The 71,743-nt window shown below is 38.2% G+C and overlaps 6 protein-coding genes and 1 long non-coding RNA gene across 7 annotated transcripts in view; 3 read left to right on the top strand and 4 right to left on the bottom strand.

Annotated features, from left to right (window-relative positions):
* The window catches only part of LOC113073584 (leukotriene B4 receptor 1-like), a 1,843-nt gene extending 1,092 nt beyond the window's left edge, over positions 1–751 (top strand). The window contains exon 3 of the mRNA XM_026246399.1: positions 1–751. This exon is cut by the window's left edge and continues 409 nt beyond it. The gene's annotated coding sequence lies outside the window, so the exon portion shown is untranslated.
* A 13,818-nt stretch (positions 752–14,569) lies between these two features.
* On the top strand, positions 14,570–23,084 carry LOC113073590 (leukotriene B4 receptor 1-like). The gene is made up of 4 exons (XM_026246403.1): positions 14,570–14,690; positions 16,639–17,189; positions 21,414–21,687; positions 22,314–23,084. Exons 2-4 carry the CDS (start codon positions 16,672–16,674, stop codon positions 22,683–22,685), a joined length of 1,164 nt encoding a protein of 387 aa, XP_026102188.1. The 5' UTR covers positions 14,570–14,690; positions 16,639–16,671; the 3' UTR covers positions 22,686–23,084.
* Positions 23,085–23,629: 545 nt separating this feature from the next.
* LOC113073587 (macrophage mannose receptor 1-like) lies at positions 23,630–27,731 on the bottom strand. Its single transcript, XM_026246402.1, has 6 exons — positions 27,366–27,731; positions 27,220–27,258; positions 26,782–27,129; positions 25,471–25,515; positions 24,483–24,830; positions 23,630–24,320 (listed from the first exon to the last, which is right to left on the bottom strand). The coding sequence occupies exons 2-6, from the start codon at positions 27,254–27,256 to the stop codon at positions 23,959–23,961; spliced, it is 1,140 nt and encodes a 379-aa protein (XP_026102187.1). The 5' UTR covers positions 27,257–27,258; positions 27,366–27,731; the 3' UTR covers positions 23,630–23,958.
* A 9,936-nt stretch (positions 27,732–37,667) lies between these two features.
* On the bottom strand, positions 37,668–38,864 carry LOC113073585 (lectin-like). The gene is made up of 2 exons (XM_026246400.1): positions 38,541–38,864; positions 37,668–38,160 (listed from the first exon to the last, which is right to left on the bottom strand). Exons 1-2 carry the CDS (start codon positions 38,862–38,864, stop codon positions 37,945–37,947), a joined length of 540 nt encoding a protein of 179 aa, XP_026102185.1. The 3' UTR covers positions 37,668–37,944.
* Positions 38,865–39,222: 358 nt separating this feature from the next.
* On the bottom strand, positions 39,223–39,679 carry LOC113073591 (uncharacterized). Its single transcript, XR_003280508.1, has 3 exons — positions 39,609–39,679; positions 39,393–39,431; positions 39,223–39,303 (listed from the first exon to the last, which is right to left on the bottom strand). It is a non-coding gene; the product is annotated as an uncharacterized LOC113073591 (long non-coding RNA).
* An 11,216-nt stretch (positions 39,680–50,895) lies between these two features.
* Positions 50,896–56,206, bottom strand: LOC113073586 (macrophage mannose receptor 1-like). Its single transcript, XM_026246401.1, has 5 exons — positions 56,149–56,206; positions 55,945–55,983; positions 55,501–55,854; positions 52,197–52,559; positions 50,896–52,033 (listed from the first exon to the last, which is right to left on the bottom strand). The coding sequence occupies exons 2-5, from the start codon at positions 55,979–55,981 to the stop codon at positions 51,672–51,674; spliced, it is 1,116 nt and encodes a 371-aa protein (XP_026102186.1). The 5' UTR covers positions 55,982–55,983; positions 56,149–56,206; the 3' UTR covers positions 50,896–51,671.
* Positions 56,207–67,734: 11,528 nt separating this feature from the next.
* The window catches only part of LOC113073583 (macrophage mannose receptor 1-like), a 4,067-nt gene continuing 58 nt past the window's right edge, over positions 67,735–71,743 (top strand). Inside the window, exons 1-5 of the mRNA XM_026246398.1 lie at positions 67,735–67,765; positions 67,931–67,969; positions 68,060–68,413; positions 70,217–70,579; positions 70,741–71,743. The exon at positions 70,741–71,743 is cut by the window's right edge and continues 58 nt beyond it. Coding sequence (XP_026102183.1) covers positions 67,933–67,969; positions 68,060–68,413; positions 70,217–70,579; positions 70,741–71,102 — 1,116 coding nt within the window. The 5' untranslated portion in view covers positions 67,735–67,765; positions 67,931–67,932 and the 3' untranslated portion in view covers positions 71,103–71,743. The remainder of the gene's footprint in view (positions 67,766–67,930; positions 67,970–68,059; positions 68,414–70,216; positions 70,580–70,740) is intronic.

Genomic DNA, 71,743 nt, shown 5'->3' with positions numbered 1-71,743 from the left:
ACAGATGGAGGTTATTCCAAGTTTGTATTATAAAATAAAGACTGTGTACCAACCCTCCCCAAAAAAGAAAAAAAAAAAAAAAGAAAGAGGAGACCAATGCCTAAGCCAAACCATCACCAGACTGAGGACTGAGATAATCTATGTTTTTAACTTCGACTGAAGGGCTAAACAAGGAGCAGGTTCTAACTGTTAAAAACATGACAGCTGTATCCAGTGCTTTACAATAACCATTTCATGTCATTGTCCAGCAGGTGTAATCACGCAACTAAGACAGGTGATCCATTCTGGCCTGCGTTTCCAAAAAGCATCGTTAGCCTGAGTTGATGGTAGAACCATTGTGACAGGGTTCTCCTCTGAACACATGGCAGGCTTTTTTTTTTTTTGTGTGTGTTTGCCATGCACTCCTCTTGTCCTGCCTCCTTGTTTCCCATTACCACACCCCCTTGTTTAGTGCTTGAGTCCTCTTTTTTTTTGTCTTTGAGTGTTGTCACCAGTGGCCCGTTTCAGAAAAGAGGTTAAGTGAAAACTCTGAGTATGTTAACCCTGAAATGAGAGAAACACTAGTTTCCTGTTTAGGAATGGGAGGTTTGTCGAACCTGAGAATGCAGGGTAAGTCAAGCCCATTTCTGAAAGAGAGGTAACTTATACTCAGAGTCAGTTACCGTAGTAACTTACTACTATGAACCTAACCTGGTCAGGAGAAGGTTTCTTTTCGGTAACCCAGAGTTTCTTTCCGGTCTCGTCCACCTTTTTTAAAGCACAAGCAATGTTTAAATACTTCATTCATTCATGCACGCTGCAAGAAAGCTTTTTTTACTAAGTATTTTTTTATTGCAAGATAAATACTAAGCGAGCTATTGATGACTTTCACCTTGATATTTTATATAACCGACTGAGGCCAGCCTAACGGACAGCGACACTGAACCGAGCTCTCTTCTGCAAATTTCTCCTCAAAGTCCCTCCTGCACCCGAACGAAACAAAATACAAATCGCAAGTTTGAAACAAACAACAAGATGTGAAAGAGCCCCGATTCAGTACTCGCGGTGTTCTGCTGTTCAGGCTCACGCAGAGAAAGCCGTCTCGAGACGCCTAAAAACAAGCGTTTTCAAGTGTTTTGGATCAAAACACTTGAACATCGAATTTGCTTATTTTTGCTCTAGTGCCGACAAATACATACGAAATATGTCAAAATGTCCACCTTGGAAATTATGCTTGAAAAAACAGTCAGTTTATTTCTTAAGTGAAAGTAAACAGTTGAGGAAAAAAAATGGGATGTATATTATATTGGATGTGTTCATCATCTCTTAAAGGAACCGCGCCTAATTTAGTTACTGGCTGCTGTAATGTTAATCCAAGAAAATGAAAGAAAATCAATCACTGCTCTTGACTACTTTGTAGTTTTAACAGTCAAACCAAAAATTATTCAGGCACCAGATATATTTTTGATATATATAGCAAAACTGTAATAATGTGGGAAATGTTGAAGGTGTCTGAATAAATGTAGGTTTCATTGTATATTTCATTTTTACATTGAAGACTATCCAGTGCTTTTTTACATTAATTATTTAGTTTCTGTACCTTGACACTTACAAACTTGAAAAAACCTTAAACATTGTGTAAATAGCACAAATAAATAAAAATAAACGAACATACAAATTAAACAATTTCAAAACAGGGCCCGTTGGTACAACCTTCACCGGGTCCCCGCTTGTGCAATGTGGAATTAGTTTACAGCTTTTTCAAGCAGTTTGTGATGCATTTTGGAAACAGGAGATGTACATTTCTAATGCACAATCTAGCTTGATAAACCCTTTCTCAACCCCTTCGGCAGAATTCGAATGAGCCATTTAAATCTAGATTAATCTAGATTAATTTTCAAGATCACAGTGAGATTAATCTAGATTTTAAAAATTAATCTATGCCCACGTCTAATATATATATTATATATATATATATTATATATATATATATATATATATATATATATATATATATATATATATATATATTAAATCAATATAATTTCGAATATAGAAAATCCATAAGATATTTCGTCTTGTTTCCTAGTGGTATCTATATTATGTGCATTTTACTTAAGTACAATTATTTGCCAGTGTGGTAATACAAATAATCTTCATGCAAATGGAAAACAAGTTTATTCTGAGTATATATTACTTAGTACAAATCTACTCTAGCTATTTTAATTACACCAGGTTAATTACGAAGTGTGTGAATAACAGCTTTAATGGTGTAGCCAGTAATGTGTTGGGTGCGGAGAACTAGATTGCAATGAGATTAATGGGCTTCGAGTCTGGCTTTTGCAAAAAAATAAACTAAAAAAAAACTAAAAGTGGAAGTAAAGTGCTTAAAGAGTGTTTAGTAAGTATAAACGTATTTATAATTGTAATAAATATAATAATTTACAATCTGTAATTATTGGATCCTGTTAATGTATAACAATACTGAGGTGCAAATGTATCTGCCAGTATAAAGGATAACTAGCATCTAATTACTATTTACACTTGGCCTGTTTCAAAGAACTGCTACATTTTCATGGAAAATAGATTCATGATTTTCACTAAGTGTTAATAGGATCTATCGCTAAAAAAGTAGGCTACAGTATATTAAATCCACTTAGTGTTAATAGACAACTTGTATTTTGTATGAAGTATGCAGATGTCTTTTGGTGGGAGCCATGGTGAATCGTAATATCAGCGCTCCATTGATCATGGCTTTTCATAGTCATTGTGCATGTGCTAAACTCAGAGTCAACCTACTCTGAATTAACTGAACTTACACAATTCAGCTGTTCTGAACCCGAAGACTCAAGAGTTCCAATCTCAGAGTTAGTCAACTCAGAGTTCAAGTTTTAACTCTGAGTTTATTGAACCTCCTTACTGGAACGGGCCTGAGATCCCAAGTTTATATTGTGCTCTCTTTCCCTCCTGTGTTGTCAATTTGTCTGTACTGTGCTGTTCTCGCAATAGTCTGTAGTGTATTGTTAAGCTGGTTTATTCACTTTTTTTTTCTGTATATCTTTGGCCTAGTTTAATATTCTTAGTGTTTTCTGCTTTACTGAAATTCAGTACTGAAATATAAGGGAACTCAATGTCCAGTTACTGTTTTCTTTCAAAATAAAATTTCCATGACTTTTGATTAATGTTTGATGATTTTTTAATTTTTTTTTATGATTTTACAGATTGCACTCAAATGAATACTTTACAACTGCCTTGTTAAAAAAAAAAAAAAAAAAAAAAAAAATGTATCCTGACATTACATTCCCTGATGGCTCATATTTTCAATGATCCTGGATTACAGTAAAACAGAGTGGGTTTAATTGAGACTATGTTGTCATGTCATCAGTGAGGTAAATAAGGTTTGTGTGTTTAATTATATAACTAAAAGAGTAATTTCCATTTCTTTCTGTTTTTTATGTGTAGGCTTACTACATGATCAGTCATATTAAATGCGATTATTTTAACCGTTTTATGTCTGCATGTGTGTTTGTATTCTGGGATAGAAAGACAAGAACTTCACTTATGGTGTGTAAATATGTGCAATGTGGTATGTATTCATCTGTTAATCGACTGCTCCAGTGGATGGAGTTACATGAATAACAGCTTGTATAATGGATTATTTAGAAAAAGGTTTAAGATCTTTTAATGTTAAGCATCAAAGCATTACCTGCAACAGAATCAAAACAATGCATAGTTTGTGTAATATGTTCAATCATATACGCGGTTTTGCCTGATTGATTACAGTCAGACAGCAGACATGTGCTAACCCTGGCTAAAAACTGGGTTTACTCTTTGATGTGTTTAGCTTTATGTTTCATTTGTGAGACTTTACTGTTTTGCTTGATTAGTAGCCAACTTAGTTATCATTGGTGACTAGTACTGCAGTTTGTTTACACCAATGCTTGAAATAAACCTCTACAAATGTATATGTGGGCCTAATAAAATGTATGTAAGCAAGTCTGCTGTGAGTATCCAGTGTTTTTTCGTATTATACTGGATATCATGTAGAATTATAATTAAAGTCACACAAGTAAATATGCATTAAATGTGCAAATGTGTTCTCTATTATTATTATTATTAATGTTTTTTTTTTTTTTTTAAACATCAACATCTTTCTACATTAATCTGTTTGGGAATCATCTCAACATGCTAATAGATTATTAGAGATTAGAGGTATAAGTGCACCCAAGAATGACAGATCTGTCAGTTTTTACTCACCCCGTAGGTTAAAAATCACTCACCCATTTCTCAAAGAATCGTCTACAGATGAATTTTTCATACTACCTTGACACAACATGAGAGGGAGTGAATGGACCTACAAAAGCACAAATACAAAAGTCAAATACGGAACAAAAAACAGAGCGTTGTGTAACAGTTTTAGGGAAGGTGAGAAATAACTAATACTGTTTATAAATATTATAAGCATACATTGTGTCTGTTGAAAAGCGACCTACTTTCATGTCATATATTTAAGAATGGTGTGTGAAAGCCTCCAAAATGTCATGATCCACAGTGTTGTGTTAATCATGTTTAACATTTGAAAATCTTGTTTTTCATATTTTACAACTATAGATATTGTACAATGAAACCATTTCTGATATTCAACATTGTTGTACAGGGATTCTCAAACATTTTTTGTCAGCCAAAACTATGTTCTCCTGAGATTTATATCTTCTGAGATTAATACAAATTAGTATTTGAGTAATTTAAGAAATCACTTTCATGTTCACCGTTCTCTGATGTCGGTTAAATGGACACTTGAAATTTTTATTTTCAGTGAAATCGATTTAATCTATTTTTGTTCATATTTTTTTATATATTGTATTTTGAGAGAATGGCATGATACTTTTTAATATTTATGCAATAATTATGATACATTTTTTTAATATGTTAATACTTTTTTTTTACTACTTTTTCAATTATGCCAGTATTTTATGTTTAAATAGAGACGATGCCTTTAAAATAAATTTTTGAAGGCAGATTAGTTCCATCTGGTGGGAGTAAAAATAATAATAATAATAATAAAAAAAATCTGCAGTTCATTGTTTTAGCCACTAGATTCCTAAAGAGCTCTATATAGAAGACTTATACATTCTCTAGTTTTTATTTTTGTTTTTATTTTATTAGTTAGTAAATACGTATAAATGAGTACATTCTAACTACATTACCTATTTGTTAACATTAATATCTGAAACATAAAAAAAAGTTAAACATAAATTACCACAAAATATTAGGTACATATTAATTGCAAATTACGCATGCTTCAATGTCAGAATCCAGGCGGGAATCACGGAATTCAAATTCAACGTCTTCCAGTAGGACCGAGAAGAGTTGAGGTGCAGGTAAGTTTTTTTGTTGTGTATCATGAAATAATTCTTATGTAAATGTTAACTTATTTAATGTTAAGACTTACTAAAAGACATGCAATCTGCTCGCTTCTGTTATCTTGTCGACCACAGCCAAGCTGACAGGTTCGAATTTGAGGTTGTCAATTTTTTGATATATATGTTAGTAATTACAGGGTCCTATACTGGCACCTGCCAATGCGACTAAAAATCGACATTGATAATTAAAAATATTAGCTGCAATCAGTGTTATGTACATGGCTGAAATTAGTGAACAGTTTAGCATTGTGACTGTGTGATTGAGGCCTCGTCCACACCTAATTTACCATCTAACACTCTTAATCTCTAACTAGCTAGTGTAGGCATAATGATATTGGAATATAGCAAGACTCCAAAGGTAGATTAAGCTAAAGTAAAGTTATTTTTAAACAGAAGACAAAAACTAAGTAAAATATTATAATATAGTATGATGTCAAGGCTATTTACTGATGTTTAAATGAACATCCCTAAAACAAAAAGATACCCTTCTTAATGAACTAGTCAGCCAGGCCCCCTCCCACCCCAGGGTCAATTCACCCCCCTCCACCCCCGAAATGTGAAATGAGCCATAAAAAAAAAAAAATACACTCTGTGCTTTTAATATATTAAAACTGTTCAGTTTTCAATCGCTCTATTCAATTTATTTTAAGACTTCAGACATTTAAATAGACATTCCAATTAAGCACCAGCAAAAAAAGAATTGGTAACACTTTCTATGAAGCCCATATTTAGAATACATTTTTAAAAGAGTATTCTAAAGACATTTTAATGAATGCATAATGTATTTACTTAAAGCGTTAATGACCACTTATTATAAGTAACAATAATAATAATAATAATAATAATAATAATAATAACTAGAATTAAAAGTTAGTGAACTAACTTTGATGTTGGCTTGGCCATCTTGGCCATGGAGCAAAAGAGCCAAAGTACTTGTGTGCCCAACATTGAGTTGCCCCGCTGCAAAATTAATACAAATAATAATGCCATAAAAAAATACACCTGCAACAGTCTTTTTCCATGCTCCCTTGCTGTTTTCTTTTTTTAATAAAAAGCCTGGGCTATGATAACAGCTATGACAGGGTTGTCTAGCTGGATGTGAAATAAGTCATGCCTATTTTTCTCGTGTATGTATTTCACAGTCCTGCCACCGTCACGTTGTGGGCAACGACACACAAGATAACTGAAACAATGCATTTTAAATCAAGGAGATCATAAGGGGTCCAAGCACAATGGTTTGTATAGATGCTGCAGTTACACACTGTTTAAAATTGTTTAATTTGTACTGTATGTTCATTCTATTTATTTATTTGTGCTATTTACATAATGTTTAAATTTTTTTAAGTTTGTTTATGTTAATTTAAAATAGCACTGCATAGTCTTCACTGTAAGATAAAATACACAATCAAACCAAAATGTATTCAGACACCTTCAACATTTCTCACATAATCACAGTTTATTTGCTGTAGTTTAGAAACTGGTAATAATATATGACAATAACTCAGAACAAATTCATATTGATAATTTCGGATAACTTTGATAAAAAGATATGTAATGGAATCAACCAAAACTTCAGACAGCTGTCAGTATGACAATATTTACACAACTATCAATACTTTGTTGAACAGTTACCAAGCAAGAAATGCTTAATTTGGTTCAGTCTGTGGTGTGAAAAGGTTGCATTAACAATTAAAGAAAGAAACACTTAAGCAAAACATGGGCAGGTCCTTAATTATTATTTTTTTAATCAATTTCACTGGTAGCCTACAGTATTAAGAATTTGTGGGTATAATATTTCACAGATCACTATTTTGCCATACTCACTTACATAAATGAACTAGTGGCCTGCACCCACTAGTAAAACAATTCTATCTGATTTTTGGATTGACTTTGGATAAATTCTTGTACTACAAGGTAAATCAGTCAAGAGCAGTGAGTGATTTACTTTCATTTTCATACATTAAAGACTCTGACAGCAGAGCTAGTAAATTAGGCGCGGTCCCTTTAAGAGACAAACGCATCCATTATGATGATACACATCCGATTTTTTTTTTGCAACTCTTTACTTTCACTTAAGACATAACCACATACTTATTCGAACACACTTTCCAACACGGGTATTTCGACATATTTTGTATGTATTTGTTGTCGGTACAAAAGCAAGAAGACTTTGAGACGCGTCTCTGCTTGCCCTGAACAACACCGCGCTGCTGAATTGAGCTCTTTCGCTTTTCGCTCTTTTTTCTGTTTATTTAAACTGCGATTTGAATTTGTTCGTTCAGGTCCAGGAGGAAGTGAACGTCCTGAACGAGAGCTCGGTTCAGTGTTGACGCGCGGCTCTCTCTCGTGCACACGCGCCATCAGCTGCTCAGTTAAGTTTCCCGCAGCGCGGGGCTGAAGCGCGAGTTTACTGTGACGTTCAGCATGATGATTCAGTTAGAAACCAGCTAAGACCAGCGTGACAGTGGCCAAAACTACTTTAAAACCATTTAATATATTATTCAAATTGTTTTGTGCCGTTTCGCTGCAGTGTTTTAATGTGAAAGGCTGTAAATGTGTACTTCAAGTGTTCAGAGGAATACGTCGCGAGCTCGCTGTGATGTTCAGCCTGATGATTCAGTTAGAAACCAGCTAAGACCAGCGTGACAGTGGCCAAAACTACTTTAAAACCATTTAATATATTATTCTAATTGTTTTGTGCCGTTTCGCTGCAGTGTTTTAATGTGAAAGGCTGTAAATTCTCTGTGGACTTCAAGTGTTCAGAGAAATACATTGCCAGCTCGCGAGCAGTTGGCTGCCGCGAATATATCATGTTATTACTTTAAACAGTTCAGAAACATCTCAATTTAGCTCTTGGTGTGTTCTAACGTGTGGATTGCGTGCAATAGCGTTTTTAAAATGTCTTAAATAGGAATGAATTCGCTTGTTGTCGGCTCCGTGTAGACAGCCTGAGCTGAGCAGCAGTGATTCTTCTCTCGTCTGACTGCTCCCCTTCCCTAAATGTCATTGCAACTGTAGGGGCGCAATTTTTCTCAGACAATGTAAGTCTATGGGTAATGAATTTTGACATTTAAAAATTAATAAAAAAAAAACTTTAAGTCTGATCAGTCTGAAAAGATATAGCACACACCACCGCTCTATCCCGCAGGTGTCTGCCGAGTTTGGGGCTTGTGGCTTTAAAGCCCTAGGAGGAGTAGCGTTCAGAATTTCTGTCAGAAAAATAATAATAAGAAAAAGAAGAAGAAGAAGTTTAAATAGCATAACAGTATGTTGGCTTGTTGCCAGGTCCTTAATTATTATTTTTTTAATCAATTTCACTGGTAGCCTACAGTATTAAGAATTTGTGGGTATAATATTTCACAGATCACTATTTTGCCATACTCACTTACATAAATGAACTAGTGGCCTGCACCCACTAGTAAAACAATTCTATCTGATTTTTGGATTGACTTTGGATAAATTCTTGTACTACAAGGTAAATCAGTCAAGAGCAGTGAGTGATTTACTTTCATTTTCATACATTAAAGACTCTGACAGCAGAGCTAGTAAATTAGGCGCGGTCCCTTTAAGAGACAAACGCATCCATTATGATGATACACATCCGATTTTTTTTTTGCAACTCTTTACTTTCACTTAAGACATAACCACATACTTATTCGAACACACTTTCCAACACGGGTATTTCGACATATTTTGTATGTATTTGTTGTCGGTACAAAAGCAAGAAGACTTTGAGACGCGTCTCTGCTTGCCCTGAACAACACCGCGCTGCTGAATTGAGCTCTTTCGCTTTTCGCTCTTTTTTCTGTTTATTTAAACTGCGATTTGAATTTGTTCGTTCAGGTCCAGGAGGAAGTGAACGTCCTGAACGAGAGCTCGGTTCAGTGTTGACGCGCGGCTCTCTCTCGTGCACACGCGCCATCAGCTGCTCAGTTAAGTTTCCCGCAGCGCGGGGCTGAAGCGCGAGTTTACTGTGACGTTCCGCCTGATGATTCAGTTAGAAACCAGCTAAGACCAGCGTGACAGTGGCCAAAACTACTTTAAAACCATTTAATATATTATTCAAATTGTTTTGTGCCGTTTCGCTGCAGTGTTTTAATGTGAAAGGCTGTAAATGTGTACTTCAAGTGTTCAGAGGAATACGTCGCGAGCTCGCTGTGATGTTCAGCCTGATGATTCAGTTAGAAACCAGCTAAGACCAGCGTGACAGTGGCCAAAACTACTTTAAAACCATTTAATATATTATTCTAATTGTTTTGTGCCGTTTCGCTGCAGTGTTTTAATGTGAAAGGCTGTAAATTCTCTGTGGACTTCAAGTGTTCAGAGAAATACATTGCCAGCTCGCGAGCAGTTGGCTGCCGCGAATATATCATGTTATTACTTTAAACAGTTCAGAAACATCTCAATTTAGCTCTTGGTGTGTTCTAACGTGTGGATTGCGTGCAATAGCGTTTTTAAAATGTCTTAAATAGGAATGAATTCGCTTGTTGTCGGCTCCGTGTAGACAGCCTGAGCTGAGCAGCAGTGATTCTTCTCTCGTCTGACTGCTCCCCTTCCCTAAATGTCATTGCAACTGTAGGGGCGCAATTTTTCTCAGACAATGTAAGTCTATGGGTAATGAATTTTGACATTTAAAAATTAATAAAAAAAAAACTTTAAGTCTGATCAGTCTGAAAAGATATAGCACACACCACCGCTCTATCCCGCAGGTGTCTGCCGAGTTTGGGGCTTGTGGCTTTAAAGCCCTAGGAGGAGTAGCGTTCAGAATTTCTGTCAGAAAAATAATAATAAGAAAAAGAAGAAGAAGAAGTTTAAATAGCATAACAGTATGTTGGCTTGTTGCCAAGCCAACATAATAATAATAATATATTTTTTCCTTAAATGCCATAAGTCAGATATCAGATCCGATGAATGTGTAATATAACATTTGCTTTGAGCTATTTGTATTGTAATATCAGTTTGATTATTTTGATGGTAGCCTTTAGACAGCTGTTGATAAGTAACTCTGAAACTACACATCAACTAGCGGTCATTAGTAGTAGTTCTGCTAAATATATGTTAACACTTTATTTTGATGATTAACGAAAAGGTAAACTGACATAAGTGTCTTTGCAAGTGCGTCAACATTCTCCCAACCTCTTATCTTAACGTAAACCTTCTAATACTCAAATAAGTTGACACTTAGTTGCAAAGTTGCATTTAGTCAATAGACCAAGGGGACCAATTAAAATGCAATCTAACATTAACAGTGCTTTTTTTACAGTTTAAATGATTAATTAGCACACATCAAAAATTATATTTTATTAATATTTTATTTTATATGTTGGCCCCGTGGGCCCTAAGTACTTAGTTCGCTTATGCCTTTGGTTGGCTCTGATGGCAACCCATTGAACCGCTTTGTGGGAAAGTTGTGAAATTTGGCACACTGATAGAGGACAGTATTAACATTAACCACAGTTGGAGTCTCTGACTCAAACTCTCAAGTGTCAACACTTGTCCAAAATTTCATCAATGTTTATATGTCCAATATTTCATCAATTTTATATGTCCAAAATTTCATCAATGTTTGTATGTCCAAAATTTAATCAATGTTAATAACTTTTGAATCATAAGGCACAGAAGGAAAATCCTTGGCTCTGACTTTTTCAAACTCGTCCTAGACGGTTTGTCTGATTCTAAACAAAATTGGCTCAGGTCATCTTCAGACCATGCTGGCAAAAATCAAGTTGATTTGTCAAACTATTCTCAAATAATGTGTGAATGAATTTAATGCAAATCACTTCAAATTGATCTGAGGCTGTATCTCCGCAACAGTTTGGCATATTGAGACTAAACTTAATGTGTGTTATAACAACCATGACCTGATACTACCTGCAGTGTTTCAGCATTGTGCCAACTAGATGTTAGGAGATATAAAAAATTTATATTTTTACATAAAATTGTTGAATGGTTTGGCCAAAAACCACAAAACTGGTCTCTTAAGATTAGGTGAACCATGTGGAGTCGAGTAACACCCAATTTTCCCATGTTAAACATTTTTTGGTTTGGTCATTTAGAATTTAGTCATAAAATTATATAATTTATGAACCCACTGATGTATCATTACAAATCTTGGTATGCTGGTTCAGGTTTGTTCAACTGTGGTTGGAGTTGAAATCTGCAGGACAGTAGCTCTCCAGGAGCAGGGTTGGAGACCGCTGTGTTAGAGGGTTTCTCTGTTTGTCACTGGGAGTTAATGATGTGCATCTGTGCGTGAGAGTGCAGGATATTGTTATATCATATGCCTTTTAAACTGTATATTGACAATGGCTATAGACTATACACCATAAGTAGCATTAGCAGTGAATACGGATTAGCTCTTCATCATGGGACCTGTTAGTGGATGGGACATATTAAGCAGCAAGTGAACATTTTTGTCCTCAGAGTTGATGTGTTAGAAGCAGGAACAATGGGCAAGTGTAAGGATTTGATTGAGTTTGACAAGTGCCATATGGTGATGGATAGACGACTGGGTCAGAGAATCTGCGAAACGGCAGCTTTTGCGGCGTGTTCCTGGTCTGCAGTGCTCAGTATCTATCAAAAGTGGTTCAAGTAACGAACAGTGGTGAACCGGCGACAAGGCTTACTAATACACATGGGGAGCAAAGGCTGGCCTGTGTGGACTGATCCAACAGACGAGCTACCATAGCTGAAATTGCTCAAGAAGTTAATGCTGGTTCTGATGCAAAGGTGTCAGGATAAACAGTGTATCACCATTTGTTTCATATGGGACTGAGCCACAGACCTGTCAGGGTGCCCATGCTGAGCCATGTCCACCATCGAAAGGACAACCAGGGGGCATGAGAGCATCAAAACTGGACCATGGCACAATCGAAGAAGGTGGCTTGGTCTGATGAATCACGTTTTCTTTTACGTCACATGGATGGCCAGGTGTAAGTGTATCACTATTGCACTCCAACACTTGGCCTCAAAAATCTCCGCATCTCAATCCGTTCGAGCACCAGTGGGATGTTGGGGATGTTTTGGCAGCAAAAGGGGGACCAACACAATATTGGGAAGATGGTCATAATGTTAAGCCTGATCAATGTAAATTTTGATACCGTTCATCTTCGGAAAACAGTTTAAGATATTTTAGATTTAGTTTAAGAGCTCTCTGTCCCTCCATTGAAAGTATGTGTACGGTATACTGTCCATGTCCAGAAAGGTAAGAAAAAACATAATCATAGTAGTCAAATGTGAACGAATCATTCGATTGAACCGGTTCTTCTTAGTGAACTAATTTAACCAGTTCAACAAATCAAACTGAATCGCTTGAAACAGTTCGCGTCTCCAATGAGCATTAATCCACAAATGACTTAAGCTGTTAACTTTTTTAATGTGGCTGAAACTCCCTCGGAGTTAAAACAAACCAATATCCCGGAGTAATTCATTCACTCAAACAGTACACTGACTGAACTGCTGTGAAGAGAGAACTGAAGATGAACACCGAGCCGAGCCAGATAATGAACAATAGACTGACTCGTTCACGAGTCAAGAACCGGTTGCATCGGTTTTTGGATCACCAGTATACTGAGCCTAGAACCGTTTCTGTCAGACGCGTCCGGTTTGAGAACCGAGGAGCTGGTGATACTGCGCATGTGTGATTCAGCATGAAGCAGACCGACACACAAAGCGTCTGAACTGAACTGATTCTTTTGGTGATTGATTCTGAACTGATTCTGTGCTAATGTTATGTGCGCGGGTGAACCGAAGGCTTGAATCAAGGGCAATCATCGCAAATGACGTCATTACGCCGAGCGCAAAAGAACATGTGAACCGTTTTCTTCAACCAGTTTATTGAATCGAACTGTCCGAAAGAACTGGTTCGCGGAAAAGAACCGAACTTCCCATCACTACTGCAGTGACTTACATCAGCAGCGTCACTGCGGAGTCATGAACGTGGATTGACAACAGACACGGAAGAGAAGACAATGCTGAATATAGTTGTAGTTTTTGTTATTTTTGGACCAAAATGTGTTTTCAATGGTGTTTTCAACAAATTCTAACTGACCCTCTGATGTCACATGGACTACTTTGATGATGTTTTTCTTACCTTTCTGGACATGGACAGTATACCGTACACACAGCTTCAATGGAGGGACTGAGAGCACTCAGAATAAATCTAAAATATCTTAAACTGTTTTCCTAAGATGAACTGAGGTCTCACGGGGTCACGAGTCATTAATGTCATAATTTTCATTTTTGGATGAACTAACCCTTTAACCCTGTCAACTGTCACCAATCTCAAATACCTTCTAGATGAATTGTATTTGTTTACTGTTACCTGCAACCCAGCCACTTTGGATTTTAACAGGAATATGATTGTGTAAAAAAAAAAAAATAATAATAATAATTATATTTGTATTGACAAACCTTGTGTGGTTGGGTGTTTCCTTGGCTATCGATTTCCATATTATTCTTTTGTACAGCAAAACCATGTGGCTTCCTTCCCTGTTTCTTGGGGATTGTTACAATACACAATACATCTATTCTTTCATAGTTTTCTTTATAGAAAATCATCCATTTCTGATAATAATTCTCAATTATTTTGTTATTTGCACCTGACCGTTTTTTTTTTTGTTTTTTTTTTTCTTCTTCTTCTTCTTGTTTTCTAGTACAGGAGATAGAAGAGTCCTAAACCAATTAATGACATGACACAACATTTGGACTGGAGCAGCACTACTCTGAACTTGAAGTTAATCTGGAGCCATTTGTACAAAATGTCCCGTCACTTCACAGAAATCAACTGCGTGTGATTAATGTATCCTCCCATCCTGGTTACAACAGTCTTAGAACAATCCTCTTATGAAAACAAACAACGTTGGTCATTTTGAAATAGAAGCATTTCACATGCGTGCATGCATACACACACACACACACACACACACACACACACCGCAATTATCAGTTTGATTACAGGACACAGCTTCCCCATTTACATCTATGCAAATAAGAGAGAATGTTAGAATGCTTAAAGAAAAAAAAAGAGTTTATCAAGAGGACAAAATTCAAAAGAAAGAAAAGATACCTAAATAATAAATGTTGTGCATGTTAGGTGTTCTTTGCTCTTTCCTGTCTGAGGCAATTGGTTGTTTCTCAAGTGGTTTATGTCAAGAGGAAGTGAAAGCAGCCCCACTATTAAAAGATATTAATGATAAGGACACTTCTGAGACATTGGGCAGAACTGATTCTATATGTTTACTGCCACATTAATGTGCTCAGCTGCAAAAAGGTTTACAAGGAATTGAGGTAAGTGCATACATATACAGGTTTGCTTATCTCTTTCTCTCTCTCTCTCTCTGTGTGCAGTTTTAAAATATGAGGGGTTTTACAATACAAGATATATTCTTTGGGTAATGTTTTATTGAGAGTAAATTAGACTTGGTGACAGTTTTTCTAGACCTCGGACCTAGTCAAATTTTACATGCTTGTGCTTGAAATGTTCTTTAAGAACTTTACAACATTTAAAATTGTGAGCGTAGCATCTTAAAAGTCATAAATATGTAAAATATGGTTAACTCACTTTCAGCAGGAAACTCGTCACAGAATACAGATGAATCATCATAACTGATATTGAAACACAATTCATTCTGTAACACTAACTTTAAGCAAAAAATCTAAATAAAATGAAATTAAAAAGGCAAAATCTGCAACCATAAGCATATTTTAATGGGCAATGATGTAAGTGTAACGGTTTGTGGTGTGCTTGAAAAACAACAGGTCTCAGTGTTTCTTCAGCACCTGTTCAATTAGAGAAGTAAAACTTTACAATAAGAAAAAAATAAAAGAGACTTCAGACTCCTGCAGTACTGCATCTAGATTTTCAGAAAGTAAGAAAAACCACAACTCTGCCAACTCAATGTGTTTTGTTGTAGTCCTACATAAATGTAAAAATCCCAGTCATATTTATGGGGATTGACAGAAACCAAAAGGGGAACTGCTCTTTGTGGTGGGCAAAATCTCTACTGCAAACGCAGCAGAAAAAAAAAATACTATTTAGACAGATAGATAGATGTACCAAGTGGATTTTGAATGCAGCTTCCAAATAGCAGAATAATATTTTATATTTGATACAATCTCACCTCTAAGATTAGATCGTTCATTGTGGCACAGCATTAGCTGCTAAATTCAAATCTGTGTTCGCTGACTGGCCCTGAGCCAGAGGCAGACGCGTCGGTGCAGCGCTGCATTATAACCAATCACACGCGATTCTGTTGCGCTTATGAATTCAATGGCCAATCAGAGACGTTCAGATGAGTCATCACTGAAATGCAGTGCTTCGTTTAATTACTCACTGACCGAATTATCTGGAAAAAAAGTAGAGTAAAAGTAAAAGTACTTATTTTTCAATTTTACTGGCCAAATGCCCCTGGAGGGAAACACTTATCACTTTGATAATTACTGTAGTTAACATGTTCTGAACATCACATGCTTCCTTTTTCCTCCAGATGTAATCCAGGTGGTTGAATAAAAATATATGGATATGAATTAAAAAAATTATATCTGCCAACTCGGTTAGATAATCCAAACAATATGAAAATTTATTTTGTTTATAACCAATATGAAAACACATAGGGCGTGCATTATTTTATTTAATCAGTGTTATTTCAAGGTTTTTTTTGTTTGTTTTAAACTGATTGATGTGTCTGCATTCAAGCATTTCAGTGGGCTTAAATAGATCGTTCTTTACAGCAGATTTAGTTCAGAAACAACTGACGTTTTTGACCTAAATATGGTTTTCAGTTACAATAATTAATCCTAAATTTCGACATTAATAACTTACTTTTAACAGCATCAGATGAACACACGATCATAAGATCTACCGGTTCTTACTTATGAATTCAGTTCACTGGAGACTCACACTAAACGGTTCATTTGAATCTCGACTCGAGAACAGCTGCAATCGTATCATTCTAATTACTGGTCCAATTTGTGAAACAATTTAGGTTCATTGAAAGACTCAGACACCACTTCTGCGTGTAAAAAGTATGATCTTATATGCTTTGGAATGTAGTGAAGTTAAAGTAACTCAAAATAAAGTACTCCAGTAAAGTACAGATAGGCCTACTTGAAAAATGTACGTAATTACAGTAATGAAGTAAAGCTACTGCGTTACTGACCACCACTGGTGCATGATGCCCCTGATGAAGCATTTGTTTCCTGTTTCCTGTTCCCTCTGTTTGTTTTCTCTTCACAGGAAATACGAGAAGCAACACTTAACACAAATCAAATGGCCACTCTTGTTCCTACGAATCCCTCAGACCTATCTGGCCCTGCTCAGTCTTCCCTCGTGACCTCCTCACCTTACACCCCATCCCTGTCCCTGTCCCATCAGATCAGCATTGCTATCCTGGTCATCGCCTTCGTGTTTGGTTTCCCTGGGAATCTGTTCGTGGTGTGGTCGGTTCTGTTTCGAATGCGTCGCCGCTCCATCACGTGTCTGCTGATCCTGAATCTGGCCGTGGCGGATGCGCTGGTTCTCCTGAGCGCTCCACTGTTCCTCCGGTACCTGACAGGAAGGAAAGGCTGGGAGTTTGGAGCCGCCCTGTGTAAGACGGTCCATTACCTGTGCTGCGTTAACATGTACGCCTCCATCTACCTGATCTGCCTGATGAGCATGGACCGATGGCTGGCCGTCACAAAGCCGTTTCTGTCTCAGAGGTTGAAGACTAAGAAAAGGCTCCTGTCCGTCATGGTGGCGATCTGGGTGATGGCTTTTCTGATGGCTATTCCCATGCTGTTCTATCGGTACGTCTGAGGGGTTTGTTTTACAGAGATATTGAAACACAAATCACACTTCCTTCAAACAGTTCGATCAGTCAGCACAACATTTGGGACAGCAGATTCATAATATATTGACCTTGACCATTAAACAGCTGGATGCCATTGTTCCAACACATAATTCAACACATAGGTTAATTAAGATGAATGTGATTGGTCCAGCACGAAGGCTAATTTCAGCCTATCACTTTAACCTATCCAATTAACCATGATTATCAAACCAAAATTAAAAAAAAAATTATAATAATAAACATGGTTACTATAGTTAATACATGGCAGCCACAAATTTACCATAGTTTTGCTACGCTACGCTGTAAAACGTTGGTTAACCAAATGTTAATCAATACGCCAAAAAACATGGTTACTAAACTTAAAAACATTTGGTTCAAAATGGTTCTTTTTCGTAAGGGATGGAATGCCAAACCTGACAAAATCAGAAATAAATACATATACAAAGAAATGTAAAATTAAGTAAAAAAACAAAAACAAATAATTGGAAAAAAAATATGGAGAGGAAGGAAACAATATTTTTCTAATCTTTTGCGTTCTCTCGCAAAACCAATTGAGTTTGGACAAAGACTTCCCACTTACTTTACAGCTTGCAGTGTTTCACACAGCTCTGTATATCATAATAGACCAAAAATACAACAGTCAGTAGTTCAGGCACGGTTTAGGGACATTCTGAAATGCTTAATGTACTGAAACAGTGTGGAGGACCAAATTCAGTATTATTAACATTAATACTTAATACTATTAATGAGCGCAGGTTGATGTTCTGATGATTTGAGCTACCCTGTCCAATTGTTGCTACCATTTGAAACTGTAACTAGAACAATGTGACAACACAAAAATGCTTCCCAATGGATTATGCTTTATTAATTAATGTTCCTGTAGATCATTTGTAAGAGCATTGCATTATCAAGCACGAGGTTGGGGGTACGATTCCCCGGGAACACATGATAGGTAAAAATTGATAGCCTGAATGCACTGTAAGAAGCTTTGGATAAAAGTGTCTGCTAAATGCATTCAATTAATTTAATTAACACCTACACTGACCCTAATTACCCTTACACTAAAGTCTGTTTACACAGAACGCAAAACAAAGCATCAATTGAACTACCCACCATAAACCCATTCCATTGTTTGATGATGATGTTGACATAATGAAACAAATACATTTGCCTTGTAGATGTAGGATAAAAGATGGTAAATTTTGTAAACATGGTAAATTCTAGTTGGTTACCTTTACTTAATATTTTCTCGGAATTGTTATTCTGCGATTCTTATTACGATGTAGCATAATGGTATACATTTTAGTGATGGTGATGTATTATGTGTGTGTGCAACTGCTCATCAGCAGAATCAGCTTTGATATTCACTGTACTGCGCTCGTCACACGAGGAGGAAGAGTTCACAGCCTACATTTCAAAAACTGCATTTCATAAACTCATAAGAGATTGAATAATTGTCAATCAAGAACTCAAAGAAGGGTAATATAAATGAGATTTATAAATAAGCAAAATAAAATAGTATTGATTTCTTATGTTGGACAGTTAGCATATAGGCAACACAGTTTCACTGTCATTTTTTTTTTTTTTTGGCAAACTAGTGGCCAATTCGAATGAATTTCATACATTTTCATACAGTCTGCTTACGCTCCAGTGATGCGTGTTTTAATGTTATAGCCTAATGCTTACCTTTCTGTCCCTACAAATGTTATCCCTGCTAAAATAAAAAAAAATAAAAAAAAAATATAACTTCCTAAAACCAGTCTTAGCCGGTTAGCTGGCTTTAAGTGGTAATCCAGCCTGATCTTAGCTTTTTTAGAGGGGTTTTGACCACTTAGCTTAGGCTTTTTTTTCTCTCTCTCTCAGCAGGGATGTTTTAGTATGATGATCATACATATTTATATGAAATCACCTCTTCATAAAAGAGGTGATCTAGTTTGTTATCTCTTAACAGTTTTACTATGCAATCTTGGAAGTTTGAGTCAAATTCACATTAAATTTTGTGAATATGTTATTATTCTTCATTTTCTGCTTGCATCTTCCACCAACGGGCACTGGATGTCATTGTAACATCATAAAGACGTTGAAGTGCCTGGACCAGACATGATGAAGCCTTACTTTTTGAAGTTGGTGGGAAATTTTATAGCACAGCCACTTTCAATTCTTTTTAATCTTTCAGTCAAAACCAAAGAAATTCCATCAGTTTGGAAATCAAATTTTGTTCTACCTTTATTAAAATGAGGTGATCCAGCAGTTATGTCTAATTATAGGCCAATATCAAATTTATGTGTTTTATCGAAAATTCTGGAATCTCTTGTTTGTAATCAGCTGAAAGCGTTCTAGTATTCAAATGACATCCTCTCTAAATTTCAGTCAGGCTTCAGAAAAAGGCACTGTACTATCACCACAACCAAAGAATTGAATGCTGGACAGCAACACAAGCTTTCTGCAGGGTTTCAATGGCCTGAGCAAGGGATGATCCATAGCAGTAAATGACTGTATCATCAGTATAAAAATGCATATTAGCATCAGAAACATTTTGACACAAATCATTGCTATACAAGATAAACCGAGCCCTGTGGCACCCCCTTATGGACAAAAATAAAATCAAAACAGAGTCCCTCATATTTAATGCATTGAGTCCTGTTATTCGTATAATTTGAGAACCATGCAACTGCATGCTCTGACAATCCTGAGCAAATTAATCTGTTCTTTAAAACAGCATGGTCGACAGTGTAAAAAGCTTTTGACAGATCTAAAAAAAAAAGTGAAGCACAGAACTGTTTCTTATCAAGTGCCACAATAATATCATTTATCACCTTCATAGAAGAACTAGTCCTTAATGCTGACAAAACTAAGCTAATGTTGTTTTCAAATTAACCTCACTTTTAAACCCCACATAAAACAACTTGTGAAGAAATTAAAACTTAAACTGGGTTTTTTCTTCCGTAATAAAAAAAAAAAAATTGAAGTAAAAAAGCGCCTTGTCACTGCAACTTTTTTTTATCTGTGCTAGATTATGGTGATCTTTTTTATATGAATGCTGCTTCTTCATGTTTTCAAATGGTGGACACAGTTTATCATGCTTCTTTGAGGTTCTTTACCAACTGTAGTCATGACACATCACTGTGAATTGGATTGAGTGGGATGGCCCTCTCTGGCCAAGAGGCAGGGACATTGGTACACTTTTATTTTTAAAGCTATGCTTCGATTACTGCCTATACATTTGTACTTTAATCACACAGAGAAGTGTTGACTCTTACTCCCTGCGATCAAATGATCAGCTGTTGCTCTCTGTTCCTTTTGCCCGAACTGAGTTGGGGAAGAAAGCGTTTGTTCACTCAGCTCCTTTTGCTAGGGATATGCTGCAGAAGGACTGGAACCGGACTGAGCTCTTGTCCTTAAACACTTTTAAAACTAAGCTGAAAGCAATGGAGACTGCCTCAATAATGTGCAATTGTTTTTCATAACCTGTGTTAATTTAATATTTATTTGTATGTTTAAAATTGTGTAAATGTTGTTGCCTCTTGGCCAGGTAAAAAAGAGGTTTTTAATCTCAATGGGACTCTCCTGGTTAAATAAAGGTTAAATAAAATAAAAATAAAAAAGTGCAAAGCTGCACAGATGTAACTTTTGGGCTGGAAATGAAGCTGCATAAGGCAGACATAACACTTTAGTATTATGGCATTAAGCAGATGTTGGGTTATAGTACATTAAACTAAATTGTGTAACAAAACCCTAGTTTCTTAGTTGCAATTACCATACATTTGCACCAATTAGGAACTTGGACAATGTGTCTTTATGAAGATAAAATACAAAGTACAATAAATTATGCAAAATGCCAGTTCAGCTTCCATAGCAGAATGTTCTTTTTGTTGCATATCAGTGTTCTGTTACTCAAGATCTTCTAGTGGAGCAAAATAGTTAAATAATGCTTTATAAAACCAAATAAAACTAATTGTGGGAATAATAAAGTGGCATTTCACAGAAAAAAAATGTCGTGAACAGATTTTAAACTCGAGTTGGAATTATAATAAATTATGAATGCAGTGAAATTTAAATACCTCCAGAACTCTTTATCAACAACCAGGAGTCCAGGACTGAAACTATTGGTTTTTATATAATAGTAACCCTTCTCCTTTTGTCCCAATCTGTCTTGTTGTTTCCTTCTTTGCACCAACAGTTCTGTGTTGCCAGTCTCTATGAATGTGTCCATCTACCTGTGTAAGCCGTACCACTGGGAGAGCAGTGCTCATGAAACCTTTCAGTACCTGATTGAGACTGTCCTGGGTTTCCTGCTGCCCTTCAGCTTTATCCTGTTCTGCTACCTCTCAGCGATCCGTCGGCTGCGCAGCGCCATGTTCCACCGCAAAGGAAGAGGAAACGCGCTCATCCTCCTCATCATCGCTGCCTTTACCGTCTTCTGGCTGCCGTATCACCTCATCAACATCCTGCAGGTGAGCAACACCTCGCACTGGATGATCCATTTAACATCTCATCGCTCAAACATCACATGAATACATGCCAGAAAAATATTCAATCTAGTCCTGAGAGCACACGTGCATCACAGAGACGTCTGTTTGACTGCATTTACATCTGCGAGATGTATTTTGTAGTGTTTGCTCATCTGAAATATGTCTATAAGAGGTTTCCTATCAGATGTCAACTAGACATTTAGAAGATGTCTTTAAGATGTTCATGAATGCATATATGCTGGACTTGATGATTGCCTTGAAGGGTCACTTATAGCGATTTATTAATTGTTTTTATGTGTAAGGTGGCAAATCATTTTTGAAGTTATTTGAATAACCATTCTGATTGGTCAGTTTACTAATTAGGCGTTTTTAAGATGTTCATGAATTAAAATACCCTTTTACATTATAAAAGCATTTGAGCTATGCACATTAGTGGATGAATTAAAGACAACATTTTGTTTGATCACTGGAGGCTCAGCATCCCTTGCATAGTCTGACAGACGGTCAATTGTTTTCGTATGTGTGAAACTAGTAGGCTTTGTTCAATAAGGTCAGTTTTCTCTCATGTTATGTTAAAAGCATTTCTCTTTCTTGTTCTGTTCTCACAGGTGATTGGTCTGATGCAGGGCTCCTCCTCTTCTGTTTTAGCAGTGGCAGTAGCGACTCGTCCCACCGTGACGGCGTTCACCTTCATTAGCAGCAGCGTGAACCCCGTCCTGTACGTGTTTGCCGGCAGCTCTCACATCCGTCAGGCTGGTCTGGGCTTCATGGCCAAGCTCTTTGAGGGAACCAACTCGGAGTTGGCCTCCACCCGCAGCAGTCGCAGCTCTAATACAGAGAGCTCTGTTTTCACCAAGCTGTCCATCAAACTGAGTCGCAAAGGGGACAGAGTGAGAGCCGAGACCCCTGGTGTTGAAGTCGAGACCATAGCAGTCATGCACAACAGAGATGAGATGAAGACTCTCACCAACCTGCATTAAAGTGCTTATATCATATCTCAAATGAAATAATAATATCATCTCCTGCTGCTGCTGTTTCACAATAAAATTCTCTTTAAATAATGGACTGTGATTAACTGGAATACGGGCATTACATTTTATTTTATTTTATTTATTTATTTTTACAGTTTTTAGAAGTTTCTTTGTGAAAATTCTAGTTTTGTTTCATTTCATATTCCTGCCATTTACTGTATGTTTTTTTTTTTTTTTAGAGAACACAAACATGTTTGCATGTGAACACATCCTCATTCATTTGCTTACATCCATTACACATTAAGACCTAGAGACTGAACTATATTTACATCTCTGATGTGAAACAGAAGCAAACACCGGGAGTCTTATTTTTCTATATGTATTTTTTAAAATTATTTTTTTTGCATGTCAATTAAATGTTGGTTATTATCATGGGAAGCAAACTGTAAACATTTTTAACAATAAATATATCTAATGATTGCTTAATTGTGCTCATTCTTCAGCTCTCTTATTGTTAACGCAACAGGAAAGTTACTCTACGCCTCAAAATTTCAACATGATTTAAAGCTTATTTTTGTTGGATTTTATCAATTCATTGATCATTCTGATCTTATATAATATATAATAATGACAATAAACTACATATAATAAAAATAAAAAATAAACCCCGCAGCCTAACATGGTAAAAGTTGTGTGTTATTTTAGGCAGTGAGGGAACATGGCTACAGGTACACTCCAGGTACACTCAGCTTAATGAAACACAAAGATAAACCACTCTGAAAGTGTTTGGAGGGTTCAAGTCCACTAGGTGTGAAAACACACATAATGTTAGTTGTTCTAATGTAACTCACATTTAACCAGTCATTTATAATCTGAGACATGATAAAAAATGAAATGCGATAAAGAGAAGCCACAACAGCTACTTTATTTATTTATTTATTTTATTTTTCGACACCACATTTTTACATTTGATAAACTGTCCAGACAGCAAGAACATTTAAGTCTATTGGACCTCAACTATACTGAAAGTTGAATGAACTGTTGTTTCAATTCAAAAACACATGCTGAAACCACTGCAACACACATAGAGAGAAACTTATATATATATATATACTGATATGTACACAGAAGAGCACACCTCTTTCCTCCTTCTTCCTTCTGCTGAAACTTAAATTATTATGTAAATAATTATTTAACAAAGTGATGAGTGAAGATGAATTTAAAGGAAGTGAACACACAATCACTTGTTTTCTCACATGAAGGTTTGTGTTTCCTTTCACTCTTAATATCTGCTGCAGATGAAGTTGAGTTTGTCAGTTTCAGGACGGCTGATCCAGCGCTGATCTCCTCCAGACTGAACTGCTCCAGATCTCACTGTGTGTTCACAGTCCTCCTCTGATGTGCCGTTCCCTGGAGCCCAGTTCTGATAGCACACGGTCTCTCCACTCACCCAGAACCAGACGCCCACAGTGCAGGAGTGACGTAAACCCAACCACAGCTCCGCAGTAGACGCCAGGTGTACCACGTTCATCACACGACGCTGAATCTCTTGTGAATGAACCGAGACCAGATCCACATGATTCTGTCTGCAGTATCTCAGAGCTTCAGACCACGTCAGATTCTCTCTGATCACAATCAGTTTATCTGGAAACCAAACAGAGCACAAGCAGAAACTAGAGAGAGACTGATCAAAAACAACATCAGAACAAACACTGTGGATGAATTTGTCATGTCAGACATGTAGCGGGAACTTTAAGAGATCTGGAGGAGATGATGGATGTGTGTGTTTTGTGAGGATCTACTCACCTTCATGACACACAAAAGGATATTCTTTGTTACAAGAGATGTCAATCCATTGTCCCTGAGCGCTCTTTTCAACAGCTGTACAGTTTTCATCACCTCCAACATTATTAGGTTCGTCAGACATCCAGTATCTGAATGAAGAGTTACTCTGATCTGACCACTGCCATGAGTCTCTGAACAGACCGATCCAGACATCTGATCCAGATGAGTTATTATCACTAATGAACTTCTTAACCTTCTCATTCTCATCCTGGTTTCTCACACTGACCAGATCAGTGTGTTTCTGTCTGCAGTAACTCTGAGCGTCTCTCCAGTTTTTCTTCTGATTGATAAAGACTAGTCCTGTGTTCACTTTAAGAAAGACACATGGACAAAGATTCATGAATCAGTTTGTTCATTATTCTTTCGCTGCTTTATGGTTTGGATGTGAACAGGAGCATCAGTGGAAACATCAGAAACACATCTCTCAAAGACTTGAGCTGCCTCTTCAGCTGGTGATTTATTGAATATTAACTATATTTTCAGGATTATATTAAAGATCTATCATGAAGTAACACTGAGGAACATTGTGATGATTTTAAAGCTCTCTCTACTGATCCATTATGAAGACTTGACTCAGACACAAAGAGCCGATGAGAGAAACATCAAACAGAGGAAGATGTTACACTGCAGATAAATATGCTCGTTAACATTCATTTGGACTGTAGATTAGTAATTTATAGATTAATAGTTAATAAATGAACTGGACTTGAAAATGAACTGGACTTGAGTTCATGTACAAGTAAAAAATGTGTTACAGGTTTTTATTGAGACTGAAAGTACTGAAGACTGAAATAACAAACTTTATCAACTCTAAACCGTGAAGACTCTGTTGATAGACTAATCAGTGACCTAGTGTCATAGGTTGGTTAGAAAAAGAAGTGGAGACTGTTGCTTTTTAAGACCGTGCTTGAGAGACTGACAGGTGTCTCGTTTGGATTGCATCACTTACGTGAAAGTCGACGCCCTGGCGAGTGTTGTGCGCCAGTGCTGGCATCTGAAAAGGAACACAGGAGCAGTGATAACCGAACATTTTATGGCTGTGCAGAAAACCGTGAGTTGAAGTGTTGTGAAGACGCCGACGTAGCGCAATCACAGGCGTAGCTTTTGGAGACGAGTGAGTCAGCGTGTGTTCGGAGTCGAGTGCATCAGCGGTTGGTGAGCACTACGGTGACTATCAGAGTAACCACATTTGTCCAACTGTTTGGAGACAAGCAATTCAGCGAGTGCTGTTCGGAGACAAGTGTGACAGCAATGGAGGGTTTGTGCAATGCTGGAAATTGACTAGACTGGGTAGTGGGCACTGCTACCCAGTCATCTTGTGAGTACAACCCCAGTTTGAAGAACGTTTGCTGGATGTTATTGTGACCATCTAATTAATAGAGCATCTAATTGGCATCTAATTAATAGAGACTAAGAACTAATTGCCAGTATACTAGCCATAACTCATATTTTTCCTTTTTGTAGTAGTGTGACTTATTTGGGTGCAGGGTATATTGGTTATGGTGGGTATTTGTGTGCACAAGTGAGAGTACATGACTGGCTGGATCTGTGGAGACCTATGTGTGGTGGGACATTGTACATTATACTTATTTTTTTATGTAAGTACATAGTAGTTAAGGCCACCCTTATATAAAGTGGGACCAAATATTTTGTAATTCAATCTACTACTGTTGAGTGTCAATCGTGCACAGCCCTCAGCGAATAATTGAATTGGGTTAACTTGGGTCCTGGGTTTTAGTAAACAACCTAGGTGGCGTAGTCGGCTACTTTTATGTAAGTGGGGTTTAATAATGTTGCTGGTTTGTGGTAGAAAGTATTATAAGACAGGCCCTTGAACCAGCCCCTTCGTGCCACGACACAAATACGTGTTGTTCATTGTTTGTTCATGTTAATTAATACATTAACATAAACTAATGGAACTTTATTGTAAAGTGTTACCGATTATTGTTATGATTATTAATTATTGGAGCCATATCAATAGCTCTCTCTGTGATTTATTTATCTCTAATCTCTTTAACTGCAGGTTATCATTGTGATAAATTACCCCATAATGTAAAGTCTATTATTTTCTGGAATTAAAAATTGTGTCTATACAGAAATTGTTTTAACAATGAAAGTGAAAAATATACAGGCACCTCTATATTCATAATCAAATTAAAAAAAAAAAAAAGGTTAGTATTGCATAAAAATGTGATCTTTGCACATCTATAAATGATTGGTTGTTGAATTTCTATAAATTATTTTAAATAGCTGCACTCACTGTTGTTGCAGATGAATTGCCAGGTATCACTACATCTTAAATCATGCCAATCTCCATTTCTCATCCCAGCGCACTCATCACTGCCATCAGGTTGTCCAGATGCCCAGTTCAAATAGAGAACAGGTTCACCTGAAGACCACTGCCATTGATTACGACCCGTCTTCTGCAGCCCAATCCAGAAACGTTCATTAATCACACTCTTCATCAGCTCGTTCATGTCGTTCATGTTGTCAGCGGTGGCCAGATCTGTGTATTTCTCTCTGCAGTATCTCTGAGCTTCAGTCCAGGTCTTCTTCACATTTATAAAGTGATACTGACGCTGAACACATTCAGATACGGAGCAGAGAGCTGTGAAAGAGAGACGCTGCTTTAATGCTTTTCAGAACAGCATCAAACCTAATGAAACTAGAAACCATAAATAAAACCACAAACACTCACCAACGAGAAGAAGAATGAAATCTAGAGTTTGCTCCATTTCTGAGGAAGAAACATTGAAAAATTCAGAATCTCTCATAATAATCTTAAAGTGAAACATTAGGATGTAAAAAAAATAGTTGAAAAATGAAGATGTGAGTTGTTCTTACTTTAGTTGTCGTGTGTTTCTGTTCTGAGCCTGACGTTTCTGTCTTCAGCTTCAAACTCTGTGATGATTATATCTGCTCTCTTCCGTCACTTCATTTGCATATTATTTGTGTATTTGTCCACGGAGCGAGAGCTGAGTTCCTGGTGGTGAAGACTAGACCACAGCAGACGAACACAACAGAGATGAGATGAAGACTCTCACCACCCTGCATTTAAGTGCTCAAATCATGCATTTATTCCCCTGAAGTTCATTTATAATGTTAGTAAATGTTGATGGATTCTCATTATATCAAATGAAATAATAATATAATCTGCTGCTGCTGCTGTCTTACAATAAAAGTTTCTTATTTTCTGTCTAAATAAATTGATTGTGATTGCCAGTTTTTTTTTTTTTTTTTTTTTGTAAGTTTAGTTTTTAGAAGTTTGGAAAATGTAATTTTATTATATTTAATACTTCCTCTGTTTACCAGGTTTTCTTTCTTTCTTTTTTATTATTATTATTTTTTTTTTTTAGAAAACATCAACACATTTGCATGTGAACACATCCTCATTCATTTGCCTATTTCCATAACACATTTAGACCTTCAGGCTGAACTATATTTACATGGCTGTGTTAGACTAATCTGGTTTAAGGTTTTCATAAACAAGACCATCAAACAGAGCCAGCGCAAGGCATAACCAAACTAAGTGGCCAACAGGGGACCCCCAAGAGTAAATGAAATAGCTTGATTTTTGTGCAAATAGCTTGAGTGTTGGAAGAGGCTATTTACATTACCTCAGCCCATCAATGTGTGAATCGACAGTTGACATTAGTCAGCTCCTGGTGTGCAGATGGTAAAATGTGTGACATCGACCTGGGTTCGAATCACAATTCAATTCAAGTTTATTTGTATAGCGCTTTTTACAAAACAAATCGTTACAAAGCAACTTTACAGAAAATTATGTTTCTACAATATTTAGTAGTAGCTAGTAGTTTGTGCACATTTGACAGGATTTTAGAAAAAATTAAAATAATAATAATAATACAAGACGTAGTCAGCTAGACGATGAATATTATTAATTAAGTTATTATATGATTCAGTGACACATTTAGCAATAATTGTTAGTTCTGTTTGTGGATTCAGGGTTAGCATCATCTGAGGTCCTCTGAGGGTCAGCATCATCTCTTCTCAGGTGTTCTGGATCCAGACTGGAGCTTGTGTAAATCCTAGTTACCACGGGATGTGAATCCCGGGGCGAAACATAGAAACAAAATAGAGACATCATTAGCATAGCTACTGATCCAACAAAGTAAAATTAGTTTAACCCAAGCTAATGAATAAAAATGCACCTTTGATCAGATGCAACTACACTCACAATTTAAGAGATACATTATTCGAATGCTTGGTGAAAGAGATGTGTTTTTAATCTAGATTTAAACAGAGAGAGTGTGTCTGAACCCCGAACATTATCAGGAAGGCTATTCCAGAGTTTGGGAGCCAAATGTGAGAAAGCTCTACCTCCTTTAGTGGACTTTGCTATCCTAGGAACTACCAAAAGTCCAGCGTTTTGTGACCTTAGGGTGCGTGATGGGTTGTAACGTGGTAGAAGGCTAGTTAGGTACGCAGGAGCTAAACCATTTAGGGCCTTATAGGTAAGTAATGATAATTTGTAACTGATACGGAACTTAATAGGTAGCCAGTGCAGAGACTGTAAAATTGGGGTAATATGATCATATTTTCTTTACCTGGTAAGGACTCTAGCTGCTGCATTTTGGACGACCTGTAGCTTGTTTAATGACGAAGCAGGACAACCACCTAGAAGTGCATTACAATAGTCCAGTCTAGAGGTCATGAATGCATGAACTAGCTTTTCTGCATCAGAAACAGATAACATGTTTCGTAGCTTGGCAATGTTTCTAAGATGGAAGAATGCAGTTTTTGTAACATTGGAAATATGATTTTCAAAAGACAAATTGCTGTCTAATATAACACTCAGATTTCTGACTGTAGAGGAAGTAACAGTACATCCGTCTAGTTGCAGATTGTAATCTACAAGATTCTGTGTAGTGTTTTTTGGTCCAATAATTAGTATCTCTGTCTTATCCGAATTTAATTGGAGAAAATTATTTGTCATCCAATCTTTTACATTTTTAACACACTCTGTTAGCTTAGATAATTGGGAAGTTTCATCTGGTCTCGTTGAGATATATAGCTGAGTATCATCAGCATAACAGTGGAAGCTAATAATAATAATATTACCAAGGGGCAACATGTATATTGAAAATAGAAGGGGACCTAGGAAGGATCCCTGTGGCACTCCATATTTTACTGATGATAAATGAGATGACTCCCCATTTAAGTAAACAAAATGGTAGCGATCGGACAGGTAGGATCTAAACCATCTTAGAGCCTGCCCTTGAATACCTGTATAGTTTTGTTATCGATCTATGAGTATGTCATGATCTATGTACTAAGATCAAGTAAGACTAGAAATGAGATGCAGCCTTGATCTGATGCAAGGAGCAGGTCATTTGTAATTTTAACAAGTGCAGTTTCTGTGCTATGGTGGGGCCTGAAACCTGACTGAAATTCTTCATACGGATCATTTTTATGCAGGAAGGCGCTCAATTGAGCAGACACAACTTTTTCTAAAATTTTAGACATAAATGGAAGATTTGAAATAGGCCTATAATTTGCCAGTATACTAGGATCTAGTTTTGGTTTCTTAATAAGAGGCACATTTTGGGATGTGACCTAAAGATAACGACGAGTTAATGATATTGAGAAGCGGTTCTTCGGCTACAGGTAACAGCTCTTTCAGTAATTTAGTGGGTACAGGATCTAATAAACATGTTGTTGGTTTAGATACAGTGATAAGTTTATTTAGCTCTTCCTGTCCTATATTTGTAAAGCACTGCAGTTTATCTTTGCGTGCGATGGATTAAACTGAAGTGTTAGATGCTGTAGAATCTACATTCGCTATTGTATTTCTAATGTTATTTATTTTATCAGTGAAGAAATTCATAAAGTCATTACTATTTAACGTTGGTGGAATATTTGAATCAGGTGGCGTCTGGTAATTTGTTAACTTAGCCACTGTGCTAAATAAAAACCTTGGATTGTTTTGGTTATTTTCAATGAGTTTGTGTATATGCTCTGCCCTAGCAGTTTTTTGAGCCTGTCTATAGCTGGACATACTGTTTTTCCATGCAATTCTAAAAACTTCTAAGTTAGTTTTTCTCCATTTGCGTTCTCGAATCTGCCTTTTACCAAACTTTTTTTTTTTTTTTTTTTTCAAATTTCAAATCACATTAGAAAAGCATTTATTTTCAATGAAATTTAGGAAATTATCAAAAAGTTACAAATTAAATATCGGTTAGGGTTAAGGTAGGTGTATGGAGGGCTTTATAGTCCCATTAAGATGGCGTCCATTTAATAATTTGAATTAAAATTATAATTTACAGTCAATACGTTATTACTGCATACTGTTTAATAATGTAAAAGAAAAAAAAAAGACATTAAAGTCGTAATTGTCAGACACAGACGAGGACACAGAGGATTCAGTGATAAGGTAGTTTAATGTGAATCAGAGGTTTCAGACACAGGTGAATCTTGACACGTGGATAGGACGGTGACAACACAACTTCCCTTATGGTGAACGGTGATCCAGATGGTGCTCAGATGAAGACGATGGGGACAGGAAGACTGACGAGGATGAAGAGGTTTCAAGAGTTCAGGTAGGTTTAATAATGGCGTTCAGGCAAGTGAGGAGATCGGTGCAAGCCCAGACGATGAGTGATGGTGACTGATGGCTTTATATGTGGTTCTGGTGATGATGCACAGGAGTTTAGAATTCGGGTGATTGGGGACGAGTGGGTGTGGCGTAAGTGTCCGATTCCGGGAGTGTAGAAGGTGTGGCTGTGACAGTACCCCCTCCTCCACGGGCGGCTCCTGACGGCTGGGATCTTGTGCGACGACGGGGTCTACCTCGGCCACGGGGAGCGGGGCGGTCTGGATGGTCTTGATGAAAGTCAGTGAGAAGGCTGGGGTCCAGGATGTCGTTACGATTAACCCAGCAACGCTCCTCCGGGCCGTAGTTTTCCCAGTCCACAAGGTACTCCAGTTGAGGACCCTGTCGTCGAGAGTCGAGGATAGCTCTCACCCGGAAGATGTCGTTGTCGTCTTCGATGGCCGGAGGAGGAGGTACGGCATCATCACCAGGTTCTGTGGATGGAGGAGACAAAGGTTCAGTGAAGGGTTTGAGGAGTGAGACATGGAATGAAGGTGAGATACGGTACTGTGCAGGGAGTTGGAGTCTATAGGTCACTTCGTTCAGTTGCCGTTCAATAGTGAATGGTCCGATGTATCGGGGACTCAGCTTACGGCAGGGCAGTCGGAGGCGGATGTCCCTCGTCGAGAGCCAGACTTGTTGTCCAGGTTGGTATTGCGGCGTGGGTCCTCGACGAGCGTCCGCTTGCTCCTTATGCCTCCGCACTGCCCGCTGGAGATGCACGTGAGCCGAGTCCCAGACCCTCTCGCTCTGTCGGAACCAGTGATCTACCGCTGGGACCTGCGAGGGCTCACCTGACCATGGGAAGAGCGGAGGTTGGTATCCAAGGACACATTGGAAGGGGGTGAGCCCGGTGGTAGATTGCTGGAGGGAGTTCTGAGCGTATTCGGCCCAGGGTAGGTACTGGCTCCAACAGTCCTGGTTACGGTGGCAGTAAATCCTCAGGAACCTCCCAAGCTCCTGAATCTTACGCTCCGTCTGGCCGTTGGTCTGAGGATGGTATCCCGAGGAGAGACTGACGGACACCCCTAGAAGACGGAAGAAAGCTGACCAGACTCTAGAGATGAATTGGGGGCCTCTGTCGGAGACGATATCTTCTGGGATGCCAAAGTGACGGAAGACGTTGTGGAATAGTGCCTCTGCCGCTTCGAGAGGGATGAGTTTACATGATTTTGAAAACCTGTCGACCACTACCAGTACACAGGTGTAGCCTTGAGAGAGAGGGAGGTCAGTCATGAAATCAATGCCGATATGGGTCCATGGACTTTCAGGAATGGGCAGAGGCACCAGTTTACCTTCCGGGAGTCTTCTAGGGGTGTCTGCTATGGCGCAGACGGAGCATCCTTTGAGGTAGCGGACCGTATCCAGAGCCATCGATGGCCACCAGTAACGCTGTTGTAGGAGCGAGAGGGTCCGCCTCCTGTCTGGGTGTCCAGAGCCCGGAGAGGTGTGAGCTAAGTCCAGGAGGGTAATCCGATGTTGAGGGGGGACGAAGAGTTTCCCTTCTGGACCTCCCGGCGGAGCAGGGTGTTGAAGGTTTTCCTGTGCAATCAGATGATCAATACTCCACTGGATAGGACTAACTATCATGGCTGGAGGGAGGATTGGTTCTGGAGATTCGGGTTCGGGATCTGCTTGATGAAGACGGGAGAGGGCGTCGGCTCTATTGTTCTGGGAGCCAGGGCGATAGGTGACCTTGAAGTTGAATCTCGTGAAGAACAAGGCCCATCTAGCTTGGCGATGATTCAGTCTTTTGGCTTCACGGAGGTATTCCAGGTTCCGGTGGTCGGTTACCACCTCGAAAGGGAACTGGGCTCCCTCCAGCCAGTGACGCCATTCTTCCAGAGCCAGCTTAATGGCCAGTAATTCACGGTTACCGATGTCATAATTCTGCTCCGCCGGGGATAGCTTCTTCGAGAAGAAGGCACATGGATGGAGTCATGGTGGATTCCCCTGCCGCTGGGAGAGGACTGCTCCGACCCCGGTGGATGAGGCGTCCACTTCCACGATGAACTGGTGGCTGGGATCAGGGTGGATGAGGATTGGAGCGGTCTTGAAGGCTTGTTTGAGCAGGTGGAAAGCTTCAGTGGCCTCGGGGTTCCAGGACAGAGACTTGGGCCGGTTCCGGAGGAGAGAAGTTAGAGGGGAGCTGAGTAAACTGTAATCCTTGATGAATCTTCGATAAAAGTTGGCAAAGCCCAGGAAGCGTTGAAGTTCTTTTATGGAGCCGGGTTGAGGCCAGTGTGTGATGGCGTCCACCTTCCCCTGGTCCATCTTCACGCCACATGGGTCGATGATGTAACCTAGGAACTGGACTGAGGGCGTATGGAACTCACATTTTTCGGATTTGAGGTAAAGGTGGTGTTCCCGGAGTTTTCGGAGTACGAGGATGACATGATGGATATGTTCTTGCTTGGATGTGGAGTAGATGAGGATGTCGTCGATGTAGACAATTACGAACTTGTTGAGGTAATCTCTGAAGACTTCATTCATGTAGTTTTGGAAGATGGATGGACTGTTGGATAACCCATACGACATGACCCGGTATTCATAGTGCCCGGAAGGAGTGATGAAAGCGGTCTTCCATTTGACGGTTTGTGAATTGAGGTGGCGGTAATCGATGCACGGCCTCAAGCCTCCGTCCTTCTTGGCCACGAAGAAGAAGCTGGAAGCGGCAGGGGAAGTAGATGGTCGGATGAACTCCTGAGTGAGGGCTTCCTGTATATACTCCTCCATGGCCTTCTGCTCCGGGATGGACAGGGGATAGATTCGTCCTTTAGGAAGGGTTGCTCCAGGCAGGAGGTCTATGGCGCAGTCCCATGGCCTATGAGGTGGTAGCTTCGTTGCCAACCGCTTACTGAACACATCCTGGAACGCCCGATATTCAGGAGGGATGATATGATCCATCTTCGTGTCGGGGCTCTCCACTGATGTGGACTGGACCGGTAGGGAAGACTTCCTTAAGGGAGGACTGACCTTGGGGATTTTAGCTGGAGGAGTGATGCAGGTATGATGGCAGGACATTCCCCATTTCAGGATCTCGCCAGTGGGCCAATGGATGTGAGGTTGGTGGAGGTTAAGCCAGGGGCGTCCCAGGATGATGTCTGCGGTGGATTCCTCCAGCACCATGAACGTGATGTCTTCTTCGTGCAGGAGTCCCACGCGGAGGATGATTGTGGGGGAGAAATAGTGGACACGACCCTTGCCCAGCGGCTTTCCCTGTATGGTGGTTACTTTGAGTTCGACAGGGCTTCGGTGATGTTTGGCGTTGAGACGAGTTAAGGTTTGCCGGTTGATGAAGTTCCCCGCCGAACCGGAGTTGATGAGGGCTTGTACTGAAACAGAAGAGCAAAGGTGTCTTAGAGTAACCCAGGTCTTAGTTAGGTGAGCAGTTTGAGGAGGTATATGGATGGTACTCACCGCTGGGCGTGGAGGTCGAACTGGACAGGATGGTAAGAGGTGTCCATCTCCCCCACAATAGAGACATAGCCCGGCGTTGATCCTCCGCTGACGTTCCGATGCGGACAGATGGTGAGAGTCCACTTGCATGGGTTCAGGTGCTGGAGGAGCGACAGATGGTATAGCGGGCGGAGGAAGTACAGCGGGAGTGAGCGGATGACAGGCAGTGAGTCTCTGGGCAACTCAAATGGATTTCTGAATGAGATTCTCTACTCCTAGTGAGTCTTCGTACACAACTATCAAACTTTGTATCTTGTCATTCAATCCGTGGCGATATGCTGTAATTAAGGCAGTTTCATTCCAGCCGCTTATGTAAGCGAGAGTACGGAAGCGTATGGCATAATCACTCACAGATTCATCTCTCTGTTGGTCAATGGTAAATAATTGGTCATGGACAGACAATGCAGAAGTTTGATGGCCAAAGACGGATTTTAACTGGGAACAGAAGTTAGTGACGGATCCAAGGGCAGGTGAGTTCGAGTCCCAGAGAGATTCAGCCCATTGGAGGGCCTTACCTGAGAGTAGGTTGATGATGAAGGCTACTCGACTGCGTTCGGAGGTGAATAAATGAGAGTTGGATTCCATATAGAGGGAACACTGTAGCAGGAACCCGCTGCAATCCTCCGCCGTGCCGCTGTATGTCGCTGGTTTGGACATGGGACTCGCAGGGGCAACTGAAGAAGTGACCGGAGTTGTAGCGGTGTTTGAGTTGTTGACAGCCGGTGAAGAAGGGGGAGTTTGTTGCATCAGTGAGGACCGTACAACGTGAACCAGTTGCGTGAAGGGATCCGCGGTGCTGTCCTCGCCCGTGTCCGAAGAGCTCTGCATGCGGTCTGGTCTTCTGTCAGACACAGACGAGGACACAGAGGATTCAGTGATAAGGTAGTTTAATGTGAATCAGAGGTTTCAGACACAGGTGAATCTTGACACGTGGATAGGACGGTGACAACACAACTTCCCTTATGGTGAATGGTGATCCAGATGGTGCTCAGATGAAGACGATGGGGACAGGAAGACTGACGAGGATGAAGAGGTTTCAAGAGTTCAGGTAGGTTTAATAATGGCGTTCAGGCAAGTGAGGAGATCGGTGCAAGCCCAGACGATGAGTGATGGTGACTGATGGCTTTATATGTGGTTCTGGTGATGATGCACAGGAGTTCAGAATTCAGGTGATTGGGGACGAGTGGGTGTGGCGTAAGTGTCCGATTCCGGGAGTGTAGAAGGTGTGGCTGTGACAGTAATATCCATTTAATAATTTGAATTAAAATTATAATTTACAGTCAATACGTTATTACTGCCTACTGTTTCATAATGTTCTATTAGTCAAGAATAAAGTTGAAATATTACGAGAACAAAGTCGAAATATTATGAGAACAAAGTTGAAATACTTCGAGAATAAAGTTGAAATATTACGAAAATAAAGTTGAAATGTTTCGAAAATAAAGTCGAAATATTACAAGAATAAACTCGAAATACTTTGAATATAAAGTCAAAATGTTTTGAGAATGAAGTTGAAATTACGAGAATAAATTAAAAATATTACGAGAATAAAGTCAAATCATCTTGATAATTTTAATTGTAGAAATTAAAGTTAAATATTTTGAGAGTAGGCCTTTATTGCGCATGCAAATGTCCCAGATTGAGAGGACCGGAAGAAGTTGCAGGCCACCGAGATTGATTTGAATATTGTTGCAACAGAGCTCATGCTAGAAATGTGCTAGTTACTTGTGAATCATATGAAAAAAATGGTAACACCTTGCTAGTAACATGTTAATCATGCATGAAACTTGGTAGCAACTTGCTAGACATATTAGAAACATGCTATCTTCATGCTACTAACATGCTAATTATGCTAGAATCATGCTAATAACTTGCTAATCATGCTAACAACATGCTTGCAACTTGGTAATAATGCTAACAACATGTTAACAGAATGTTTAACATTCTAGACAAATGCTAGCAACATGCTAATCATGCTAATAACATGAAAATCATACTAGAAACATGCTAACAACATGCTAGTAACATGATAATCATGTCTATCTGTCTTATACTGCCTTCAAAACATTAAAACTTTAAACTGTAGAACTACTTAAAGCTATTGCAATGCTTTAAATCTTTCTGAGCGATAGCTTTTTCAAGCCAACTTTAAAGTTGGACATCAAACTTTACTCATCTAGTTGATCTTTTAATAATCTGTTACATTTCATTCAGTTTTATTCATCTGATAGCCATTTTACCTTGACATCTTAAATCCAAAAATGTACAAAAAAATATAAAATGCAAAATTATTATTTATTTATTTATACAAAGCTATTTGAAATATTTTTTTTAATTGTATGCCAATTAAGTGTTTGTTATTATCATGGGAAGCAAATTGTAAACATTTACAATAATAAATGTATATAATGAATATTTAATTGTGCTTGTTCATCAGCTACCTTAATAAAATAAATAAATAAATAAAAACTAGGTAACAACAGAAGGGTTACACTATTAATCAAAACTTAAACAGGTTTTTAAACCTTTTAATTATGTTACTTTTTATAATGTAATGATCATTCTGATGTTGGGAAAGAGTCAAGAGATGAGATTGCTAGTTCTAGTTTGAGCTGCTGTTGTTGACATGTTCTTTCATGTAAAGCATAAAATGATTGTAGATATTTATACCCAACCTTCACACCTTTAATAATAAACAATATTTCACTGAGCTAAAGCATGTGTATGCTAACTCACATTGAACCAGTCATTTCTAATCAAAGACATGGTTAATACAACAAATGTAATAAAAGAAAAAGAGAAGTAGCAACACAAGAAATCTGAGATCCTTAAATCATAAACGTAAAGCTTAAATGCATAAAATATCTTATAATAGAACAGAAGGAAACTTAAATTATGCCCTCAAAAAATGCAATTAACGGATTAACTTCTGATAATTTTGAAATTAGTAAATAACAAAAAGACATGATGGAGAGAGTTGTAAAAGCAGAACATGTTAATAGCGATTCTTGCCATCGGGGCTCTTAAATGGATCAAATAAACCCAGAAGAATCACACTGATACATCAACATAAATTAATATACCTGATGGAAAACAGACCCTGACTGAATAATTTAGTCAATTTACAACTCAGAAACAGCTTACTGAAGAATAAAATTTGAACAAAAAATCAACCAACCAAACAAAAATCATCTGAGCAAGAGATTCACCTCTGGTGTGACTGCCTGCTGAGACTAAAGTTATTATATGAATAATGATTGTTTAACAAAGTGATGAGTGAAAATGAAGTTAAAGGAAGTGAACACACAAGCACTTGTTTCCTCACATGAAGGTTTGTGTTTCCTTTCACTCTTAATATCTGCTGCAGATGAAGTTGAGTTTGTCAGTTTCAGGACGGCTGATCCAGCGCTGATCTCCTCCAGACTGAACTGCTCCAGATCTCACTGTGTGTTCACAGTCCTCCTCTGATGTGCCGTTCCCTGGAGCCCAGTTCTGATAGCACACGGTCTCTCCACTCACCCAGAACCAGATGCCCACAGTGCAGGAGTGACGTAAACCCAACCACAGCTCCGCAGTAGACGCCAGGTGTACCACGTTCATCACACGACACTGAATCTCTTCTGAATGAACCGAGACCAGATCCCCATGATTCTGTCTGCAGTATCTCAGAGCTTCAGACCACGTCAGATTATCTCTGATCACAATCAGTTTATCTGGAAACCAAACAGAGCACAAGCAGAAACTAGAGAGAGACTGATCAAAAACAACATCAGAACAAACACTGTGGATGAATTTGTCATGTCAGACATGTAGCGGGAACTTTAAGAGATCTGGAGGAGATGATGGTTTGTGTGTTTTGTGAGGATCTACTCACCTTCATGACACACAAAAGGATATTCTTTGTTACAAGAGATGTCAATCCATTGTCCCTGAGCGCTCTTTTCAACAGCTGTACAGTTTTCATCACCTCCATTATTATCAGGTTCACCACTATTCCAGTAACTGAAAGAGTAGTTACTCTGATCTGACCACTGCCATGAGTCTCTGAACAGACCGATCCAGACATATGATCCAGATGAGTTATTATCACTAATGATCTTCTTAACCTTCTCATTCTCATCCTGGTTTCTCACACTGACCAGATCAATGTGATTCTGTCTGCAGTATCTCTGAGCGTTTCTCCAGTTTTTCTTCTGATTGATAAAGACGAGTCCTGTGTTTGCTTTCAGAAAACACATGAAAATAGATTTGTGAATCAGTTTGTTCATCATTCTTATGTTGCTTTCTGGTTTGGATGTGAACAGGAGCATCAGTGGAAACATCAGAAACACATCACTGAAAGACTTGAGCTGCTTCTTCATCTGATGATTTATTGAATATTAACTATATTTTCATGATTATATTAAAGATCTAACATGAAGTATTTTATAAGAATTTCCATGAATTCATTTGAAATAGCTGCACTCACTGTTGTTGAAAATAAGTTGCCAGGTATCACTACATCGCAAATCCTCCGATTCTCCATTTTTCATCCCAGCACAATCATCTCTGCTATCAGGTTGTGTATGCTCCTAGTTTAGATAAAGCGCAGGTTCACCTGAAGACCACTGCCATTGTTCACGACCCGTCTTATGCAACCCAATCCAGATACGTTCATGTCGGCCATGTTGAACACATCCAGATGAAAACATTCAGATACGGAGCAGAGAGCTGTGAAAAAAGACGCTGCTTTAATGCTTTTCAGAACAGGATCAAACCTGATGAAACTAGAAACCATAAATAAAACCACAAACACTCACCAACGAGAAGAAGAATGAAATATAGAGTTTGCTCCATTTCTGAAGAAGAAACACATTGAAAAACTCAGATACTCTCATTTTCATCTCAAAGTAAAACATTATTGAAAAAAAAAAAAAAAAGCATCTTAGGAGCGTAATAGGATTCACAGCTATTTAGGTAATATTAACACCTCAAATCTAATTATATTTAAAGAATGAAGATGTGAGTTGTTTTACTTTCGAGGTCGTGTGTTTCTGTTCTGAGTCTGATGTTTCTGTCTGCAGCTTCAAATCATATGATTATTATATCTGCTCTAATTCATCATTCAGCACGTCACTTCATTTGTTTATTACTCAAAAACACCTTTTTCAAATTTAATTTCCTCTATATTTGTGTACTCACTTACCCTAATTTGCATATTGATGTTTTTGATCAGTCAGTATTACATGTAAATATGGACGTTAATCAACAAAATTACATATTATCAATTATTATTATTATTACTATTATTATTATTATTATTATTATTATTATTATTATTATTATTATTATTTTATGTTTTAATGCTCACAACTAAAAAGCTGATTTAATGTTATAGGTGAGCAGCATAACAATTAGAAAATATATATATATTTTTTTTTTTCTTTTGAATTTTTATTTTTATTTTTATATATATGGTGCTGATAAAAACAACTCTACTAATGAACCGATTGATGATAATCACAGTTAACTAGTGAAGACAGGAGATACTGGTTACTGAGAGCCTTTAATACCCCTCCTTTGTGTGGAGAGAGGAAAAAGAAAAAGACAAAGAGGAGAAGAAGAAGAAGAAGAAGAGGTTCATCCCTTTTTTTATCTCCTCTACTGAGAGCTCAGACCCCTGGTGATGAAGCAACAGAGACGAGATGAAGACTCATTGTGTATTTATTCTCCTGAGGTTCGTTTATAATGTCATTCTCCTGCTGTTTATTGTTTTTTTGTTTTTTTTGTTTTTTTTTTTGTTTATAAACACATATGTTTGCATGTAAACACATCCTCATCCATTTGCTTATCTCCACATCATATTCAGACATTCAGGCTGGACAATATTTACATCTCTGACGTGAAACACGTGAAACAATGAGCGTTATTATTCTAGTCATATTTCATTCACTCTCTGTCCTTTAACTGTGACTGCTGTTTAAGTGAGTTTAACACCTGAGCTTAAGCACCTTCAATGCTGCTTCAAAGTCATATTAATTTAACTCCGTGCAAGACTAATCCGATTCTTTCCTGAATTAAATATATACTCTTAAATAATCAATGTATTAATGAATATTATTAAAATATTATCTGGAAAATGTGAACATTGAGTCTAGATACAGAGAGAGCTTATACAGTTAGAGGAGATTTTAGCTCCTGTTTGAAACAACCTAAAGTATAAAGGATCTAAGTACTTTGACAAATAGATTTTAGTACATAATTATGAAATTAGCTCTCTAGTACTGGCTTCAGATGACTTGAATATTGTGAGTCATAAGGCCATTTATCCTGCTGCCATAGTTTTATATAGCACCAGAACAAACATTTATTAAAATTTATTCCCTTGATTTACCCGCGGGGGTGGATAAGCTCACTGAGCTGACTATTCGGGTGGATGGCAGAGTAAGGAGGCATGTCCAACAGAAGACACTAAGGAGAATCCCTGATGTCACTCATCAGAGAAGTCTATCATCAGTCACTGGCGAGAGTGAGTTCTCTTTTCCAGATCCCGAACCCATGCAGATGGGCAGGTCTTGCCTTTCACAGCAGGAGAAGCAGAGACGCATGGTGCATCCGAGAACTGAAAAATGCTGCCTTCGGGGGTCGCATTCCAAGGTAGGAAGGCATCAAGGCACGTCCAAAATCAATGTCAGCTTCATTTCCTGTCTCCTGAGATGCCTTCATCTGGCCAGTTTTTGAAGGCAGCATAGATGTATCCTTCGCTGCCTTTGATATCCCACAATCCTGTGCGTTCCATTCTGTGAGAGTTAAGCCAAAGAATAAAGATGGCGTCTGAAAGTTGCGGTCGGTGGTCAGTTTGTGTGTAAATGTATGTTGTGTGTTTAACGTTTTCCACTTTTTATGTAATTTCTAGCGAGAAATTAATATTGCAGTAATGAAATATCCACTTAGTTATTACCAAAGCTCTCTATATTTTGCTGTAGATCATTAAACCATTACTCCGCCTCAGAAGCCTGTCCGAAATGCGTTTCATGAGGTGCCTTCGGGCAAAAACACTGCCTGCAAAGTCATTGACTGATTAGACAGCAAGGCAGCAAGTCACCTGCCTAAGTTTTCGGATGCAGCAGCAGAGATAGAGGTTTGTGCTTATACTGTGGAGCCGCCGGTCACGTCGTTCTGCAATGTCCAGTAAAAGCCGGTGCCCGCCAGTAGGTAAGAAGTTACAACTGGAACAACTATTAAATCCTCTCTTTCTGTTACGTCGCTACCGGTAAGGCTGGCACTCCATTCTCTCACTTTTGAGTGTGAGGCTTTGATGGATTCGGGGGCAGATGGTAATTTTCTAGACATTAATGTCGCAAAAAGATTTAAGATACCTATGGTGGAACTCTCTTAGCCCATCTCTGTGGTGGCATTAAATGGTCAGCCGTTACCCTCCGTCACACATTCCACAGTCTCCGTCCAAAAGTAGGGTTGGGTATGGAACCGGTATCCGATCGCCTCAGAGTCAGTCCGATTAAATTTCATATGAAACCAGTGTCAGACCGATCTCCGTCTTTCAACGCACTCTTCAATCCGCAGACCACGGTGGAGCAGCCCAAGTGCTCTTAAACACAAACAGAGGACACAAGGTATGTGTTTATCGATAGATTGTTAGAATATCAGTATCTGTGCAGTTCTTTGTCTAAAATACAGTTTACAAAAGGTAGCGAGGGAGCAGTCCTTTTCTCATCTCCTGTAAAGTTTTCGCTTGCCACACATTTCGCTCGTCCCTTACGAAAATTTACCTTGGTTTCACTACAAATAAAACCAAAAAAACATGGTTACTATAATTAAACCACGGTAACCACAAAATAACCATGGTTTTGCTATATTAACCATAGTTTAACCATGGTATATGTAGTAAATCTGTGGTTATACAAATGGTAGTCAACACGCCAAAAAACCATGGGTTACTACAGTTTTACTATAATAAAACCATGGTTATTTTTCGTAAGGGACGTTCCACACTCATCACACCACAGCTGATTTGTCCAGCGAAAATCTAGCCCTTAACACATATGAACGAACACATACTCTAATTACAGGTATTTAAATATACTTAATTTAATCATACGTAGCCTACTTTACACATACACTACTATTCAAAAGTCTTAGGCATGTTAGTATTTTCACTTAAAATAATGGTGTTCGGCCAGTTATTTATATATTTTGCTGTAGTGTGTCAGTATAAAATCTGTTTACATTTTTCAAACATTCATTTTGCCGTTTTCAGACTGCTTCTGCATTCAGAATCGCACCAGATTATTATTAAAATTAATGGAAAACTGATATTTCCTACAGACACACTACAGCAAAATATATAAATAACTCGCTTAAAACCCTTTTTTGGGGTGAAAATACTAATGTGCCTAAGACTTTTGCACAGTACTGTATTTTAAAAACGACATTGTTGCTACTTTATAAAGAATGACCACACAGTAATTCACAGAACTGATTAAGAAAATAAAGTCAAAATACTTTGAGGATAAAGTCGAAATATAATAAGAATAAAGTCAAAACATTATGAGAATAAAGTTTAAATATTTCAAAATGAAGTCGAAATTACAAAAGAAAATGTCTTTAACTGTTTGAAAATAAAGTCAAAATATTACAAGAATAAACTCAAAATACTTAGAATATAAAGTCAAAATACTTTGAGAATAAAGTCAAATATAATGAGAATAAAGTCAAAATGTTTCTATAATAAAGGCAAAATATTACGAGAATAAATTTAAAATATTTCGAGAATAAAGTTGAAATTACGAGAATAAAGTCAAAGTGCTTTGAAAATAAAGTCAAAATGTTTCTACAATAAAGTTGAAATATTATGAGAACAAAGTCAAAATACTTCAAGAATAACGTAAAAGTTTTTAGAGAATAAAATCAAAATTTGAGAATGAAGTAAAAATACTTTTTAGAATTTAAATCGTAGAAATTAAAGTTATAATATTTTAAGAGTAGGACTTTATTGCACATGTAGACTTTGTTCTCGTAGTATTACAACTTTATTCTCGAAACATTTCAACTTTATTCTCGTAATATTTCAACATTCTTGTCAAAATATTTCGACTTTATTCTCGTAGTATTACGACTTTATTCCCATAGTATTATGACTTTATTCTCTAAACATTACGATTTTTTCCTTGTAGTATTATGACTTTATTCTCAAAACATTTCAAATTTAGTTTTATGACTTTATTCTCGAAACATTACAAATTTTTCCTCGTAGTATTATGACTTTATTCTCAAAACATTTTGAATTTGTTCTCGTAGTATTATGACTTTATTCTCAAAAAATGTTGACTTTATTCTTGTAGTATTACGACTTTATTCTTTTGGTATTATGACTTTTATCTTGAAACATTTCGACTTTATTCTCGTAGTGTTACGACTTTATTCTCGAAACATTTTGACTTTATTCTCGTAGTATTTTGACTTTATTCTCGAAACATTTAGACTTTATTCTTGTAGTATTAAGACTTTATTCTCAAAACATTTTGACTTTATTCTCATAGTACTATGACTTTATTCTCGAAACATTTTGACTTTGTACTCGTAGTATTATGACTTTATTCTTGAAACATTTAGACTTTATTCTTGTAGTATTACGACTTTATTCTCGAAACATTTTGACTTTATTCTCATAGTACTATGACTTTATTCTCGAAACATTTTGACTTTATTCTCATAGTACTATGACTTTATTCTCAAAACATTTTGACTTTGTACTCGTAGTATTATGACTTTATTCTTGAAACATTTAGACTTTATTCTTGTAGTATTACGACTTTATTCTCGAAACATTTTGACTTTATTCTCATAGTACTATGACTTTATTCTCGAAACATTTTGACTTTGTACTCGTAGTATTATGACTTTATTCTTGAAACATTTTGACTTTATTCTCATAGTATTATGACTTTATTCTCGAAACATTTTGACTTTGTACTCGTAGTATTATGACTTTATTCTTGAAACATTTTGACTTTATTCTCATAGTATTATGACTTTATTCTCGAAACATTTTGACTTTGTTCTCGTAGTATTACAACTTTATTCTCAAATAATTTCTACTTTATTCTCATAATATTTCTACTTTATTCTCATAGTATTGTCTTCACTCTCGAAAAATGTTTACTTTATTCACATAGTATTTTCACTTTATTCTCTTAGTATTACGACTTTTCTCTTGAAACATTTTGAGTTTATTCTCATAGTATTACTACTTTATTCTCGAAACATTTCGACTTCATTCTCATAATATTTAGACTTTATTCTTGTAGTATTATGACTTTATTCTCGAAACATTTTGACTTTATTCTCATTATATTTTGACTTTATTCTCGTAATTTCAACTTTATTCTCAAAATATTACAAGTTAAATCTCGTAATTTTAGATTTTTTTTTTCTGTTAACATGGCACTTCTCGATGACTTGGATAAATCTAGCGCCTCCTCCATGACTTCATAACTCTGATATGTATTGCATCTCTAATGGTCGATTAAAGAGGCCTAGCAGCCTTCTGTAGATCTTTATTTTTTCCTGAATGTCTGTGTATGAACTAAAAATATAGGAGCAATTTTATTTTTATTTATCTTGTTATTAAAGCAGACAAGACCACTTAGGGTAAGGTTCAAATGTGGCTAATACCAGCCTTGTGTGGTCTGGTATTTTGGCCCATATTTTGGGGTTATTTTATTATTTTTTATTATTTTTTCTTTAGTTAAATATCAAAGGGGATACATAATTATTGTTATGTACAATACGTTGCATATTGAGGAAATTATTAGATATTTTATGCCTATGATGCAATGGCTTTATCAGTGAATTTTTGTTCATTTAATATTAAAGGGTGTAAAATCCAGTCAAACGGAAAGGATAATTACATTTCTGAGAAAGGAGAATGTTGCAGTTGCAGTGTTGCAGGAGACACATTTGACTGGTTGGACACGTGTACTCTTCCTCATTTAATAGTAGAAGCAGAGGGGTGGCGATACTGGTGCATAAAAAATTGCCCATTAATATCAATCATGTTCCAATGGATGAAAGAGGCTGCTATGTTTTGTTGCATGGGGTTTTATATGGAGAGAAAATCACTATCCTATATGTATATGCTGCCCCTGACCTCGATCCTACATTCATTACCAAACTGACTGATTTACTGTTCAAGTATAACTGTCCTTATATGATTGTTGGTGGAGATTGGAACTGAGTAATGAATCATATTTCAGATAAAAGGCCCACTATCACTAGTGCAAAACAAACTCCTAGACAGTGAGCTCTGCAACAAATGGTTGATGAGGTTGATTTAGTTGACGTATGGCGACATATGCACCCTGGAGAGAAGGGCTTTACTTCTCTACAAATTTAATGCATTTTCTAGAAATGAATGATAACGATGATAATGATCCGGCAAATGTATTGGAAGCAACAAAAGTCTATCTTCGAGGCTTGATGATTTCATACTGTGTTGCTAAGAAAAGGAAAATTATTTACGAACAAAAAAGACTAGACTCAAAATGACAAGAGGCTGAGACTAAACATAAGCGCAGTCTTTCTGTTGAAAGCTGGGTTCAGGTTACGGCTGCTAAAACAGCACTCAATTCATTGGAAATTCAAAAAACTGTAAGATAATTATTTTTACAAATGTATAAACAGTATGATAGTCATAGATCTGCAAAATATTTAGCAAGCTTAATTAATATTAAAAAAACGTAAGTCCGCAATATCCAAAATAAGAGATGAAAGCGGTAAATTGGTTTATACATCATGGGAAATAAGAAATGTGTTTAAAGGATTCTTTGGAGATTTGATCTGAGAATACAGATAGTGAAAGGGATATGACTTTGTTTTTTCAGAAGCTTAAGTTACCTAAACTTGATTTGCAGGATAATCTGTCACTTGGGGCTAAAATTACAGTCGATGACGTGAAAAAGACAATAAATTCCCTAAAGAATGGAAAAGCATGTGGTCCAGATGGTTTACCAGCAGAGGTCTACAAACCTTTGTGGACATCTTAGCTCCTTTACTTACAAGAATGTTTCAGTATGCTTATGGTGAGAAGAAATTGCCAAAGACAATGCAGCAATCTATTATTTCATCAATACCAAAGGATTACAAAGATCCAGAAAATCCTGCGTCATATAGACCATTATCAATTCAAAATGCAGATTTAAAGATTTTAGCAAGTGTTTTGGTGATACATAAATTAGTCTCTAGCGATCAAACAGGGTTCATTAATATGCGACAGTTTAGTGCCAATGTAAGACGACTGCTTGGGATATTACAGTATGTAGCATATAAAAAGAAAGGGCAGTGGCCATTGCATTGGACACAGAAATAGCTTTCGATCGCGTTGAATGGAAGTATTTATTTAGAGTTTTAAAATAATTTTCATTTAATGAAAGTTTCATTAACTGGATAAAATTATTGTGAACAAATCCTCAGGCAACTCTTTTGATTAATGGAACTACATCTGAGGCATTCTCGTTGGAGAGAGGAACAAAACAAGGATGCCCTTTGTCCCCTCTCTAATTTATCTTGGTTATTGAGCCATTGGCGGTATCAATAAGAATGAGTGAGGAGATAGAGGGCATTGAAATACACTTTATGCCATTGATGTACTTCTATTTTTGAAGAATCCTACCAAATCTATCACTTTACTAACAAAAATGATTGAAAACTTCAGTAAGTTTTCAGGATATAAAATAAAATACGAAAAATCCTTAGCTTTCCCACTTGGCGATAGAATAAGCTCATTAAGCTATCAACCTTTTAAAGTGACCACAAAAGGATTTAAATATCTTGGTATATATATTTTAGTGCAGATCTTTCAAATCTGGTAAAACAATCTTTTACCTGTAATAGCAAAAATAAAAACTGTCCTTCTAAGATGGACTAATCTTTAATTAACTTTATTGGACCGCATAGCCATAATCAAGATATATGTTCTCCTTCGCCTGTTGTATATTATCCAAATGCTGCTTATTTATATTCCATCCAGATATTTACAAAAATACAGTAGGAGTATTTGTGTGGAATAACAAAAGGCCAAGGATGGAATTTCGAAAGCTTCAACTACCAATTAAAAAAGGAAGACTTGGCATCCCAAATTTTGCATTTTATCATTGGGCTGCACAACTAAAATTTATGTCAGAGTGGATTTAAAAAAGCTTTCCAGATTTGGAAGGTATAGGTCTGGATAGGGTTCAATTAGAACAACTTCCAATTATATGTTTCACAAAAATATATACCAAGATTAAGAAAAATTATATATTGAAAAATATCTGTAAATCTCTCAGTGCTGCTTGTAAATATTTTGGGCTTGACAAATACTCATTGTTGACTCCTATTGCTAATAATCCATATTGTAAACACACCTGTATTGATGCTGGTTTTACATAACTGTATTGAGCGGAGAGAAGCTGGTATCACAGGAATATTAGATGTTTACGCAGACGATGTTCTTAAGTCTTTCCAACAATTACAGTATGAGTTCAATATTCCCCAAGTCCACTTCTTTCGATGTTTACAAATTAGAAGTTACAAGTTACCTTAGTTCTATTGAATATTATAAACAAGGTGGGAAAACGAATGTGCTTGATAGTATTTTATTAAAAGCATTAAAAAGTAAAATAATTACATATATTTATGAGCAAGTTACAGCAAATAATATAGGTTCAATAAATATTAAACAAAGTTGGGAACTTAATTTTGGTGTTATATTGGAAGACCAGATATGGAGCAAAGTATTAGATCACGCAAGACAAATTACCAAATCAAACAAATCATATGAAGTACAATATAAAATTATTAACAAGATGCATGTGACTCCTTTAACTCGAAGTAAATATGACACATGTACAACATTTAGTTTGAAGTGTAAAAGGGAAACTGGACCTTATTTTCACTTAATATGGACCTGTCCTTTAATTGCATCATTCTGGTTTTCAGTTGTTCAGGGAATTGAAAGATCTTTTGGTATTAAAGTACCACTGGATCCCAGATTGTGTATCCTTGGTTTAAACCGTTGTGTACCGGAAACAAACTGCACTGTTACTCTTCGGCATGAAAAACTCTTGGCACTGTTACCATATGAATCATGGCATTGGATGGAACTCTGGATATTTTGTAAACGATTGGTTTCCCCTTAAATATTATTTTGGATTTGATTGGCAAGCAATAACATGTATTAATATGGATTGAAGGTTGCTGTTATTTATATATTTTTTAAGCTCTCTCGTTCTTTTTTCTGTATATGCAAAGAAAATATGAAAAAAAAAATCTGTAAAAAAATGGCACTAAAACGCCATCATATATTTAAGCTGTCTATTGCAAATTAAAAATAAAACATAAAAAAAAAATAAAACAGCCTTAGATGATTGGCTGCTTTGGCTGGTTTAAAATACTGCTGGACATTTTTTTAGCAGGTCAAGGCTGGTCTTAGCCGTTTTTTTTTTTTTTTACTGAATCAACTGGTTTTAGATGGTTTTAACTAGACTAGCATAGAAACATGCTAACAACATGCTAGTAAATTGACAATCATGCTAGAAACATGCTAACATAGCTAGTAACTTTCTAATCATGTTAACAACATGTTAGTAAAATGTTAATCATGCTAAAAGTGTGTTGTCAACATGCTAGTGCAATGCAAACAACATGCTAGTTCCGTGTTAATCATGCTAACAAACTGCTAGTAAATTTCTAATCATGGTAATGCTAGTACCATGTTAATAATGCTAACAGCATGTTAATCAAGCTAACAAGTCTTATACTGCCTTCAAATCATTAAAACTTTAAAATGTAGAACTTTTTAAAGATATTACCATGTTTTAAACCTTTCTGCCTGGCTTTTTCAAGCCAAATTAAAATTGTGACATTAACCTTTACTCAATGAGTTGATAATGGAATATTAAATTACATTTCAGTCGTATTCATCGTTTAGCCATATTACATTAACTCTTAAAATTCAAAAATATACAACAAACATAAAATGAAAAACTTGTATTTATTTATTTATTTTTACAAAGCTATCTGAAATATTTTAAAAAAATGTATGTCAATGAAGTGTTTGTTATTGCCATGGGAAGTAAATCATAAACATTTACAATAATAAATATATATATATATATATATATATATATATATATATATATATATATATATATATATATATATATATATATATATATATATATATATATATTAGGGGTGTAACGGTTCACAAAATTCACGGTTCGGTTCGATACGATACACTGATGTCACGGTTCGGTTCGGTTCGGTTCGATACGTTTTAGATACAGCAAAATGTAAAAACATCTCAACTTTTCAGAATGCCGCAAGCGCACCGCGGGTCATGTGACAAGAACCAACCAATCAGCTTCATCCTTTCCCGTAACAACGTTGAGAGCTCAGCCAAGATGAAGGATCAGCTGATCATAGTTGTATATGGATTGCAATTTTGAAATAAATTTAGTAGCAGAGCTACTGCAAGCGATTTTTAGAGCTGCAAATCCATTTATCCTTCGCTGAAATTTCCGCGTCTCATGGAGAGAGCACGTCATTGTTGCTTAGCAAAGACAGACGCCTCATGAGCGCTTCTGCCCGAGCGCTTTGGAAAGGAAACCACTCTCTTGCCATCACCATTATAGCTTAAAGGGAATCCAAAGTGCACCCAAACACCAGACCTGTTGGTTATTGGAGGATCTTCTCATTTCTAGTCTGTTAAACGCATTGGCTATTTTGCAACGAGCCTTCAGCGCGTACTGAGTGAGCGAGCGCCTGCTGAGTAGCCTAACATAAACATATAAGATGGTGTTTTTTTCTTCTTCGGGAGTGTCAGGGGCGTTGCCTGTTACGTTGTTTGGGTTATTGGGCTACCTTGTTGAACGCATATCATTATATTTCTCTCTCTCTCTTTTTTTTTTTTTTTTTCAAATATAATTAAATACTCCAACGAACCGTTCGGTATACATAATGCGTACCGCGTACCGAACCGAAAGCGTCGTACCGAACGGTTCAATACGAATACGCGTATCGTTACACCCCTAATATATATATATATATATATATATATATATATATATATAATGAATGTGTAATTGTGCTTGTTCATCGGCTCCCTTTATAAATAATTAAAATAAAATAAATTATAAAATAGGTAACAACAACAGGAAAGTTACACTACGCCTCCAAATTTAAATAGGATTTTATGATGTTGGATTTTATAATTTAATGATCATTCTGATGTTGGGAAAGAGTCAAGAGATGAGATTGCTGGTCGTAGTTTATTTGAGCTGCTGTTGTTGACATGTTTTTTTATGTTTAGTACAAAAGGATTGCAGATATATTATACATGATTTTCACACCTTTAATAATAAACAATATTTCATTGAGCTAAGGCATATGTTTGCTAACTCACATTCAACCAGTCATTACTAATCTAAAGACATGATTAATACATCAAATTTAATATAATAACAACTGAACTAGCCACACCAGCAAATTTATATCCTTAAATCATGATTTTAAAACTTAAATTCATAAATTATCTTATATTATAATAGAAGGAAACTTTATAAATGTATATCCAATGATGAGTAAATTATACCCTTTGACCCCTCACAAAATGCAGTTAACACATTAACAAATAAAAATGTTGAAGTTAGTGAACAAAAAAAAATAAATAAATGAAAGAGTTTGTAAAAGCAATACATGTTAACAGCTATTCTTGCCACTGAAGCTCTTAAAATGGATCAAATGAACCCACAGGAATCACACACAACAGAATACATCAACAGAAACTGATGGAAAATAGACCCTCGACAGAACAATTTAGTCAATTTACAGATGACTGAAGAAAATATTTGAACAAAAAGACAAAACAAAAATAATCTGAGCAAGAGATTCACCTCTGGTGTGACTGCCTGCTGAGACTCAAGTTATTATATATGAAAAATTATTGTTTAACAAATTGATGACTGAAAATGAAGTTAAATGAAGTGAACACACAATCACTTGTTTCCTCACATGAAGGTCTGTGTACTCTTTCACTCTTAATATCTGCTGCAGATGAAGTTGAGTTTGTCAGTTTCAGGACGGCTGATCCAGCGCTGATCTCCTCCAGACTGAACTGCTCCAGATCTCACTGTGTGTTCACAGTCCTCCTCTGATGTGCCGTTCCCTGGAGCCCAGTTCTGATAGCACACAGTCTCTCCACTCACCCAGAACCAGATGCCCACAGTGCAGGAGTGACGTAAACCCAACCACAGCTCCGCAGTAGACGCTCGTTTAACCACGTTCATCACACGACGCTGAATCTCTTCTGAATGAACCGAGACCAGATCCACATGATTCTGTCTGCAGTATCTCAGAGCTTCAGACCACGTCAGATTCTCTCTGATCACAATCAGTTTATCTGGAAACCAAACAGAGCACAAGCAGAAACTAGAGAGAGACTGATCAAAAACAACATCAGAACAAACACTGTGGATGAATTTGTCATGTCAGACATGTAGCGGGAACTTGAAGAGATTTGGAGGAGATGATGGATTGTGTTTGCTTTGTGAGGATCTACTCACCTTCATGACACACAAAAGGAAATAGGCGTTCATGTAAAGGAAGCTGATTGGTGCAAGAGATGTCTAACCATCGTCCCTGAGCGCTCTGTTCAACAGCTGTACAGTTTTCATCACCTCCATCATTATTAGGTTCACGAGTGTTCCAGTTTCTGAATGAAGAGTTACTCTGATCTGACCACTGCCATGAGTCTCTGAACAGACCGATCCAAGCTTCAGATATCAGACTGTCATTCATGATCTTCTCAATCTGTTGATTCTCATCCTGGTTTCTCACACTGACCAGATCAGTGTGATTCTGTCTGCAGTAACTCTGAGCGTTTCTCCAGTTCATCGTCTGATTGATGAAGACGAGTCTTGTGTGCGCTTTCAGAAAACACATGAAAATAGATTTGTGAATCAGTTTGTTCATTATTATTACACTGCTTTACAGTTTGGATGTGAACCGGAGCATCAGTGGAAACATCAGAAACACATTACATTCAAAGACTGATTTTGTTGATATAGCATTAAATAACATTTGTTATTTTCTTTGATCATTTTATTGCCACTTTCTATTTCTCCACTACATTTCCTTTCACATTTCTCTAAAATACTGGATTCATACACAAAGAGCTTCATGAGCATCTTGCTCCTATAGTCTGATTTATCATTTATTTATTTTTCTTAAATCATTATTGACATTGTGTCCTATGTAAGCTCACTTATTGCAGGGTTTGTGTTGAGATACTGAAAGCTGAATGTAGTCAAGTCAAGTCAAGTCACTTTTATTGTTACATCACCACAGCACATGTGAAATACTTGGGAGCTTGCTCCAGAAATTGCTGAAACAATTAACAAATAACCATACAGACTTCAACAGGTGAAAGTGTGCAATATGCACATACACACAGTCAGTACACACAGTGTACTATCAGACAAACTTACAGTTAGCACTACACATTATACACTATACACAGACTGTACACATTCTATATTATATAAACATATATACGCATAAAGATATGCTAAGGTGCAACAGAGTGTACGTGAACTGGATACAGAAATGTCATGGATGTGCATTGGATGGTATACAGTGGTAATGGGTAGGGTATTGTATTAAAAGCAGTGTGTATGTATAGTCCAGTGTTGAACTTTTGGAGTTAAAGTGCAGTGTGTGGCGTTCCATATTGTGGGAGGGTGCTGTAGGGTGCTGTAGGATGTATTAGTTCTGACTGTTCATCAGTTTGACAGCCTGAGGGAAAAAGCTATCCCTCCATCTGCTAGTGCGGGATCAGATGCTGAGGAGACGTGTACCTGAGGGCAGCAGAGAGAGCAGTCTGTGGGACGGGTGGCTGGAGTCACTGATGATCCTCCGGGCTTTCCTTATGCACCGCCTGGTGTAGATGTCCTGGAGCGAACAATGTGGTTGGCAGTTTGCATGACCCTTTTCAGAGCGTTACGGTTTCCAGTGGTGCTGTTTCCAAACCATGCAGTGATGCAGCCCGTCAGGATGCTCTCTATAGTGGAGGTGTATAATGTTTTGAGGATGCTGGGGCTCATTTCAAACTTCCTCAGCCGTCTCAAGAAGATGAAGCGTTGATGTGCCTTATTCAGCACTGCGTCAGTGTCTGTAGACCAGGTGAGATCCTCGCTGATGTTAACACCGAGGAATTTATAGCTGCTTACCCGCTCCACAGGTGTCCTGTCGATGGTGATGGGTGTGTGTTCTCTGCTCGGTCTCCTGAAATCCACCACCAGCTCTTGGTCTTGTCGATGTTGAGTGAAAGGTGGTTCTCCTGACACCATTTTGTCAGGATGCTCACCTCCTCTCTGTAGGCTGTCTCATCGTTGTTGGTGATCAGGCCTATCACCGTTGTGTCGTCAGCGAATTCGACGATGACGTTGGAGCTGTGTGTGGCTGTACAGTCAAGTGTGTACAGGGAGTACAGGAGTGGACTGAGGACACAGCCCTGAGGAGCACCAGTGTTGAGGGTCAGTGGGGGGTAAAGTATTGTTGCCCATTCTGACCACCTGACTTCTGCCTGTCAGGAAGTCCAGGATCCAGCTGCACAGAGATCTGTTAAGACCCAGAGTCTGGAGCTTCGTAACAAGTGTGGCAGGTACTATGGTGTTAAATTCTGAGCTGTAGTTCACAAACAGCATTCTCACATAGGTGTTCTTAATTTCCAGGAGGGAGAGAGCAGTATGTAGAGTGAAAGCAATAGCATCGTCTGTAGAACGGTTGCTTCGATATGCAAATTGTAGCGGGTCCAATGAGGCAGGCAGCACAAAGCAGATATAGTCTCTGACAAGTTTCTCAAAACACTTACTGAAGATGGGTGTGAGAGCAACGGGCCTCCCGTCATTTAAGGACATTTTATTTGTTTCAAACATCTACTTAAAAAAGGATAATTTCTGAGAATAACGATCTTCAAACAGCAAACTGTCATGAAGTATGTCTAAAAATTATGTCATGATGTGCTGTTCGATATTAATGACCTTAAATGTTTGATTAAACCAACTATTTTAAATATGACAGAAGAAAAAAAAAATTCACCACAGGTTAAGATATTTCTCTGACAAAATAATTATAGCTCACAGGAAAAAACAACATTATCTGTTATTAATACTTTGTTCTCTCTTGTTTTTGTATGTGTTCATAATAACTTTGTATGACACCGTGACCAGGAAATAAGCTCCACACAATTTGCCATGTTTCATTGTTTTATAAGAAATTAACTATTGACTTCAATCAAAACAATGCACTATGCTAACAAAATCTTGAATATATAACGTTTGAATAAATGTTGATGTCAATTTTCCAAGGACAGACATCAACTTTGACCTCTACTATATGTCTGTTAAATTGATCCAATTAATTAATTAATTCCCAAAACAATGGGTTGCTATTTTTGATTTCATAATTTATAAAAATTGCTGAGAAAATAAAAAGCTCTCTAATGACATATTTCCACAGTTATCCCATGAGGCAGCAAAAGATCAAAATGTGTTCAATGACAAACATTTTTCCAGTTTGTCTCTACAGAAACTGATTTCAAGTTGTCTTTATTTATGACCACATTAAAAAGTAGAAGCAGTTAGTATTGTGTCTGATCTGTGTCCAGCTGAGGTCAGATTCAGTTCTGGAGAGCCGCTGTCCAAACCTAATCAAAGCTCTTCGGGATCTTCTGAACATCACCAGCTCAAACAGGTTTGATATTAACTTTACAGGACAGGTGATCTCCAGGAGTAGGGCCGAAAACCTGAATATGATGCATCTTTTTATAAATTAATGTTAGCTGTCAATGTAGAGAGATGTACTCACTGTTATTGGATGAACTGCAGATGAAAGTCAGGGACCTATCACATCCCACAACATGCCATTCTCCATTTCTCATCATAGAACAATTGTTATTTTCTGGTTGTCCAGTCACCCACTTCAGATAGAGAACAGGTTCACCTGAAGACCAATGCCATTGATCACGACCCGTCTTCTGCAGCCCAATCCAGAAACGTTCATTAATCACACTCTTCATCAGCTCGTTCATGTCGTTCATGTTGTCAGCGGTGGCCAGATCTGTGTAATTCTCTCTGCAGTATCTCTGAGCTTCAGTCCAGGTCTTGTTCTCATTTATAAAGTGATACTGACGCTGAACACATTCAGATACGGAGCAGAGAGCTGTGAAAGAGAGACGCTGCTTTAATGCTTTTCAGAACAGCATCAAACCTGATGAAACTAGAAACCATAAATAAAACCACAAACACTCACCAACGAGAAGAAGAATGAAATATAGAGTTTGCTCCATTTCTGAAGAAGAAATACATTGAAAAACTCAGAATCTCTCATTTTCATCTTAAAGTGAAACATTATGAACTTTTAAAAAAAGCATCTTAGCAGCGTAATTGGATTCACAACAATTTAGACAATATCTCAAAGTCTAATATAAAGAATGAAGATGTGAGTTGTTCTTACTTTCGGTCGTGTGTTTCTGTTCTGAGTCTGATGTTTCTGTCTGCAGCTTCAAATCATGTGATTATTATATCTGCTCTCATCCGTCATTCAGCACGTCACTTCATTTGTTTATTACTCGAAAACACCTTTTTCATATTTCATTTCCTATATATTTGTGTACTTGTCCATCCTTTTCTCTAATTTGCATATTGATGTTTGTGATCAGTCAGTATTATTAAATGTGTAATAATCTGTAGTAACCTATGGTTTTTTTGGCGTATTGAATACCATTTGTATAACCACAGATTTAATACAAATACCATGGTTAAACTATGGTTAATATAGCAAAAACATGGTTAATTTGTGGTTACCATGGTTTAAATATAGGAATGTTTTTGTAGTAAAACCATGGTTAATTTTCATAAGGGTAGTTTATGTTTTAATGTTCACAACTAAAAAGCTGTTTTAATGTTATAGGTGGCCAGCATAACAATTTGAAAATCATTTTATATTTTTCTGCTGGAACACTTTTTTTAATCTGTTGCTGAAACAAACAACTCTACTAATGAGCCGACTGATGAGGGTTGAGTTAACTAGTGAAGACAGGAGATACTGGTTACTGAGAGCCTTTAACACCCCTCTGTTTCAGGCTCCAGAGTCTGGGAGGAAGGAATACGTGTGATTATTCAGAAATATTTTGTATGGAGGGAGTAAAAAGACAAAGAGGAAGAAGAGATATGCTCAGACTCCTGGTGATGAACATGAGACCATAGCAGACATCAGCAACAGAGATGAGATGAATACTCTGGTCATATTGTGTGTTTATTCTCCTGATGTTCGTTTATAATGTTAGGCGAGAGTCTCATTATCCCAGCTGAAAAAACATCTGCATCTGAGAAATGTGTCTATTTTTCTCTGTCTAAATAATTGATTGTGATTGGATGGAATGCAAATATATATATATATATTATAATTCTCCTCTTTGAGAAAACTTTTTTTTCATTCTCCTGCTGTTTATTGTGTGTTTTTTGGTTGTTTATAAACACAGATATGTTTGCATGTAAACACATCCTTGTCCGTTTGCTTATCTCCACATCACACTCAGACATTCAGGCTGGACATTATTTACATCTCTGACGTGAAACACAAAAAAATAGTGTTATTATTCTAGTCATATTTGTCACATCCACACAAGGAGAGGAGGAGATGGGTAAGTGTTTACGTGAAGCTTTATTTACATAGGACTTTTAACAGAGCAAGTAAGTGTGGTCACAGACGAAGAATCTTCAAGCACTGATCACATTGGTGAGTTCAAGCACAAGCCTAGGCCAGACAACAAAGAGTCACTTCCCTTAATCGCTGTGTCTGAATCTCCACAGAGTCACAATATGAGCCACAAGAAGCAGGTAGAAGATCCATAAGAGCGTCCATGCAATCTCGATACCAGCCGGTGAGTGAATGAGTGAGGTGAGTATTTAAAGGTGTGGTAATTGCTGGTGCAGGTGCAGGTAATCAGTATTCAGGTGACGGTTCACGTGAGCGGTGCATGGGAGATTGAGTGGATGGTGACTGGCAATGGTGACTGGGGCTGAGGGAACGAGCTGAGGGTGTGACCACGACCTCTGGGAGCCGGGCGGTCTGGGTGTTGTCGGTGGAAATCTTCGAGGAGAGCCGGATCCAGGATGTCATTGCGTGGTACCCACGACCTCTCTTCGGGACCGAACCCCTCCCAATCTATGAGGTATTCCAGGTGGCCGTCCCGCCGCCGGGAGTCGAGGATCTCTTGGACCTGGTAGATGTTGTCTCCGAGGATCTCGGGTTGGTCTGGAGGGGGAGGCGGTTCTGGTTCTGTGGAGGAAGGAGAAACTGGATCAGTGTGACGTTTTAGCAGTGAGACGTGAAACGTGGGTGAGATCCGGTAGTGTGGTGGTAGGTCCAGGCGGTAGGTGACGGGATTTATCTGAGAATGGATGGTGAACGGCCCTATGTAGCGGGGACTCAGCTTTTTGCAGGGCAGTCGGAGGCGGATATCCCGAGTGGAGAGCCAAACCTTGTCTCCAGGTAGATAGACGGGATTAGGCGATCTGCGTCGGTTAGCGGTCTCTGTATGCCTCCGAACTGCCCGTTGGAGATGGACGTGAGCTGAGTCCCACACCCTCTCGCTCTCCTGGAACTAGTGATCTACCGCGGGCACTTCAGAGACTTCTCCTGACCAGGGAAACAGCGGTGGTTGATAGCCTAAAACACATTGAAAAGGGGTTAAGCCTGTAGTGGTTTGGCGAAGGGAGTTTTGGGCATACTCAGCCCACGGCAGATACTGGCTCCAGGTATCCTGGTGTTGGGAGCAGTAAGTACGGAGGTACCGTGAGATCTCTTGAATCTTCCGCTCGGTCTGGCCGTTGGTCTGAGGATGATATCCAGAAGATAAACTGACGGATGTTCCGAGGAGTTGGAAGAACGCTCGCCAGACCCTGGAGATAAACTGAGGTCCCCTGTCCGAGACAATGTCCTCTGGAGTGCCATAATTCCGGAACACGTTGGTGAAGAGGGCTTCGGCGGTCTCGAACGCTGTGGGAAGACCCTTTAATGGGATTAGTTTGCAGAATTTAGAAAAACGATCAACAACAACTAGAATGGTAGTGTACCCCCTTGAGGGGGGAAGGTCAGTGGCGAAATCCACCCCTAGATGGGTCCAGGGTCGGCGAGGAATGGGCAGTGGTTGTAATTTACCCACGGGAAGTTGACGAGGTGTGGTGGTAACGGCGCAGACCGAGCATCCGAGGATGTACCGGGTAACGTCACGAACCATGTTAGGCCACCAGTACTTCTGCTGGATGAGCGAGAGGGTTCGCCTGCTGCCAGGGTGTCCTGAGCCAGGTGACGTGTGCGTACTTTCCAGTAGGGGGAGTCGCTGGTTGGTGGGCACGTACATTAGACCCGTGGGTACCTCCGGAGGTGCAGGCTCCTCGAGGGTGGCGGCTCGAATTTCCTCGTCGATCTGCCAGAGGATAGGCGCGAGGAAAACGGAGGGTGGTAGAATTGAATCAGGCTTGTTGGTGTCTGGATCTGGTGAGTACATACGGGACAGGGCATCTGCTTTAGTGTTCTTGTGACCGGGTTGATACGTGATCTGGAAATTAAAGCGAGCAAAGAAGAGTGACCACCGAGCCTGACGAGCATTGAGTCTTTTGGCATTCTGCAGATATTGGAGATTTTTGTGGTCGGTGACAACAGTGAATGGGAACTGAGCTCCCTCTAGCCAGTGCCGCCACTCCTCAAGGGCGAGTTTAATGGCCAACAACTCACGGTCTCCGATTCCATAATTGCATTCGGCAGGAGAGAGTTTCTTAGAGAAGTACGCACACGGATGGAGTGAGCAAGCTTCACCAGACCTTTGGGATAGCACGGCTCCAATGCCGTAATTGGCCGCATCCACCTCTACTACGAAAGGCTTGGACGGGTCAGGATGTCGTAGAATGGGCGCTGAGGTGAAGAGGTGTTTAAGATGGCTGAAGGCTTCTCGAGCTTGGGGTGTCCAGCGCAGCCGGCGCTGACCTCCTTTTAGGAGGGATGTTAGAGGAGCAGAGTGCAGGCTGTAGTTCTTGATAAAGCGCCGATAGAAATTGGCAAAGCCAAGGAATCGCTGGAGTTCTTTCACCGTTGTGGGTTCCGCCCAGTTGGTCACAGCATCTACTTTGGCTGACTCCATCTGAACTCCCTCCGCAGAGATCACGTATCCGAGGAAGGAGACGGTAGTGCAGTGAAACTCACACTTCTCAGCTTTTAGATAGAGGTGGTGGTCTCGGAGTCGTTGTAAGACGTGGCGGACATGGGTTTGGTGTTCTTCTATGTTCCGGGAGTAGATCAGGATATCGTCTATGTAGACAATGACGAATTGGTGGAGATAATCACGGAATATTTCATTCATGAAACTCTGGAAGATGGATGGACTGTTAGCAAGCCCATAGGGCATAACCTGATACTCGTAGTGCCCGGCAGGGGTGATGAAAGCAGTCTTCCACTCGTCTCCCTCTCGGATACGGATCAGATTGTAGGCACTGCGGAGGTCGAGTTTGGTGAACACCTTGGCTTCACGCAGTTCCTCCAGAGCCGCCGGAACGAGTGGTAATGGGTAGGCGAACTTGACGGTGGCGTCATTGAGCACTCGATAGTCGATGCATGGTCGAAGTCCGCCATCCTTTTTGGGGACGAAGAAGAAACTGGATGCAGCTGGAGATGTGGATGGTCTGATGAACCCCTGATCGAGAGCCTCCTGGATGTATTCCTCCATCGCCACCTGCTCAGGACGGGAGAGTGGATATATTTTCCCATGTGGTAGCTTGGCACCTGGCAGCAGGTCGATACAACAGTCCCAGGGCCGGTGTGGTGGTAATCGGGTGGCTTGTTCCTTGCTGAACACATCAGAGTAGGAGGAGTAAAGGGCAGGTCTTCCTATGGAGGTGGAGTGCAATTGAAGGTGCGGTGGCTCGGACTGTGAACTCTGGACTGGTGAACGGTGAATGTGACTCTGGCATCCCGGATCCCACGCCTGGATCTCCCCTGTGCTCCAGTTGATTCGTGGGTTATGTTGGGCCAGCCACGGCCTACCCAGAACGACGTCAACGGTAGCGCGAGGAAGTACGAGGAGGGCCAGTTGTTCCCGGTGTCCGTGGGGCAGAACGAGTTCCAGCTCGTGGGTCCTTCTAGTTATTTTGCCTCCCCCTAACGGTGATCCTTGGATGGTAGTGATACGGTAGGTGGTCTCATTCTGGGTGATGGGTATACGGTGCTTGGTTACGAAGAGAGATGAGATGAAGTTGCTTGCGGCTCCGGAAGCAACCAGGACATGGATGGGAAGATTACGTGAGTTAATTGTTATCTGGGCTTTGATATGAGGTATGCGAGATACAGATGGGGTAATGGAAACTTTACTCACCATTGGGCGAGGCGGACGGACTGGGCAGGCGTGGATCAGGTGAGTGGCCTCGCCACAGTATAAACACAGCCGCTGCTGGATGCGGCGTCTCCGTTCAGAGGCATCTAGGCGGTAGGAGTCGGTGATCATGGGTTCCTCCTGGTTTCGTTGAGGCGAGGGCGTTCTGGTTGATGGAGAGATGGTATATGAAGCCGGGGAGGCACAAGCCGAGAGGTGCTGAGCAACATTTATAGTTTTTCTGATGAATGTCTCGAGATCGACATTATCGTCGTAAATGACCATTTGCTTTCTGATCTGGGGCTTTAAACCTTTACGGTATGCAGCTAGCAGGGCAGTTTGGTTCCAACCACTGGTGGCGGCTAATGTCCAGAAACGGAGAGTGTAGTCGTGAATTTCCGTGGCTCCCTGGCGGAGATTTAAGAGTTCATCATGGGTTGAAAGAGGAGTTAGAGCCACCCCGAATACTTCCTGGAGGTGGGTGGCGAAGGCATCGAATGAGGATAGAACCGGACTCTGGGAGTTCCAAAGAGCCTCCGCCCATTGTAGCGCTCGTCCGGTGAGGAGAGAGAGATCACAAAGGCGACTTTGGTGGCCTCATTGGGGAATTTACTGGTATTCGCGTTGACGAACAGTGAGCACTGCAGAATAAACCCACTGCAGCCACTCGGTTCACCCGCATAGCACGCGGGACGTGCAAGGGGCGTGCTGTTGGTGGTGGAAGCACTAGTTTCGGTGGGTGGTGAAACTGACTGTAATACTTGGCGGAGGGCAGTCACCATTTCGGTGAACGGGTCCGAAGCCGCTCCCTGAGCAGCAGCGTTAACATCCATGGGAGATATGAAGTTCTGTTTTAGGGGCTGGTATCCTGTCACATCCACACAAGGAGAGGAGGAGATGGGTAAGTGTTTACGTGAAGCTTTATTTACATAGGACTTTTAACAGAGCAAGTAAGTGTGGTCACAGACGAAGAATCTTCAAGCACTGATCACATTGGTGAGTTCAAGCACAAGCCTAGGCCAGACAACAAAGAGTCACTTCCCTTAATCGCTGTGTCTGAATCTCCACAGAGTCACAATATGAGCCACAAGAAGCAGGTAGAAGATCCATAAGAGCGTCCATGCAATCTCGATACCAGCCGGTGAGTGAATGAGTGAGGTGAGTATTTAAAGGTGTGGTAATTGCTGGTGCAGGTGCAGGTAATCAGTATTCAGGTGACGGTTCATGTGAGCGGTGCATGGGAGATTGAGTGGATGGTGACTGGCAATGGTGACTGGGGCTGAGGGAACGAGCTGAGGGTGTGACAATATTTCATTCACTCTCTGTCTTGTAACTGTGACTGCTGTGAATGATGCCAGCACTGAGTTTAAGTGAGTTTAACACCTGAGCTTAAGCACCTTCATTGCTGCTTTGGAGTCACATTAATCAGATTCGATCTTGAATTAAATATAAACTCTTAAAGAATCATTGTATTAATGAATATTATTAAAATATTACATGGAAAATGTGAATACTGAGCATACATACTCAATTTAGCTAAATATGCAGTATACAATGAAATATATTAAAGTAGAGATTAATCTTTCAAAACAAATGTAAAGACAGTGTAATAGATTATTTGGACATGCTTTAAATGTTCAAAAAACACATTATTTTTCAAACACTGTACATTATTGTAGGTCCTCAATGCCCCACCTCTCTCAAACATGTAGTTTTCTACAAAGTCCTTCTCTTTCTGACAAGCACAGTCTGCTCTGTTCCTGTTACATTGTAAGTTATCTTAAAGATTTCTAAATGCATCTACTTTCAGAAGAACAAATAAAGTGATTTTTCTTTCTCCTAGATACACACACATTTTCCTGACATGACTGCTTCAACTCGAACTGTGTTACTGAAACCACATCTTCTTTCTTTGCGTGAACATTTGGGAGACGTTACACAAATATTTGTGTTAGGATGAGCCATTTTAGGGGGGCACAGCAGAGTCTTAACTTTAAGAATATCTCTTTGGATTTGAGACTTAAGTCTTTGAAATGTACAGATATTCTTTATGCAACAAGTGCCTATAACACTTCAAAGAGAAAGGAAAAATATATGACCCCTTTAAATATTGCTTAGTGCAATATTTGAAATAATATCACAGTTAAACACTACTTTAATGCCTTTTGAAACTTGTTATCTAGTTTTGAGTAATGATCTGATTGATGAGTGTTGAGTTAATTAATGAAGACATGGTGAGACTGGTAACTGAGAGCCTTTAAAAATCCTTCGTTTGAGAAAGAGAGAGACTTTGACTTTTAAAACAACCCATTATCAATTAAAGACAAGAGTCCCTGATTACTTTACAGTCTCGAATGTCCCTCCAAAAATCATCTCAATTCAAAATATGGAATATTATATATTTAATAAATACTCAAGACTCCGCTAACGACTTGAATATGGACACCATAGCCTACTTACAGTCATGGCAAAAAATATGGGCACCCTCGGTAAATATGATCAAAGAAGGCTGTGAAAATTAATCTGCATTGTTAATCCTTTTGATCTTTAATTTTCTTTTTTTTTTTTAAATCACAAAAATCCTTTCCTATCCTTTCATTGGATAATAAGAATTTAAAATGGGGGGAAATATTTATGAATTTTTTTTTTTCTCTAATACACATTGGCCACAATTAATGGCACCCTTTTATTCAATACTTTTGGAAATCTTCATTTGTCAGTTTAACAGCTCTATATTTTCTCCTAAAATGCCTGATGAGGTCAGAGAACACCTGAAGAGATCAGAGACCATTCCTTCATCCAGAATCACTCCAGACCCTTCAGATTCCCAGCTTCTCCTCTTCAGTTCACTCCTCTCATTTTCTGTAGGGTTCAGGTCAGAGGACTGGAAGGGCTATAGCCGAAGCTTGGTTTTGTGCTCAGTGACCCATTTCTGTGTTGTTTTGAGGTTTGTGTTTGTATTATTGTACAGTTGGAAGATCCAAACATGGCCCATTATAACATTTCACTTATGATTTATTATCTGTTGGTATTTGATAGAATACATAATGCCATGTACAGAAGGTAGACAACCAGGATGGGTAATACCCCTGCGTGTACCATGCCACAGGGCCACGTGTTAAAATCATCCGCGAAACTGCTGTATAGCTGTACACTCACAGGGCTCAGGCAGAGAAGAGGTTATGGATCTCACCAGTGTAGCTGTACACTCACGGAGCTCATGCAGAGGAGAGACTAAAAAACCTCTCTGTATAACACCTCTTCGATAGACCGAGTCATTTAAACATAGCTCAGCGGCCCCAGCATGGGAGAGAGTGATCAGCGGCGATTTGGAGTGAAAAGCAAAAACCACACATCCACACTCACATGAATTCACCAGAATACTGCAAGAACTCACTCGTGCTCACTTAAACATTTGGACTGCAAAATTGAACAGACTCACGGTGCACACAAAGCATTCCTCTCAGCTGGCATTTCCTTCCCAATGGATCGAATAAGCAGGGGCTGCACACAAGTCAGTTTAACACTGTTGTTCACTGGTATCGAAGGAATCAAAGATGTTTTAGTTAATTTCAATGTTTTCAGACACATGACTCAGCCTCCACAGCGGATCTTCATCTTCTCTTTAGAAATACAAAGGTGTTACTTAACTGTCCAATGTCGCCACGGTAATCATCAGAAGCCAATAAGGAGAAGTGCTGTAGCTCAGTCAAACTCACAGCGTGTTTTCCCACAATCCTCGTTATTTATTTAAAGAATATATAGCTCTTTCCCCACTTGAACTGTTAGAAGTCTTCACAACCTCTGCTCCACTGCCTGTATTCTTCTGAGTCCACAACGGCCCCCTGTGCCTCCTTCTCTCATTCAGAATGGCTTTTATAACCCTCTCTCCTAATACGTGTCCCAATCACAGATCATATTCCCACGCATCGCCACCTGATGTGAGTTTCCTCATCAAGCTTCGCCCGCTGCCATGATCTTCTCATAGGGAACCGGAAACATTCTGGTGTTCTGCTGTCATTGTTCTCCAGGGGAACATATCCCAAAAAGAAAAAGTTCCGCCAGGGCGCTTGTCACTCTGTAACATCTATATATATAAATATATATATAAGGATAAAAAGTAAAATCTTTTCATTTCAGTTAATTATTAGTTAAAAAAAAATAAATTAAATAAAAAATCAGGTTCCATTTGCAGAGCAAAATGAGAACGGTCCAGCATTTAGAAATAATTCTTATTAACTTGGTTATTGTAATGATGAGTCAGAGATGTTGGGATCCATGTGCAGTAATTCATTAACAGAATGGTCAAACAGAAATGATCAGAGAACAGCATCAGGTATGCAGGGGATATGCAAAATCAGTAACAAGCAGAGGTCGGGGCAGGTGGCAGAGAATCAAAGTTGGTATACACAATCCAAAGTCAAACACGGAAGGAACAAATACTAGGAAAACGCTCAGAAATGCCAGACAGAACTAAACAAGACTTTGCAATCAGTTAGTGTGAGAGGTCTGCTTTATATATATATATATATATATATATATATATATATATATATATATATATATATATATATATATATATATATATATATATATATATATGTGTGTGTGTGTGTGTGTGTGTGTGTGTGTGTGTGTGTGTGTGTGTGTGTGTGTGTGTGTGTGTGTGTATTAGCTGCAGGTGTGTGTGTAATTAGATGCAGGTGTGTGTGTGCAATCAGTCCCAGGTATGAGGCAAAGTCTCCTCTAACTGTATTAGCTCACATTCTAACAGCAAGCAAAGAGTAGAATCACATCTAACTAGTACTGCTGTTCATCTCAACATGCTGTGTTTACTCTAATATATTTCATTGCACACTACATATTTAGCATAAAGAAATGAGTATGTATGCTCAATATTCAGATTTTCCATATAATATTTTGCTAATATTAATTAATAAAATTATTCTTTAAAATTTTCACGTTATATTTATTTAATTCAGGAAATAATCTGATTAGTTTTGCATTGAGTTAAATTAATGTGACTCCAAAGCAGCAATGGAGGTGTTTAAACTCAGTGCTGGCATCATTCACAGCAGTCACAGTTACAAGACAGAGAGTGAATGAAATATGACTAGAATAATAACACTCATTTTTTGTGTTTCACTTCAGAGATGTAAATAATGTCCAGCCTGAATGTCTGAGTGTGATGTGGAGATAAGCAAACGGACGAGGATGTGTTTAAATGCAAACATATCTGTTCATAAACAACCAAAAAACACACAATAAACAGCAGGAGTATGAAAAAAAAAGTTTTCTCAAATAGAAGAAATATATATATATATATATACACACATACACATACATACATACATACATACATACACACCCAAACATCTCTGTTGCTGATGTCTGCTGTGGTCTCATGTTCATCACCAGGGGTCTGAGCTCTCAGAAGAGGGGAGAAAACATAAGAGCAGAAGAATCTGTCACAAAGGTCACTAAATGCTGGACTTTTGGTAGTTCCTAGGATAGCAAAGTCCACTAAAGGACGTAGAGCTTTCTCACATTTGTCTCCCAAACTCTGGAATAGCCTTCTTAATAATTTTCGGGGTTCAGACACACTCTCTCTGTTTAAATCTAGATTAAAAACACATCTCTTTCGCCAAGCATACGAATAATGTATCTTTTAAATTGTGAGTGTAGTTGCATCTGATCAAATGTGCATTCTTATTCATTAGCTTGGGTTAAACTAATTTTACTTTGTTGGATCAGCAGCTATGCTAATGATGTCTGTATTTTGTTTCTATTTTTACATCCCGTGGTAACTAGGATTTACACAAGCTCCAGTCTGGATCCAGAACACCTGGGAAGAGATGATGCTGACCCTCAGAGGACCCCAGATGATGCTAACCCTGAATCAACAAACAGAACTAACAATTATTGCTAAATGTGTGACTACATCATATAATAACTTAATTAATAATATCGATAGTTCATCGTCTAGCTGACTACATCTTGTATTATTATTATTTATTTATTTTTCTAAATTCCTGTCAAACGTGCACAAATTACTAGCTACTACTAAATATTGTAGAAACATAATTTTCTGTAAAGTTGCTTTGTAATGATTTGTATTGTAAAAAGCGCTAAACAAATAAACTTGAATCTCTTCTTCCTCTTTGTCTTTTTACTCCCTCCATACAAAATATTTCTGAATAATCACACGTATTCCTTCCTCCCAGACTCTGGAGCCTGAAACAGAGGGGTGTTAAAGGCTCTCAGTAACCAGTGTCTCCTGTCTTCACTAGTTAACTCAACCCTCATCAGTCGGCTCATTAGTAGAGTTGTTTGTTTTAGCAACAGATTAAAAAAAGTGTTCCAGTAGAAAAATATAAAAATGATTTTCTAATTGTTATGCTGGCCACCTATAACATTAAAACAGCTTTTTAGTTGTGAACATTAAAACATAAACTAATATTTTTCATAATATGTAATTTTGTTGATTGTGGTCCATATTCACATTTAATAATAAAAAAATGGAAATTAGAGAAAAGGATGGAGAAGTACACAAATATAGAGGAAATGAAATATGAAAAAGGTGTTTTCGAGTAATAAACAAATGAAGTGACGTGCTGAATGACGGATGAGAGCAGATATAATAATCACATGATTTGAAGCTGAAGATAGAAACATCAGACTCAAGACAGAAACACACGACCGAAAGTAAGAACAACTCACATCTTCATTCTTTATATTAGACTTTGAGATATTGTCTAAATTGTTGTGAATCCTATTACGCTGCTAAGATGCTTTTTTTAAAAGTTCATAATGTTTCACTTTAAGATGAAAATGAGAGATTCTGAGTTTTTCAATGTATTTCTTCTTCAGAAATGGAGCAAACTCTATATTTCATTCTTCTTCTCGTTGGTGAGTGTTTGTGGTTTTATTTATGGTTTCTAGTTTCATTAGGTTTGATGCTGTTCTGAAAAGCATTAAAGCAGCGTCTCTCTTTCACAGCTCTCTGCTCCGTATCTGAATGTGTTCAGCGTCAGTATCACTTTATAAATGAGAAGAAGACCTGGACTGAAGCTCAGAGATACTGCAGAGAGAAATACACAGATCTGGCCACCGCTGACAACATGAACGACATGAACGAGCTGATGAAGAGTGTGATTAATGAACGTTTCTGGATTGGGCTGCAGAAGACGGGTCGTGATCAATGGTATTGGTCTTCAGGTGAACCTGTTCTCTATCTGAACTGGGCGACTGGACAACCTCAAAATAACAATTGTTCTATGATGAAAAATGGAGAATGGCATGTTGTGGGATGTGATAGGTCCCTGACTTTCATCTGCAGTTCATCCAATAACAGTGAGTACATCTCTCTACATTGACAGCTAACATTAATTTATAAAAAGATGCATCATATTCAGGTTTTCGGCCCTACTCCTGGAGATCACCTGTCCTGTAAAGTTTATATCAAACCTGTTTGAGCTGGTGATGTTCAGGAGATCCTGAAGAGCTTTGATTAGGTTTGGACAGCGGCTCTCCAGAACTGAATCTGACCTCAGCTGGACACAGATCAGACACAATACTAACTGCTTCTACTTTTTAATGTGGTCATAAATAAAGACAACTTGAAATCAGTTTCTGTAGAGACAAACTGGAAAAACGTTTGTCATTGAACGCATTTTGATCTTTTGCTGTCTCATGGGATAACTGTGAAAATATGTCATTAGAGAGCTTTTTATTTTCTTAGCAATATTTATAAATTATGAAATCAAAAATAGCAACCCATTGTTTTGGGAATTAATTAATTAATTGGATCAATTTAACAGACATATAGTAGAGGTCAAAGTTGATGTCTGTCCTTGGAAAATTGACATTAAGATTTACCCAAACGTTATTAAAACTGTATTCAAGATTTTGTTAGCATAGTGCATTGTTTTGATTGAAGTCAATAGTTAATTTCTTATAAAACAATGAAACATGGCAAATTGTGTGGAGCTTATTTCCTGGTCACATTGTTATGCAAAGTAATTATGAACACATACAAAAACAAGAGAGGACAAAGTATTAATAACTGATAATGTTGTTTTTTCCTGTGAGCTATAATTATTTTGTCAGAGAAATATCTTCACCTGTTTTGAGTTTTTTTTTTTTTTTTTTTTTTTTTTTAATATTTGGTTTAATCAAATATTTAAGGTCATTAATATCTAACAGCACATCATGACATAATTTTTGGACATACTTCATGACAGTCTGCTGTTTGAAGATCGTTATTCTCAAAAATTATCCTTTTTTAAGTAGATGTTTGAAACAAATAAAACGTTTTAGACATGGACTTGTGATCATTGGCTACAGAGTCTGTGATAAACCATCTGAACACCTTGAGCTGCGAGATACATTCAGCTTTCAGTATCTCAACCCCTTAAAGTAACCCCAGTATCAAACACTTAAACAAGTGAGCTTACATAGGACACAATGTCAATAATGATTTAAGAAAAATAAATAAATCAGTCTATAGGAGTAAGATGACCTCTAGCAATATTATTAACATTTCACACACACACACACACACACACACACACACACACACACACGCACGCAAACACACACACACACACACACACACACACACACACACACACACACACACACACACACACACACATATATATATATATATATATATATATACACATACAATCCAACATTTTGAAATGAATATTTATATTTATATATATATATATGTCGAAATATGAAATGTTAATAATATTGCTAGAGGTCATAGACTGATTTATTTATTTTTCTTAAATCATTATTGACATTGTATCCAACTGTATGTAAGCTCAGTTATTTCAGAGTTCAGTAACAGATTTACGAGCAGAATATCATCGTCTGTTTGTTGTTTCTCTCATAAAGATCTTTGTGTATGAATCCAGTATTTTAGAGAAACGTGAAAGGAAATGTAGTGGAGAAATAGAAAGTGGCAATGAAATGATCAAAGAAAATCACAAATGTTATTTAATGCTATATCAACAAAATCAGTCTTTGAATGTAATGTGTTTCTGATGTTTCCACTGATGCTCCGGTTCACATCCAAACTGTAAAGTAGAATAAAAATAATGAACAAACTGATTCACAAATCTATTTTCATGTGTTTTCTGAAAGCGAACACAAGACTCGTCTTTGTCAATCAGACGATGAACTGGAGAAACGCTCAGAGATACTGCAGACAGAATCACACTGATCTGGTCAGTGTGAGAAACCAGGATGAGAATCAACAGATTGAGAAGATCATGAATGACAGTCTGATATCTGAAGCTTGGATCGGTCTGTTCAGAGACTCATGGCAGTGGTCAGATCGGAGTAACTCTTCATTCAGAAACTGGAACACTCATGAACCTAATAATGTTGGAGGTGATGAAAACTGTACAGCTGTTGAAAAGAGCGCTCGGGGACAATGGAATGACATCTCTTGCACCAATCAGCTTCCTTTACATGAACGCCTATTTCCTTTTGTGTGTCATGAAGGTGAGTAGATCCTCACAAAACACACAATCCATCATCTCCTCCAGATCTCTTAAAGTTCCCGCTACATGTCTGACATGACAAATTCATCCACAGTGTTTGTTCTGATGTTGTTTTTGATCAGTCTCTCTCTAGTTTCTGCTTGTGCTCTGTTTGGTTTCCAGATAAACTGATTGTGATCAGAGAGAATCTGACGTGGTCTGAAGCTCTGAGATACTGCAGACAGAATCATGTGGATCTGGTCTCGGTTCATTCAGAAGAGATGCAGCGTGAGGTGATGAACGTGGTTAAACGAGCGTCTACTGCGGAGCTGTGGTTGGGTTTACACAACTACTGCATCATGAACATGTGGCTCTGGGTGAGTGGAGAGACCGTGTGCTATCAGAACTGGGCTCCAGGGAACGGAACGGAACCAGAAAACTGTAAACTTGAGAAGAGAAAAGGAGCAGTTCAGTCTGGAGGAGATCAGCGCTGGATCAGCCGTCCTGAAACTGACAAACTCAACTTCATCTGCAGCAGATATTAAGAGTGAAGGACATGTAAATTGTGTGTTTTCTTATTCAATCTTTTTACACTTCACTGTTTTTCTGATTTACTCATATTTTTTCTTTGATAGCTTCTGAGTGAATCTGATTATTTGGTTTTAAAAGTGTCAAAGTCTTACTTAAGACTCAAAAGAATTATAATGACATAATACAATATTATCAAAATTTCATCAATGTTAAGATTTTTGTATTGTTTTAAACACTCAGATGATATATGTGTGTTTTAAGAATCTCTCTGTATATCTGGTGGAGTTAAATATCTTTGTTTTGCACTAATCATATATTATATTAGAAATGACTGTTAATCGTGTTTCTTGGAGCAGCAGCTCTATATTCATTGTTTCTCAGCAGAATGAAATCTGGTTAGTAATTGAAAAGCAAACAGGAAAGATCAAAACCATGACATAATCACATGATAACACAAGATCAGCTCAAATAAACTCATCTACAGCCAATATTATCGCTTCTTCGTTAGATTTCCTTAAGATGTGACAATGAATTGGAAATTATACGTAACAAACATGTAAACTTTCCTTTTTATTGTTGATTTATTAGGTTGATATCTAGGATATATTGTCACTTACAAAACATTCACATTTCAGCCATGGCCGTAGCCAGGCTT

Source organism: Carassius auratus, unplaced genomic scaffold (genome assembly GCF_003368295.1).
Source record: "Carassius auratus strain Wakin unplaced genomic scaffold, ASM336829v1 scaf_tig00012377, whole genome shotgun sequence".
NCBI classification, from domain to species: Eukaryota; Metazoa; Chordata; class Actinopteri; order Cypriniformes; family Cyprinidae; genus Carassius; species Carassius auratus.
Note: the sequence above shows the minus strand (reverse complement) of the source record. Positions and strands in the feature narration are given on the sequence as shown.

Excerpts from the sequence above, each read along its gene's own strand:
- LOC113073590 (XM_026246403.1), top strand. The coding sequence starts at position 16,672 with ATGGCCACTCTTGTTCCTACGAATCCCTCAGACCTATCTGGCCCTGCT. Across the intron at positions 17,190-21,413 it reads ATTCCCATGCTGTTCTATCG|TTCTGTGTTGCCAGTCTCTA; the intron begins GTACGTCTGAGG and ends TTGCACCAACAG. Across the intron at positions 21,688-22,313 it reads ACCTCATCAACATCCTGCAG|GTGATTGGTCTGATGCAGGG; the intron begins GTGAGCAACACC and ends CTGTTCTCACAG.
- LOC113073587 (XM_026246402.1), bottom strand. The coding sequence starts at position 27,256 with ATGGAGCAAACTCTAGATTTCATTCTTCTTCTCGTTG. Across the intron at positions 24,831-25,470 it reads GCCAGGGCGTCGACTTTCAC|TGAACACAGGACTAGTCTTT; the intron begins GTAAGTGATGCA and ends TCTTTCTTAAAG. Across the intron at positions 24,321-24,482 it reads TCCTTTTGTGTGTCATGAAG|ATAAACTGATTGTGATCAGA; the intron begins GTGAGTAGATCC and ends TTTGGTTTCCAG.
- LOC113073585 (XM_026246400.1), bottom strand. The coding sequence starts at position 38,864 with ATGATGAACAAACTGATTCACAAATCTATTTTCATGTGTTTTCTGAAA. Across the intron at positions 38,161-38,540 it reads GTGATGAAAACTGTACAGCT|CTGTGGTTGGGTTTACGTCA; the intron begins GTTGAAAAGAGC and ends TCTACTGCGGAG.
- LOC113073586 (XM_026246401.1), bottom strand. The coding sequence starts at position 55,981 with ATGGAGCAAACTCTATATTTCATTCTTCTTCTCGTTG. Across the intron at positions 52,560-55,500 it reads CTGCAGTTCATCCAATAACA|CGCACACAAGACTCGTCTTC; the intron begins GTGAGTACATCT and ends GTTTTCTGAAAG. Across the intron at positions 52,034-52,196 it reads TCCTTTTGTGTGTCATGAAG|ATAAACTGATTGTGATCAGA; the intron begins GTGAGTAGATCC and ends TTTGGTTTCCAG.